The sequence below is a fragment of the Chamaea fasciata genome, unplaced genomic scaffold (assembly GCF_029207755.1).
Source record: "Chamaea fasciata isolate MVZ Bird 193981 ecotype frontalis unplaced genomic scaffold, bChaFas1.0.hap1 SCAF_26, whole genome shotgun sequence".
Taxonomy (NCBI): domain Eukaryota; kingdom Metazoa; phylum Chordata; class Aves; order Passeriformes; family Sylviidae; genus Chamaea; species Chamaea fasciata.
The window spans coordinates 1,953,931-2,023,347 of record NW_027094111.1 but is presented as its reverse complement, the minus strand read 5'-3'; the positions used below and the strand labels follow the sequence as shown (position 1 = coordinate 2,023,347).

Genomic DNA, 69,417 nt, shown 5'->3' with positions numbered 1-69,417 from the left:
GGGAATAAAACTGGGGGAAATGGGGATTTTTTTTTTTCCTCTTCGGTGAGAATTGTCCCTTCTCCATCTCCACCTGGAGAGGGCAAACCCGGCCTGGGGGGAGCCGGGGGATGGATTTTTCCCTGGGGATCAATTAAAAATGAACCCCCGGAGGCGACATTCAGGTGCCTTTTCCCTCCGTCCCCCTCGCAGGGTGAGCAGATGTTGTTTTCCTCCTGGAGGTTTGGAATTTACGGCCGCGCCCTCCCTGCGAGGGAAGAGGAGCGGGATGAAGGTCAGGAGGAGAATCGGGGCTGTCCCCAAGGAATCGTCGGGATCCATCCCCGGGGGGTTCAGCAGCCACGGAAATTGGGGTGAAGCCTCAGGGCTGGGCTGATCCTGGGGGTCTGACAGGCCCAGAGCAGCTTCCAGCCCCAAATCCCGCCGGGATCAGAGAGCAGAGTGGGACTGGGGGAGTTGTGGGGCTGGTGGGAGTCCTTGGCACCGATTCTGGCTGGATTTGGGGTTGGATGCTGATCTCGGGGGTCTGACTGAGGCCAGGAGCAACTTCCAACCCCGAATCCTGCCAGGGATGCCCATCAGCCCCACAACTTCCCCTGTCCCTTCCTGGCTTCTCCCTGGTCGATCCTGGTGGGATTTGGGACTGGAAGCTGATCCCGGGGGTTTGACTGAGGTCAGGAGCAGCTTCCAATCCCAAATCCCGCCGGGATCAACCAGGGAGGAAGAGGGGAAGTTGTGGGGTTGATGGACATCCCTGGCCGATCCTGGTGGGATTTGGGACTGGATGCTGATCCTGGGGGTCTGACAGGCCCAGAGCAGCTTCCAGCCCCAAATCCTGCCGGGATTAGAGGCCAGAGTGGGACTGGGGGAGCTGTGGGGCTGATGGGCATCCCTGGATGATCCCGGTGGGATTTGGGGCTGGAAGCTGCTCCTGGGGCTCAGTCAGACCCTGAGATCAGCGTCCAGCCCCAAATCCTGCCGGGATCAGCTGGGGAGAAGCCAGAGTGGGATTGGGGGAGTTGTGGGGCTGATGGGCATCCCTGGATGATCCCGGTGGGATTTGGGGCTGGAAGCTCCAGTCAGACCCGCCGGGATCAGCTTCCAGCCCCAAATCCCGCCGGGATCAGAGTCCAGAGTGGGATTGGGGGAGTTGTGGGGCTGATGGGCATCCCTGGATGATCCCGGTGGGATTTGGGGCTGGAAGCTCCAGTCAGACCCGCCGGGATCAGCTTCCAGCCCCAAATCCGGCCGGGATCAGGCAGGAAGGGGCCGGGGAAGCCGTGGGGCCGTTGGGCACGGCCGGCTCCACGTCCGCCCCCAGGGAACGGGGATTTCAGGAAGTGTTGGATCCCTTTGATGCAGGAGAGGCTCCGGAACGCTTTCATGCGGAAAATGATGCGAAGGAAGGGAGGAAAAGGGAAAACCTCCTCTGTCTGCACTGCTCGGGGCTGTGCAGGGCTCCCCGAAATCCCCCCCTGGGCCACTCAATCCCAGATTTCCTGATGGAAAGGGATCCCAAAGGATGGGGCATCCTGCATTCCGGCACCCTGGCCACACTCAGGGGGCAGCAGGGGTGAGGGAAAAACATCTCAACCACCCGGGGACCCCCCCAAAAATCCCCTTGTGCTCTCCTCAGCCCAGGCAGCTGCGGCTTGGAGAGACCCCCTTTGTCCCCCAAACCCCCCAAAAACTCCTCAAAACCTTCCAAACCCCCTCAATCCCCCCCCAAATCCTCCCCAAAACACCCTTGTCCTCTCTTCAGTCCAGGCAGCTGCAGCACCAAAAAAAGCCCCTTTCTCCCCAACCCCCTCCCCCCAAAAAATCCCAATCCCCCCCAAAACACCCCAAAATTCCCCCAAACCCCTCTTGCCATCTCCTCAGTCCAGGCAGCTGCAGCACCGAGACCCCTTTTCACCCCAAAAACCCCCCAAAACCCCCCAAAAAACCCCAAAAAAACCCCCAAAAAACCCCCAAAACCCCCCAAAAACACCCCCAAAACCCCCAAAAAACCCCAAAAAACCCCCCTAAAAACCCCAAAAAACCCCCCAAAAAACCCCATTCCCCACCCGCCTCCTCCTTCCATCTTCCCCCGGGGCTGAACTTCTCTTCCTCCTAATCAAGGCCCGCTATTAATGAGGCATCAAATTCCCCCTGATTAAAAGAACCTTTCGCAGCAGCTCCGGCTGCATCACCAGGGTGAGGGGCACCCACGGGGGGGGGATTTTTGGGGGTTTTTTTTTGGGGGGGAAAAGGGTTTATTGAGGGATTGATGGCTCCACTCGCCGAATCTTCCCGGCCCAGATTTAATTAAGGGATCGACAAAAAAAAAAAAAAATCACCCCAAAATTTGTGGGCAGCAGGGATGGAGCCGTCACCACCTTTAGGGGAAAAGATCTTTTCCTTTTTTTGGGTTTTTTGGGTTGTTTGTTTTTTAAATGCCGCCGCCTCAGAGGCGACAAGAGGATGTCACCACCCGTCCCTTTAGGGAAAAAAAAACCCCAAACCATATTTATTTTTAAAAAAAAACCCGAGTTTTTGGTTGGTTTTTTTTAGAGTTTCCAGTGATAAACGCCGCAGCAAAGGCGGATCAAAGGCGCTGGGAAGCCGGCAGCGGGCGGGAATTGCTCCCGGAGACATTCCAGAGGGGGAATTTTGGGATGTAGGGAAAGGATTGAGGGGTCACAGCCGCTCCAAAAACCCAGCGGGAGCAGCAGAGGGGTGAGGCCGGGTCCACACCTCAGGAAAGGTGGGATTGGTTGGGGTTTTTTTGGGAAGAGGCTCGGGAAGGAGGTTGAATCCCAAATGTTGGGTTTTTGGGGTTGTTTTCTCTCTCTTTTTTTTTGGGGGGGGCTGTGCAGGGCCGCCCAAAATCCTCCCCTGGGCCCCGTTATCCCAAATCTCCCGGTGGAAAGGGATCCCGAAGGGTGGGGCCTGAATGCTGTCATCCTGGGGACTGCAGGGGTGAGGGAAGAACCCCGAAATCCCAAATTTCCAGCGCCATTCCCTTCGTTTCCTGCGGGATTCTGGCTCTGGTTGTTCCACGGGGCTGGAGAATTCCCAGGAATGTGGGAATTCCCGGGAATGTGGTAATCCCCCAACCCCACAGAGCAGCTGCCATCCACAAATTCAACCCCAAATCCCAAATTTTCCCCCTGAATCCCATCCCAAAACAACACACAATTCCCAGGAATGTGGCAATTCCCAGGAATGTGACAATCCCTGACCCCAGAGAACCGCTGCAAGCCACAAACCCAACCCCAAATCCCAAATTTTTTCCCCCAAATCCCAATTTTTTCCCCCCAAATCCTTTTCCCTGTGGAGAATCTCCTCTCCCTCGTGCGGGGAAAAAAAGGATTTGGGATAATCCAGGGCATAAAAAAAGAAGGAGAAGCTGGAGAGGGAAAGCTGGGGGCCGGGATGAATGGGTTTTATCTCCGTTAAACACCAGGGCCCGGCAGGCGGGAATTCTCATTTCCAGCTGAAATTTTTTCTCCCCTCATTTTTCAAGGAGGGAAAATCCGGAGGAAAAATCGCCCCGGCCTCGATTGATATAAATCGAGCCTCGTTTGGTTAAAACTAATTCTAATTTATCTCTTCCCTCCCCGCCGGGTTTTCCTTGGCAGAAATCCCGTTTTTTCTGGGGAAATCGGGAAATGGTGCCCCCGGGTTGGGGCATCCCCTGGATTTTGGGATCAGGAGATTCAGGACTTTTCTTTTGAATTTGTTTTTTTTTCCAGGCCCCTCGTGGATCATCGCCCTGCAGGCAGCAGAGAGGAGGTGGTGAAATGTAAGGGGAAAAGGGGAGAAAAAAATTAAAATATTCCAGGCTGGGAGGCACAAAAGGTCTGGGAAAAGCAGGGAAAAAATATTTTATTAATTAAGAAATATTGAAATATTTTTTATTATTTACTATTATTTATATGCTACTTTATTTTATTAATTAAGAAATATTTAATTTTTTTATTTTCAATTATGTATTCTTATTATTTATTCCTATTTAAATGTTCGTTTATTTTTTAATTAGTAAATATTTAAATTTATTACTTTATTATTAAAATGCTTGATCATTTTGTTAATTAATTAACATTTAATTTTTTAAAAAAACCCTTTTTATTATTTAAATATTTATTTGTTTTGTAAATTAAGGAATCTTTAAATATTTATTTCTTGTCCAGCCTGGCATGAGGAGGGGGGAACTGGAACATCCCGGGTTTATTTCAACCCCAAAAAATCCCCCCAAAAATATTCAATTTCCTGGCAAATCAGAGCAGTGCAGGAATCAGATGGATTTAAAAAATAATAATAAATAAACGAGCTGGGAAATGAATATTTTCAAATTTTTTTTCAGCTTTCCAGAAATATATATCTTTAAAAAAATAAATAAATAAAAAAATTGGCCAGGCTTGGGAGAGACGGTTTGGCTTTGAGCTTCTTTTTTTTTTTTTTTTTTTTTTTGGAGTTTTTATTCTTTTTATTCCTTTTATTCTCTTTTCATTTGCTGCGCCAGCAGCGAGTGCTGCCGGTGCCCTGCTAATAATATTCCATTGTAACACTTGAAAACGTTATTTTTATATTTTATATATATATTTTTTTTAAGTTTTCCTGCTCAAAACCTGCGAGGGAAAAGCTCCTGCTGCATATTCAGAGATCTCCGCTCTGCCTTTTTTGGGGTTTTTTTGGAGGGGGGAAGTTGGTGATGGAACAGATGGATTAATGATAATAATAATTTATTAATTAAAAAAAAAGAACAAAACCGAGAAAAGGCCAAGTTTAAAGGAGCTGCTGGAAAATCCAAGCCCTGGGATGTAGATCCTGGAATGGGGGGGAAATGTTGGGAAATTTGGATTTGGGCTCTGAGATGAGGAAAAAATACTGGGAAATTGAGAATCCAGGCTGTGGAATGGGGAAAAATGGTGGGAAATTGGGATGTAGAACCTGGAATGAGGAAAAAATACTGGGGAATCGGGATGTAGAACCTGGATTTGGGAAAAATACTGGGAAATTGAGATCTAGGTCCTGGAACGAGGAAAAGTGCTGGGAATTTGGGATCCGGGGTCTGGGCTGGGGCCTTGTGCAACCACAAGGTTCTCCCTCCTCCTCCTCCTCCTGTTTCAAGGTCAATCCACAAAAAATAAACTCCTTTTTCTCCCAATTTCACACCGTTTTCCAGGCCGGGAAAACCCGGAGTTTGTCATTCCCATCCCTTCCCAAAGAGAAAATCCCAATTTCCCCCCGCGAGCCTCCCGCAGAGCCCAGAGCTCCCCCAGGAGCCGGCCCGGCGCTGCCAAACCAGCCCTGGGTGGAGTCTTATTTCCATGGAAAACATCCCAAAAAAAAAAAAAAAAAGGAGATGGAGCAGCTCGAGGATTTGGGAAAAGTCGTTCCTGTTGTGGCTCCCATGGAAAACATCCCAAAAAAAAAAGGAGATGGAGCAGCTCGAGGATTTGGGAAAAGTCGTTCCTGTTGTTGCTCCTGTTTATCCAGCGAGCTCTGGAACAGAAAAATCATCATTTAAATCACTTAAATCATTTAATATCTTAATAAATCCCATGGCTGAAGCAGCCGGAGTCACCCCAGGGTGGGATTTGGGGTTTTTTTTCCAGCTGGGAATGGGAGCAGAGCACGGCCGGGCACCCCGGAGGCGAGGGCAAGGAGAAGGGTCGGACCCGAAATCCCGCAAGGGTTTGGTTGGGGAGGCAGAAAAATATCCCAGAAACTCCCAGAAACTTGGAAAAAAATCAGAATTGTTTTAAAAACGGATGAACTGAATAATTCTAGATTGATTCGGTTGTTGAGTGTAATCTTTTTTTTTATTTATTTTTTTGGATTATGAAAGTTTTTTAGAGGAAAAAAGGGATTTAACAGCGGAGAATTCCCATCCCTGGAATTACCCAAGGAGCTTCATGTCCCTTCCCAAGGAATTCCAGGATTCCAGAGCTTGCCACCTCCTCATCCCTTCCCAAATCCTTTCCCTTCATCTTTAATTTAATTTCTCCCTCCCGTCGAGGGTGAACTCCCTCCGATCGCCTCCGAATTATTCACTTCCAACAAAGAGCGCCGAGAGGGATCCCAGGAATTTGTGTTTTCCTTCTTCCTGACGGATTTTTAACCGGCTCGGGGGCGTGGATTTGGGAACTCGAGGCAAAATGGGATTTTTATTTCTTTATTTTTTTCCCTCTTCCCTCGGCCGCCGCTGCCGGAGGTTTTAAATAAATCATCAGGATTGCGTCAATGGAGGTGAGCTCCGAGCGGCCGGAATCGCTGCTGGAAAAGTTGGGAGTGAGGGGGAATTGCCGGGCTGCGAAGGGTTAATGACGCCCCTCATTAACGGCCCCGCAGCGCCGGCGTTAATTAATGGGTTAATGCTGCTCGCTCGCCTCCAGCCCAGGGAAGTCACCCCCAAAATCCCGAATCCCGGCGCTGGGAGGTTGGGGTCACCTTCTGCAGTCACAGATCCTCGTGCCAGGACTCCAAACCTGCAAACTCCCCTGCCAGGACCCCAAACCTGCAAACTCCCCTGCCAGGACCCCAAACCTCCCTGCCAGGACCCCAAACCTGCAAACTCCCCTGCCAGGACCCCAAACCTCCCTGCCAGGACCCCAAACCTGCAAACTCCCCTGCCAGGACCCCAAACCTGCAAACTCCCCTGCCAGGACCCCAAACCTCCCTGCCAGGACCCCAAACCTGCAAACTCCCCTGCCAGGACCCCAAACCTCCCTGCCAGGACCCCAAATTCTCCTGCCACGCCCCCAAATCTGCAAACTCACCTGCCAGGACCCCAAACCCCCAAATTCCTCTGTCAGTACCCCAAAAACCCCTGCCAGGACCCCCAGATTCCCAACTCCCCCCCTTCCAGGACCCCCAAATCCCTGTGCCAGAGCCCCAAACCCTCCAAATCCCCCTGCCAGGACCCCAAATCCCCCATGCCAAGACCCTAAATCCCCCTGCCAGGACCCCAAAATCCCCAAATCCTTGTTCCAGGACCCCAAATCCCTGTGCTAGGATCCCCAAACCTCCAAATCCCCCTGCCAGAACCCCCAATCCCCCTGCCAGGACCCCAAACCTCCCTGGCAGAACCCCAAATCCCCCTGCCAGGACCCCAAATCCCCCTGCCAGGACCCCAAATTCCCCTGCCAGGACCCCAAATCCCCCTGCCAGGACCCCCAATCCCCCTGCCAGGACCCCAAACCTCCCTGCCAGAACCCCAAATTCCCCTGCCAGGACCCCCAATCCACCTGCCAGGACCCCAAATCCGCCTTCCAGGACCCGCAAACCCCCTCAGGGCTGCCCAGGGCGGGCTGGGTGATTGACAGCTGTCACTCAAAGCCGTCTCTTCCCGGCACATGAATATTCATGGGATGTTTTCCCCGCAGCTGCTGCTGCCGCACCCCCCTGTGGGTTCTCACCATTAACTATTCACGGAGCACCAGGAAAAATAAAAAAAATAAAATAAAACTGCGAAATTCCAGCGGGTTTGGAATCGGGAATCGGCTCCTCCGGGCCTGGGGAGGCCACCCCGATGCTCCAGGTGCAGAAAGTGCTGGAAAAGCCAGGAAAACCTGGATTTCTGCCTTCGTCTTCCCGCTTTTCCGGGGTGCTGGGGGCAGCCAGGGACACCGGGACACCCATGGGTGACCCCGGGCGGTCACTGCCGCCACCCGGGATGTCCACAGCCCTCGGCCCCTCTGGAATATCCATGGAATACCCCTGGAATATCCCGGAGCTCCAGCTGGCCCGGCCACAGGGGTGTGTCCCCGTCCCCCGTAGATCCCATTCCAGAGCCTGGAGCCCAATTTCCCAGCATTTTTTACCCTATTCCAAGATCCGGATCCCAAATTCCCAGAATTTTGCCCCATTCCAGAGCCTGGATCCCATCCTGAATCTCCAGGGTTTCATCCCTAACCCAGCCCCCATTCCGATCCCCCCCGGGGATCTATCCCAAATCCAGCCCCCATCCCGATCCCCCCGGGGATTTATCCCAAATCCAGCCCCCAGCCCGATCCCCAGGGGTTTATCCCAAACCCAGCCCCCATCCCGATCCCCCAGGGGTTTATCCCCAATCCAGCCCCCATCCCGATCCCCCAGGGGTTTATCCCAAATCCAGCCCCCAGCCCGATCCCCCAGGGGTTTATCCCCACCCCATCCCGAACCCTTCCCCCCACGTTTCCCATCCACACTGGAACATCCCAAAGGATGAATCCCTGCCGGCCCCGGGCCCCCCCACCCCGAGGGGGCGCAGAGCGCTTTGGAGGAGGAAGAGGAGGATGAGGAAGAGGAGGAATCACGCCGGCTCTTTCCCACGCTCCCTCCTCCCCGCTCACCTTTCCCGGCACGTTTTTTTGGGGGTTTTTTTTTTTGGATCCCGGAGAAGCCTCGGAGCGCCGCGATTCCCGGTTCCCTCCTCCCTCCTCCCTCCCGGCTCCTCTTAGTTTAAACACACGGACGCATGAAAAAATAAATGTTGCCGAGGAAAGACAGCGGCGGAGGGCTGGGAAGCAATTAGCATCCAAAAGAGGCGTAATTAGTGCTCAGAATGCGAGCGGCGGAGAAGAAATGAAAGCGGCGTTCGGATGCAATCAGGGTCGTGCCTGAATTACAAACCCTTAACTGAATCGCTAATTAAGCGCGGGGTGTGAATCACGGCTTATTAAGGGCTCGGCGCGGGCGCTGCCAGCGGGGACCGGGAGGGGACAGGGATGGGACAATGATGGGGACAAGGGGACAGTGATGGGGACAGGGGGACAATGATGGGGACGGGGACAGTGACGGGACAGTGACGGGACAGTGATGGGGACAGGGGGACAATGATGGGGACAGAGGGACAATGACGGGACAGAGGGATAATGGTGGGACAGAAGGACAATGATGGAGACAGAGGGACCGTGATGGGATGGAGGGACCACGAGGGGACAAGGGTCGGACAAAGGAATAGGATGGGATGGAGGGACAATGATGGGACAAGGGACTCTGGTGGGACAAGAGAATGCGCTGGGACAGAGGGACTGTGAGGAGTCTTTTCCCCGGGACTGTGAGGAGTTTTTCCCCGGGAATGTGAGGAGTCTTTTCCCGGGACGGTGAGGAGTCTTTTCCCGGGAATGTGAGGAGTCTTTTCCCGGGACGGTGAGGTTCCCAGCTCGGAGCAGGGATGAAAGGCAAAGAGAAAAGTCCTGGGCGATCAAAGGGAGCCTCATCTATTTTAATGCGGCTCCTCGGAGCATTCCAGAGGCTCTGGAAAAGGGAAGGGGCTTCCCGGAGATCAAAGCGCTGCGCGAGGAGCTGAGGGGGCTCGGAAGAGGGAGAGGAAGGAGGGGAGGAAGGCAGGGAGGGTTGGGAATATAAATAGGGAGCTGCGGATGGCAGGGATCCGTTTGGAGCTTCCCGATGCCTGGGGAGGAGCCGAGGGCGGGCAGAGCCACCCAGGAATGTCCCTGTGGCCAAACTCGGTGCCTTTCCCATCCTGCCATTCCCAAATCTGGGAGCAGAGGGCTGGGGACGGGCAGGGACACGGGGACATGTCCCCACTCGTCACTCTGGAAGGATCAAAGAGCCACGGGGATGATCCCGGGAAGGGAACAACCCAAACCCCTCCCTGTCCATCAGCTCATCCCACAAATCCCCCAAATCCCGGCTCCTAGGGGACACCAAAGGCAGGGGATGATCCCCAGGCCGGGATTTGTCCAGCAGGAAAAGAAAAAAAACATCCAGCGGGAACAGGATCAAAGCGGGAGAATCCGGGAGCAAATGAAGACGCGAGGAGCCGTCATCCCTCCCCGGAGCCCTCGGAGATGAAATCCTTTCTTCTTTTCTGAAGGATTTATGGAGTTTGGTTTGAAATCACCGAGGAAGATTCCCTGTTTGGATAAGCGTCTGCCTGGTGCTGGATTCACCTCCCGAGCTGGGAACGTCGGAATGAGGAACGGCAAACAGAGCGGGCAGGAGAAATGATCCCGCTGGTTCTCCAGGGCCGGGAATTCCGGGCTGAGGCCTGGCAGGGACCCCTTGGGAGGCAGGAAAATCCCAGGGACTGCTGGAGCCATCAAGATTCCTCGAGTTTTTGCCATTTTGGGGCTTTTTTTGTGGGATTTTTTTCTCCCAGAGGAGGGAAAACGGGAAGAATCCCAGCACTGCTGCAGGGCAGACACCTGGATCTTCCCGGCCGAGGATTGTCATGGAATAAAGCAATTCCCAGCTCGTGATCCCTCAGGCCTTTTCCCTGAAGGAATAATTGCTTTATTCCATGGCATTCCTGGGAGTGGCTCGGGATTGTCATGGAATAAAGCAATTCCCAGCTTGTTAACCCTCAGGCTTTTCCCGGGAATGGCTCGGAATTGTCATGGAATAAAGCAATTCCCAGCTCGTGATCCCTCAGGCCTTTTCCCGGGAATGGCTGGGCTCAATCCAGCAGGGAGGGAAAAGGAGTAAACATCCCCAGGGAAAAGGGGGAATGCTGGGGAGGGGTTGGGAAGTGCGGAAAAGGGGATGCCCCACACGGGGCTGCCGCTCCCAGTCCCCAGATCTGCTGTGTCCGTGCATGGGAATATCCCAGGGGACCTCCGGGAATTCCAGGGCTTCCTCATAGAATTTTGGGATGGTTTGGGTCGGAAAGGATCTCAAACCCCATCTCATTCCGTGGGCAGGGACGCTTCCCACCATCCCAGGGAGCTCCAAGGTGGCCTTGGGCAATTCCAGGGATGTGACAGCCACAGCTCCGCCGGGAATTCCATCCCAGCCCCTCCTCACCCTCACAGCCAGGAATTCCTTCCCCAAAATCCCCAAATCTCCCCTTTTCCCAGTTCAAAGCCATTCCCCGTGTCCTGGCCCTCCATCCTTTGTCCCCCAAATCCCTCTCCAGCTCTCCTTGGATCCTTCCCTTCTCCAGGTGAACATTCCCAGCCCTCCCAGCCTGGCTCCAGCAATTCCACATCCTCCTTTTTCCAGGGAGGAGCTGGCAGGACCCTCAAATTCCAGGCCTGTGCCCTTCATCCCTGGAATTTCCTCCTCCTCCTGCTCCACGATCGGCATTCCGCCCGCGGATCCCGCAATCAGCCGCTGCCTGCGGATCCTGGGGGGAAAAAAAAAAAAAAGTGAAATAAAAACGAATCCCGATTGCTGCCGGCGAGGCGCGGCGCCTTGTAACTGCGGCCCGTTAATTAGGGCGCTGTAATTAGATCCGACGCTCCCTGTAAATCCAATTACCTGGGATTAGAGCCGTGCCAGGGTGCCCGGAGTGGGATGCGGCCGTGCCAGGGCCCCTCCGCCTCTTCCTAAAACTTTATCCCGGTCCTTTTCTGGAGGGAAAAGCTGGGAAAGGCTCCAGCTCCTCATCACAGCCCCAAATTCCCCCAAAATCCTTCTCCTCATCTTCTTCCTGCTGAGCTTGGAAGGGTCTGCAGCTCCTTATCACAGCCTCAAAATCCTTCTCCCCCATCCTTTTTCTCCTGCCAGGATGAGGAAAGCTGGGAAAGCCTCCAGCTCCTTGTCACAGCCCCAAATTCCCCCAAAATCCTTCTCCCCATCCCCTTTTTCCTGCTGAGTTTTGGAGGGTCTCCAGCTCCTTCTCACAGCCCCAAATCCCTTCTCCCGTCCCAGGGAAGCTGCCTGAGCTGCCCAGATCCAGAAAGATTAAATAATATATATTTTAAAATAATTTTGAAAAGGGAAATATTGAACCTCGCGGAACAATCGTCCCCTTTGAATATCCACGGGTAAAACCTGTGATTGTTTCCCGAGGAGAACGGGGTGACCCCGGCTCTGTTTTTATGGAGTTTTGGGGTTAGAAGTCGCTGCTCCGGAGTCTCCTGGAAGGTGGAGCAAAGGCTGGGCTGGGAGGAGGGAATTTGGGATTATTTGAGTTAAAGGCAGGTGGAAAAAGAGGAAAGGGAAAGGGAAAGGGAAAGGGAAAGGGAAAGGAGTCACATCCCGCTGTGCCCACAGCGGGGCAGGAGGTGACAGATCCGAGCCCAGGGAAGCTCAGCCCGGGTTCTCCTGCCGGCCCCGAATTCTCCCCCCGCCACAACCCCCCGGGAAGCCCTTTGGGAATCCAAACCCCCACCCCGGGGCCGCTCATCCCGTGTCCCAGAGCCCCCCGAGCCCGCCGCCGTGCCCGGGCAGGTTTCGGTGCCGCCGTGCCCAGCCCAGCCCGGGCGGCTGCTGCCCTCTGCCGCGGGGAAGCCGCTGCCGGGGAATTGCTGCTCCCGGGAAAGCCGCTCGCTCCCCGGGGAAAAGCTCCTGCCGGGACCAGGCTGATCTGGGATCCGGCGTCAGGATGCTCTGGATCCCAGGACAAGGATGGTTTTGAGCCCAGGACAGGGATGCCCTGCACTCCAGGGTCCAGGATGCTCTGGATCCCAGGGCCAGGGATGCTCCAGCTCAGGACGAGGATGCTCTGGGATTTTGGGGCAGGGATGCTCTGGATCCCAGGACAAGGATGGTTTTGAGCCCAGGACAGGGATGCCCTGCACTCCAGGGTCAGGATGCTCCAGGCCTCAGGATGCTCTGGGGTCCAAGGTCAGGGACGCTCTGGGATCCAGGGTCAGGGACGCTCTGGGATCCAGGGTCAGGGATGCTCTGGGATCCAGGGCCAGGGATGCTCTGGGATCCAGGGTCAGGACGCTCTGGGATCCAGGGTCAGGGACGCTCTGGGATGCTCTGGGATCCAGGGTCAGGGAGCTCTGGGATGCTCTGGGATCCAGGGTCAGGGAGCTCTGGGATCCAGGGTCCGGATGCTCTGGGATCCAGGGTCAGGGAGCTCTGGGATCCAGGGTCAGGGATGCTCTGGGATCCAGGGTCAGGGACGCTCTGGGATCCAGGGTCAGGGACGCTCTGGGATCCAGGGTCAGGGATGCTCTGGGATCCAGGGCCAGGGATGCTCTGGGATCCAGGGTCAGGGATGCTCTGGGATCCAGGGTCAGGGATGCTCTGGGATCCAGGGTCAGGGAGCTCTGGGATCCAGGGTCAGGACGCTCTGGGATCCAGGGTCAGGGATGCTCTGGGATCCAGGGTCAGGGATGCTCTGGGATCCAGGGTCAGGGAGCTCTGGGATCCAGGGTCAGGACGCTCTGGGATCCAGGGTCAGGGACTCTGCCCCACAGGAGCCATGCAAGGGGCAGGAGGGGTGAATATCCCGGGAATCTCCCTGTCCCAGCAGAGGCACAGGGAGCACGGCGAGGGCTCCAGGCCTGGGGCAGCACCAGAACAATCCCTGGGGATGGGAAACTCCATTCCTTGGGAGGGGATCAGCCTCATCCCGTGAGGAAAAGGTCCCCACGGCAGGGACAGGGTGGGGTGACACCCCTCAGCACCCCCAGGCGCCCATCCCCAGTCCCCTCCGCTCCCAATCCCGCCCCGCACCCGCTGTGCCCGCCCCCGCCTGTCTCCCCAGGCCCCATTACCATAATTAATTAAGCCAGAGGACCCGTGGATGATCTAATTATAAACGAGCCCAGATTTGATTTCCCGTTTAATTAATTTGTATTATTTACACGCGGCGGCAGCCCGGGCACAGCCCCGGGAAACGTCTGCTGGGCAAAGGGGACAGGAGGTGACACTCGGGGGACACTTTGGGGACACCGAGACAGCGCAGGGACACCGGGGGGGGCGGGGGGAGGGCGGCACGGCTGGTTTGGGGTCCGCGCTGGTGGGACACGGAGGGACATCACCAGGTGCCACCACCCCGCGGGGATGTGAGGTCCCCAAAGGGAGGTGGCGGTGCCTCGGGGACCCCCGAGGGACACGGGGGGACCGCCGAGGGTCCCGGCGGCGGCACCTCACTAGAGGGCAGCAAAATGCTGCCGCTGCCAGGGCAGGTGGCAATGTCACCCCCGGCGACATCCAGGGCTCGGGGGGGGCTCTTCCCAGAGCTCCTGGAAGTGCGGATCCCTGCGCCACTGATTCACCGGGAATAAAACAATTGTCACCGGGAATAAAACAATTGTCACCGGGAATAAAAGAGGACACCTCCCTTGGTGTCACCTCCCTTGGTGACACTTCCTTGGTGTGTGCCCCTCTCCAGGGCACTCCCAGATCCGACAGCTGCGGGATTTTCCCTTGGAATAATCCTGCCGAGGTTTCCCTAATCCCCGAGTGACTGCTCGGCCTGCCCGGGTGCCCTGCCCTAATTCCCTCCTCAGCCTCTCTCCCGGCACGGCCCCGTTTTCCAGCAGGAAATTCCAGACTTTTCCTGCCTCGCCAGACCTGGGAATACCCCCTGCCTCTCATTATTACATCCCAAAAATTCCCGTTTTCCAGCAGAACATTCCAGAGTTTTCCCGCTTTCCTAGATCTGGGATCACCCCCTGCCTCTCATTATTACCTCCCCTAAAAAAATCCCCGTTTTCCAGCAGAAAATTCCTGACTATTCCTGCTTCCCCAGGCACAGGAATACTCCCTGTTTCCCGTTATTAACTCCCTAAACCTCTCATTTTCCAGCAGAACATTCCCAGGTGTTCCCACTTACCCAGACCTGGTTCCCTGCCTCCCATTACCTCCCAAAAAAAAAAAAATCCCCATTTTCCAGCAGAACATTCCCGAGTTTTCCTGCTTTCCTAGATCTGGGAACTCTCCCTGTTTCCCACTATTCCTTTCCCAAAAAAAAACCATTTTCCAGCAGAAAATTCCAGAGTTTCGCTGCTCCCCCAAATCTGGGAACACTCCCTGTTTCCCCACTCTTCCCTCCCCCAAATCCCCCATTTTCCAGCAGAAAACTCCAGGAATTGAGTCATTCCCAAGGCAGGAGCTGGATGTGGAGCAGTAGCTCAGCCCCAGCCCCGATTTCCCTGGAGCTGAGCCCCTCACAAAACTCCAGCACGGAGCAAAACGAGGCCAAACTCCCGGGAGAAGCTCCCGGAGCCAAGAAATCCAAGAATCCGAGGAGAAGCCAATGTCCAGAGGCAGAGCAGGGAACCGGCCTGCAGCAGGACAGGGACACAGAGGGAAAACATCCTCAGCTTTCCCTCTTGCGGGGAAAATTTTCTCAGGGATGGAGCTGGAATGTGGAATTAGGGTCTGGGTGGGGAAGGGGAATTTCTCCCGGAGTTTTTAGCGGGAATAATTGGAGGTTAAACCCCCGATGGATGGGTGTGCCCACATTAAATCCACAAAACGCAACCCAAGGGTTCAGAATTGAGGGCTGGGGGGTTGTTTTCCCAAAAAGCCGGGTCTGAGCTGGCTGGGATGAATCCCAGAGTTATCCCAGGCCTTTCCTCTTCCCCAAATCCCGCTCCCAACGGCGCAGCCCCAGCCTCATCCCTCCCTTCCCTGGCAAATCCAGGTCACCATCTGCTCTCCTCCAGCTCCTGCAGGAGATCCAGGAGCTTTTCCCTCGTCTCCACTCCAGCCCTGACCGTCGACGAGGACACGAGAGCAGGCCCTGCTCTGGAATAACCGGGAATATCCTCAGGAGATTCCCAATTTCCAATTCTTGGGTGGGTTCTCCCTGCTCTGTTTCCCAGGTTTGTTTTCCACTGTCCACCCTGCAGTGAAAGGGAACACAGGGGAGCCCCCAGGCCGGCCAAGCTCTGCAATTCCAACCTCTGCAGGAAAATTTCCAGGAATTTTCCAGCCTTTTAACACATGGTGGGGGGGAAAAAGGCTGGAAAAAAACCCCCCAAGATCCAAGGAAAAGCTGTTTCCCCTCTCAGGGAGCCTCCGGGGCCTGGAGCAGCTCCGGGCTGGCTCTTTTCCCATCTCCTGCTGCTTCCTGACAGCCATTCCAGGGGAAAAAAAATCCGCTCCTGGAAGTTTCACCTGCTGGACAGGGCAGGTCTGACCCCCCCTCCCCCAGCGGCTCCTGCCTTATCCCCGTCAGTGACAGCCCAGGGTGGCACAGCGGGGACCCGGATCCACATCCCAGAAAATCCCATCCCGGGAATCCCCTCCTGCATTCCCGCAGCGGCCTCTGGTTCACAGGAGAAGCTTTTGGAGCGCTGGGTTCGATCCCAAAGCTCCTCCCAGGAGTGGGGAGAAGGGAACGGACACAAATCCCGGTGTCGGGGAGGCGCGGGGAGCCTCTTCCTCCCCCGGGGGAGCAGGAGCTGCTCTCCTGCGGGGTGTCCTTCAGCTGGAACCCACTATTCCAGCTGGAATCCTTCCTGGAACACCCTCATTCCCGGTGGAATTCTTTCATTTCCTGCTGGAACCCCTTTATTCCACCCGGAACCCCACAATTCCAGCTAGAACTCCCTTATCCCAGCTGGAATCCTTTTATTTCCTCCTGGAACCCCTTAATTCCATCTGTAACCCCATTATCCCACCTGTAACGCTTTTATCCCACCTGTAACGCTTTATTCCAGCTGAAATCCTTTATTCCAGCTGGAATCTTTTTATTTCCCGCTGGAACCCCTTAATTCCACCTTTAACCCCTTTAATTCCACCTGCAACCCCTTTAATCTACTTGTAACCCTTTTATCCCACCTGTGACCCCATTATCCCACCTGTGACCCTTTATTCCAGCTGAAATCCTTTATTCCAGCCGGATCCCCTCGGCCTGGGGTGCCCCGGAGGCAGCAGCCGCTGTCCCCTCTCTGTCCTCCAGGGTGACACTTCCCATCCATCCCCGCATCCCGCCGGTTGCCGTGGCAACGCTTTGGGAAGAAGGGAGCTTTATTATCAGTTCCTCTACAGAATCCACCAAAATAAACCTGAAAAAAAAAAAAAAATCCCAAAAAAAAACACCTCGGATGGAATTTTGTTTCCTCTCCCCCCGCGCCGCCGTGAAATGTCGCGGGTTTGTTCCTGACCCTTCTGTGTTTAGGGGGAGCTTCCCGAAGTGAATTTTTCCCGGGATTTCTGAGAGAATCCCCGGGATCCACTCGTCCCAGCCTCGGGAATAAAGCACAGAGAGCGGAATCGTGGGAAAAATAAAATAAAATAAAATATAAAATAAAATAAAATAATAAAAAATAAAATAAAATAAAATAAAATAAAATATAAAATAAAATAAAATAAAATAAAATAAAATAAAATAAAATAAAATAAAATAAAATAAAGACGCTCCTCTGGACGATTCCCGAGCCCGAAGGAACGCGTGAATCGTTAATCAAACAGCAATCAGCTCTTCCCAAGGGAAATGAAAAAAAATAACCAAACCCTTCCCTGAGGAGCAGGGATGCCCTGGGATCGATCCCGCTGAGCAATTCCAGGACATCCAGGACGAATCCCAGGAATGCGGAGCAGCAGGTTGCTGAGTCAGGCGGAGGAATGTGAGAGAACCGGGAAGGAAACGCCAAACAAATCACAGATTCCCTTTTTTTTTTTTTTCTCCCCCTTTTTTTTGTGGCGCTGCCAAGGCCCCTTCCCACGCAGGCCGATCCTCCTTTTCTTCCCTCTCATCCAGAGATTTTTCAGGATCCGTTCCCGCCCCGCTCTGGGGCTGACGTGTTCCCGGCAGGATGTGACTCCAGGAACACTCCAGAGCTTCCCAAAACTCGCTCGGGAATCGGGAGCCGGGAAAACGGGAGAGCTGCAGCATCCCTGATCCCTCTCTCTCCCGGGGCAGGAGATTCCTAGAAACTCCCATCAGCCTGGAAATCCCATCCCGGCCAAAAAAATAACAAACCCTTCCTGGAAAAGCTGGGAAGGCGTCAGCAAATCCTGGGATTGCATCCCGAGGCGGAGTGGGGCAGAGCTCGTGGAAAAGCGGCCGGGATGGGGTTTGGGAAGGGTCCCGGCAAATCCCGGGAGCGTGGCGGGGGCTGGAGAGGGATTCCAGGAATTCCAGGTGGGATTGGCACCGTGCTGGGGACAAGGGGACGGGGAATGGAGAGAGGGAAAGCGGGGAGGGGACAGGGAAGGGACAAGGAACAGAGTTTGGAAACAGGGAGAGGACGGGGGATGGAAAAGGAAAGCAGGGAGGGAACAGGGAATGAATGGAAAGGGACAAGGAACAGAGTTTGGGAGCGGGGAGGGGACAGGGAATGGAGAGGGAAAGCAGGGAGGGAACAGGGAATGAACGGAAAGGGACAAGGAACAGAGTTTGGGAGCGGGGAGGGGACAGGGAATGGAGAAGGGAAAGCAGGGAGGCGACAGGGGACAGGGCAGGGAACATCCCCTCCACCTTTCTTGGATGGCCATTCCCAGCCCTCTGCTGCCTCAGCTCCACCACAAACGCCCACGGAGACTCAAAGAACGCAGGTTTTTGTGGATAACGCAGGTTTTTGTGGATAACGCAGGTTTTTGTGGATAACGCAGATTTTTGTGGATAACGCAGGTTGTATGGAGCGCGGAGCCCACAGCAGGACGGCACTGAGCAGGCACAGCTCCGTGTCCTGCCAGGAAGTCATTCCAGGAGACTCCAAATCCATCCCCGCCTCTCCTCCCGGGAGGCCCTGAGGGTTTAATGGTGCCCCTGGATGGATGAGCTGTGGGATTTCGGGAGCAGCAGAGAGCTCCCATGGATGAGGGAGAGGCTCCTGCGGCATGAAAACCCCGCGGTCACAGCCAGGGGCCACCAGGTGTGACAGCGTCACCCCAGGAGCCCGCAGCAGCGCCAGGCTGAGCCCAAAAATCCGGACAAAAACCTCCTCCTCCTCCTCCTCTTCCTCTTCCTCCTCCTCCTCCTCCTCTTCCTCTTCCTCCTCCTCGAGGCTCTTTGTGCCCGCAGCTCCCAGAGCTGGGCAGCCTCGGAGCAGGGAAGGAGAAGGGAAGGAGCAGGGATAGACTTAGGGAAGGAGAAAGGATGGATTTAGGGAAGGAGCAGGGATATCAGGATTGAAGCAGGAATAACAGGGATGGAGCAGGGATTTCAGGGATGGAGCTGGGATGGAGCAGGGATATCAGGGCTGGATTTAGGGAAGGAGCCAGGGCTGGAGCAGGGACATCAGGGATGGAGCAGGGATGGAGCAGGGATATCAGGGCTGGAGCAGGGCTGGAGCAAGGATATCAGGGCTGGAGCAGGGACATCAGGGATGCAGCAGGGCTGGAGCAGGGATATCAGGGCTGGAGCAGGGCTGGAGCAAGGATATCAGGGCTGGAGCAGGGACATCAGGGATGCAGCAGGGCTGGAGCAGGGATATCAGGGCTGGAGCAGGGACACCAGGGATGCAGCAGGGATGGAGCAGGGATATCAGGGCTGGAGCAGGGATGGAGCAGGGATATCAGGGCTGGAGCAGGGACATCAGGGATGGAGCAGGGATGGAGCAGGGATATCAGGGCTGGAGCAGGGACACCAGGGATGCAGCAGGGATGGAGCAGGGATATCAGGGCTGGAGCAGGGGTATCAGGGATGGATTTAGGGAAGGGGCCGGGATGGAGCAGGGATGTCACACAGCTCGCTCTCAGCCGTGCCCCCGGGCTCTCCCTCTCCCCCGGCCCCGCACAGCGGCAGCTCTGTCCCCCGCTCCGGGCGGCCGCCGCCAGCCTGTGCCTTTGTCCCTCCCCGAGATAAGCGCAGAGAAAAATGTCACCCGCTGCCCCGATCCCAAAAAAATAAACACCCAGCGCCTCCGAACACGGGCAATCATTCCAGCGCCTCCATCCCTAAGAAGCTGGCAGAGGTTTTCCCACCTCGCAGCTGGTTTGTGCGGGAAGGACAAGGCCAGGATTCGGCTCCAAGGGCGGAATTCCCAGCGGCTGGAAGGCGATTCCCGGGGCTGACAGGCGACAGCAGCGCTGGGACTTCTCTCCCGGAGGAATTTCCCACAATTCCCGCTCCGGCTCGGTTGTCACCCAGCTGGCGGGCAGGGGAAGGCGACAAGTGACAAAGAGCTGCCCAGAGGAGCCTCCCAAGCCCGGCAGGATTCATTCCAAGGGAAGGGAATTCCGTTTAATTCCGTTTAATTCCGTTTAATTCCTCCCGCCCTGCTCGGATTCCTCACGGAAATAAATGAGATCGGCGCTGGAGGCACAGAGGGGACACCTGGGACATTGCCAGGGGACCAGGAGACGGCCACGGCTCGTGGGCGTCACACCGGGAGTGAAGGAAGTAAAGAAAGAGAAAGAAAAGTGGAGAAAAAAGGAAGAAAAAATAAAGAAAAAAAGAAAGAAAGAAAAAGAAAATATAAAGAAAAATGGAAGAAAAAATAAAGAAAAAAAGAAAGAAAAAGAAAGAAAATATAAAGAAAAAAGGAAGAAAAAAGAAAGAAAAAAACCCCACAGCAAAATAAAAAAAATAAAATATAAAGAAAAAATATAAAGAAAAATAAAGAAAATATAAAGAAAAATAAAGAAATATAAAGAAAATATAAAGAAAAAACCAAAGAAAAATAAAGAAAAAAATAAAGAAAAACAAAGAAAATATAAAGAAAAATAAAGAAACAGTAAAGAAAAAAAAAAGAAGAAGAAAAATAAAGAAAAAAAATTCCTTCCATCCCCTCAAAACTGGGGATTTGCAGGAATATTTCAATGGAAATCACCCCTGGAGAGCCTAAAGGGGTTGTGGAAACATTTCCTGCTCCATCCCTTGGGATCTCTGCAGGGATCCATCCGTGTCCAGGCAGGGACCTCTGAGATTTCCACTCTGAGGAGTCGCAGGATTGTTGGTGACCCCCAAAACCCAGGACACCAAAACCACGGAAATCGTTGAGGAATTCACCCCAGAGCTGGCCGGCGAGGGTTCCAAGGACAGAAAATGATTCATTTCTTTTTTTCATTTGCATAAAAATGGAAGATTTTCCATAAAATCTTTTCTTTCCAAGAGGAATGGGCCCGGTTTGGAGCCTCTGGAACGAGCTGATCCTGAAAGTTCCCCTCCAATTCCAGCCTGGAATTCTCTGAGGTGATTCCTGCGGCTCCGCCGTGCTCATCATCCTTAATTGCTCCAAAACCAGCATTTTAAGCGACACAAATTAAAGCGTTATCTCCAATTCCAGCAGCTGCAGCTGCCTGGATTTTAGTGGAGGGGGGAAAAAAAAAAATGATCCAGAGGAAAAAATAAAAAAGTGATTCCTATCACACAGGAATGTCTCAGCTCCAATTATGGGCCTGCTAATTTTTTTTCTCCTAAATAGCCCTTTAATTAGCAGGACATTTCACTTTTAGGCATGGTAATACCAAGGGGAAAAAAAATGAAAAAGAAAAAAAAAGGAGGAGGAGGAGGAGGAGAAGGAGGAGAAGGAGAAGAAGGAAAAGGAAAAGGGCAAGAAAAAAAAAAAAAAAAAGGAAAAAAACCCCAGAAAATTTGGAAACCAAACAAGAGTTTGGTGTTAAAAAAAAAAAAAAGAAGCAAACAAAAAAAACTAAAAAAAAACTAAAAAAAAAAAAAAAAAAAAAAAAAACCCTAAAAAAGAGGCGTTTGTACTTCCACTCTCCCCTCCCAGGGGTTTTATTCTCTCACAGCCAACAGGGATCAAAGTTTTTGTTCCGCGGGAGTGGGAAAAATCTGATAAATGTTGGAAATACGAGAGCCATGGGCAAGGAGGAGATTGCTCCGGTGGCAGCAGAGCACAGCTGATCGTTATCAGCGCAAACCCAGGGGACAACGAATGCACCTGAAACCGATTTAAATAAATTCAACGGCTCCAACTCCGCGCAAAATCCAGGGGGGAAAAAAAAATTAAAAAAGCTGAAATTATTTTGACAAATTAAACAGATCGAGAGCATTCCAGGGGGAAGGAAAGAGGAAATATTGGTATTCGGGATCCCCAAATTCCCCTGTTTTCACCCCAAAACAATGCTCCCCTTTCAGGGGCTGCCAGGTCGAGCCTCGTCCACAAAAAACTTTTGGCAACAGCTCCTGGGAAAGGTCAGGGCTGTTGTTTTGGGTTGTTTCAAGGTAAGTTTCCACCTTTTTCTTCTTTCATTTTTTTTTTTTTTAAGAGATAAACGGAGAGGATTGTTCCCGTTCCCCTGTTAAAAACCAGCTTTTCCCCAGCAGCGATTCCCAACCGCCCAGCACCAAACTCTCGGAGATAATTAAACCCAATTAAAGGCGATTATTTGCCATTTAATGAGCTGCAAGGTGCGCAACAAGAGGCAGAGGGGGGGGGAAGTAAAAAAAGAGATTTTACTGCAAGAACTTTATTGCGCCAGGTTGAAGTTCCGAGGCAGGAGCTGAGCCCGTGGGACACCCGGGGGGGCACCGGGATAATCCCACATTTTCCCGCTGTTTCCCCCTCAAATTAAGGCTGCAGAGGTTAATTGGGAGATCATAAAGCCGGAGGGGAGCGGAGCTGTACACGGGAGGGTTTAAAATTCGGTTTGTTGTGGGCGGGGGGTTCATCCAGTTCAGCACCTTCCCCATCCCAGTGTGACTTCCAGGATTTGTCAAGTCGGTTTTAAAATCAGCTTCGGTTAAAATTTTTTTTTTAAAAAAAATTCAGTTTTTCTTTGCAGAAAGGGGAGTTTTAATTTGCTCATCAGGCTGTGGGTGCGGGAGGGGAAGGCAAAGGGGAGAATTTGGTGATTTCAGCATCATTTCCCTCCCACCCCGGGTAGCACAAGCCTCTCCCCCAGGGCAGAATCCACTCCCAGGTCTCCGTGATCCGTGGAAAAACTTGGGAATGTTCCACAGGGAAGAGGGAATTCAGCTGGAGCCATGGACACCGCGGGGGGTTTGGGGAGTGGACCTGAGAGGGGCTCGACAAGTACCAACATTTTCTGATCAAATCGATCAAAATCTCTCCTAAAAAGGGGTTGGAATTGCAAAACATCCGTTTATCCTGCGTTCTGGAAAGGCTCCTGCAGGAGTTGGGAAGAGGGAGAAATCCTGGGAAAAGGGAGGATGAGGGGTTGGGAAGGGATGGGGATGAGCAGGAAGGGGTACAGCCCAAAAGATTTTGGTGATCCCACAGCAAAATATCCCAAAGGAAGAGGGATAAACCCAAAATATCCCAAGAGAACAGGGATAAACCCCAAATATCCCAAAGGAACAGGGATAAACCCAAAATATCCCGAGGGAACAGGGATAAACCTGAATCCAAACCCAAAATATCCCAAAGGAACAGGGACAAACCCCAAATATCCCGAGGGAACAGGGATAAACCTGCACCAAACCCAAAATATCCCGAGGGAACAGGGATAAACCTGCACCAAACCCTTCCAAGGCTGGATATTATGGGAAAAAATATGGATAATCTGGAAAAACATCTGGAAAAAGGTGCTCAAGGTCACCCCTGGGGCAGCCAAAATCAAAAAATGTGTTTGGTAGAAGCAGCCTGGTCAAAATTGCTCCTAAAATCCCTTGATTTGACCACTGGCAGCTCCATAAAATCCAAGTTTTTAGGGTTTGCTGATGAAGGGTGTCAGGATTTTGGGGTGGAATCTGGGATCTTTCCATCCCAAAAACCCCAATAAAAAAGGAGAAGGCAATCAGAGGTTTTCCCTCTCACACCAAGCGAAGCCCTGTCCCCAAAATCCCAATTTCCTCTGCTCAGCAAGGCAGGGAATGTGGACAGCAGCAGGAAAAAAAAACAATTAAAAAATAAAACAAAAAAGCCTTTTCCATCTTTCCGACAAAGAAATTCGTTTTAAATCCTCGTCCGAATCGCCCCTGGCTCACCCAGGACACTTTGGAACATCAGCCTTGTGTGCCAGGCGTGGATTTTCTGTCCAAAATGAACGTTTCAGCCCAATTCTTTGGGAAAAAAAAAAAATCGGACTGAGAATCCCACACACGCTCCCAAAAAACCAGATTTATCAGGGGGTTTGGGGCAGTGAGCTTCCTGTTCAGGCCCCTCCATGGAAAACATCCCCCAATCCCTGGGATGTGCCCCAAAAAATGGGATTTAAGGCTGTCAGGTTGTTCCCTGCCAGGTTAAAAACAACTTTTTTTTAAAAAAATTGATTTTTTTTTTAAAAGAGTTTTAAAAAGGAATTCACACCTCAGGAATTCACACGTCCCTGGCTGGGGGTGCTTTCCTCACCTGGAGAAAATCCCCCTGTGCACAAGGCAAGGCTCTGCTGCTTTTCCTTAAAGACATAAAGTTGACTTTATTTCTTTTTTCTTAAAAAGTTAAAAATACAGACGGGTTCAGAAACCGCTTTTCTCCTTGCAGGTTTTGCAGGCTTGAGGAGAAAACAATCCTTCACTGAAATGTTTCTCTTAATTGGTTTTTATTATTATATTTTTAATTTTGGGTTTGGTTTTTTTTTTTTCCTCTCAATCATCATCACCCTTTTTTTTTTAATATTTCATTTTTTAAGAACAGAGGTTGAGGAAAACGCTGACTCCGCCACTAATTCAATTATTTTTTTTTTGCTTGTGTTTTTTTTTCTTTATGTTTTTTTTTTTTTGATTCCAGATTCACATTTCCAGGTGCCAAGAGTCCAGAGCAGCCACTCCTGCCTTCCTTTTTGAGATCAATTTTGGGTTTTGTGGGGGTTTTTTTGGTGTTTATTTATTGAACACAGCAGTGACCGTTGGCGTCTTTGAAGCGTAATCGCATCTTGGGCCGGTATTTCTCCAGGTAAAGCAGCTGTTTGGAATTGAAAGCTCCCCTCCTTTTCCTAAAAAAAAAAAAAATAAAATTAAAAAAGAAGGTGGGGGTCAACGGGAAAAGCAGCGTTTTGCTGACTTCAGGCAGGTTAATTGTTGTTTTAAGGGGGTTTTTAGGGTTAAAAAAGGAATTTTTGGTGTATTTAATGGAGAATATTCAGGTTAAATTCCAGCTTTTTAAATTTTTTCTTTACTTTTTTTACTTTTACTTCTTTTTACTTTTACTTCTTTTTTAATTTCCCTTGTTTTTACTTTTCCCTTTTTCCTCTTTTTTTAACTTTTCCTTTCTTTAAATATTCCTTGGTTTTACCTTTCCTTCTTTAAAGTTTTTTTTACTTTTCCTTTTTTTCTGAAACTTTTTTTTTACATTTCCATTTTTTTTAATAAAAATTATCCTTTCTTAAAAAATCTTCCTTTTGAAAAAAATTTTTTTTTTTTTTTAATTTTCCTTTTTTTTACTTCTCCCTTTTTTTTTTTCCCCCCTGGAGTGGGAGATTTTATTTCCACGGAACAACAAAAGAACCACATCAAGGTCACCCTCCCCAGGTGCTGCTCATCAGCTGAAAGAGACAGAGAGATAAGAGGGGCCCAAAACAAAGATATTAAAAAAAAATAAAAATTAAAAAAAAAAACCTGCAGGAAAATCTGTTATTTCTGAGTTGGGAATTCTCCCCCAAAATTCCTCCTGCGAGTGCTGAGCTCCTCCGTTTGTTTGCTCACCCTCAGCAGGATTCAATTTTTATTTTTATTCATTAAAAGTCATTTTTATAGCCCCAATCCTTGACACTTTTACCTCACAAAAGATCAGAATGTTCGAGGCTTTACTTTACGTTTAAAGCCAGATTTTAAGGGGAGAAATCACTTTTTAATCCTCATTAATCAGCAATTTTTGCAGCCCCATCCTTGACACTTTTACCTCAGAAAAATCAGATTTTTGAGGCTTTATTTTGCATCTAAACCCAGATTTTGAAGAGACACGTCACCTGTTAATCAGAACCAGTTTTTAAAGCCCCATCCTTGACAATGTAACCTCACAAAAAATCAAACTATTTGAGCTTTTTCTTCCCGTTTCAACCCAGATTTTAAGGAGGTATTATTGATTTTAGGCTAAAACTCCTAAAAAAAACCCTGAAATATCTTCTTTGAGAGGTTCAGGAAGGTCAAAAATCAAGGAATACAAATTACTGGGGGTGAAAAAAGAAATGAATTTTCACTTACTGCCTTATAAACTGAACTGCATCCTCATACTTCATTCCACATTCAATGAGAGCAAGTGCGACCAGGACGGGAGCCCTGCAGGAATAAAAAAAAAAAAATTAAATATCAATATTTAAGGGAAAGATCCACAGAAATAACGGAATCCTTCAGAATTCATCCAATTCCTCTCCCCAAACGAGCAGCTGAAGGGTTTATCTCAGAATTTCCTACAGAAAAGTGTTTTTGCCTGGTGTAAAATGACTTTTTTTGGCAGGGATTCTGCTTCCAAAGGGAAGGAAAATCAATAGCAGCTCTTTAGCGGTCGGGGGGTGATAATAATTCCGGGTCTTTACGGTGTTTTATCTCACTTTAACTTGATTTTCTGCTTTTTTAACATCCCCTGAAATGCTTTAGGAGCGGGGATTGAGCTGTGCAGAGACAGAGCCATGGCTTTATGGATATTTATGTATTTTTCTTTTTTTAACTAATTCTGGAAAGGAACAGGGATAAGGAGAATTTTCTGCTTTGGGATCTTCATTTCAGGAGTCAGTTAGGGAAGAAAAAAATGGGTTTTCAACAAGCAGGAATCCCAGAATATATTGATTTTTTTTTCTCCACCCCACAGTGCAACAGGCACCTGTAAGGGTGGAGTAAAAAGGGATTAAAGAAGTGCCAGGAATTGGACAAAGCAAGAAAATTCAGGAGGAAGAACTCCCACTCTCACCCTGCCCCTGCAAAAATACAATTATTCACTGTCCAAGTGGGGATTTGAAACTCCAAAGGTCACTGGAATAGAATGGAATGTAAAATATAGGAAAAAAAATAGAGAAAAAATAGAGAAAAAATACAGAATAAAAAAAGAAAACTGTCTCTTTGATAAGAGCCCCTCGAGGCACACGTGGGCAGGTCCTGAAGATGTTCCTTGGATAAAAATCCAGCCTCAAACGGAAAAGCAAATGTTAATGGCTCCTGTGGCAGGAAATTTGGCCATTTCTCCCCCTGGCTCCTCCTCTCTCCCCTTGCAGAGATGGAGATTTAACAAGAGATGCACTCCTCACTCCTCTTCAAAAAGTATTATATTTGGGTCGAGTAGCACAGAAGGGTTTATTGTTTTAGCACAAACACTTCTAAATTAATTAATTCATAATATTCTTAAATGGATTGATTCACGACACGTTTAAATTTGTGAGTTCACAACACCGAATTAATTCATTCACAGTACTTTTAAATGAATTCACAGTACTTTTGAACAAATTATTTCACAATACTTTCAAATTAGTGGATTCACAACACTTTTAAGCTAATGAATTCTCAATACTTTTATGAATTAATGAATTCACGATACTTTTAAACGAATTATTTCACAGTATTCTGAAATTAATGAATTCACAACACTTTTATAGATAAATTAATGGATCCACAACACTTTTATACATAAATTAATGAATTCACAACACTTTTATATATCAATTAATGAATCCACAACACTTTTATACATATATTAATGAATTCACAACACTTTTATATATCAATTAATGAATCCACAACACTTTTATACATATATTAATGAATTCACAACACTTTTATATATCAATTAATGAATCCACAACACTTTTATATATCAATTAATGAATCCACAACACTTTTATACATAAATTAATGAATTCACAACACTTTTAAATTGATGAATTCATGACTGACACCAGTGTCTTGAGCCACCTTGCCCAAGGTTTTGGATCAACTATGAAATTCCTCAATATTTTTTTTTTTAAAGCTGCACTAAGCCCCCTGTTGCTTTCATGACACAAATTTGAGCTCGTTGGTTTAAATTCTTGGGGGGAAAAAAAGAGAAGAATTGGGTTTTTTTTAACACTTTCCTGGCCAAATAAAAGAGATTTTTAAGCCCCTGACCTTCCCAGGCCTGCCACACAGTGCACAGCCACGCAGCACCCGGGCTCCTCCCGGAATTTGGTTTTCAGAAGGTTCAGCCAGTCCTCCACGATCTGACTGGGGGGTGGTGCTCCATCATCAAATGGCCAGTCCTGAGGGGAGAAAAATCTCATTAAATCCACGAGCTCCAAGTGAAGAGAAAAAAAAAAAAAAAAAATCCCTGGATTTAGTAGGAAAAAAAAGCATAATAAACACATTTAAAAGCCCGTTCTGGGTTATTTTTTCTGGTGGCACAGGAGTTTGCAGGTCAATGTAACGCAACATTAAATGTTTAACAAGCATTTAATTGCATTTTGCAGCGGAGCCCCACGTGAACTCCTCTGCAATAAAGGATTTTTTTTTTTTCCTTTTAGAAAAATCCCTGCCCCTGAAATCCCCTTTTATTACAAAGAAGATGTGAAAATCAATAAGTATTTTCAAATAAACACGGGAGAGAACTCTGCAGGGTTCTGCTGGTGGTTGTGGCATCCTTTGAAAATAAGATTTTCAAAGGGTACCTGAAAAAAGCTGTTCCTAAAAATTCCCAATTCCAAGGGAACAGCTCCTGCAGCTGCCAGGAATTCAGGGTGGTTTAAATTGGAAACAAAAACCACTTTCATGTGCAGAAAGGTGAGCAAATAATGGCAAAAAAAGTCACTTTTTAATTTTCTTTTGTTGTTGTTGTTGAATGGGGCAGCCAGCATTAAATCCAGGCCATTAAATCCATACAGGAAAATTTTTGATATCAGTCATCAATTTGACATGAAAGCAGCTCCCCATTTTTTTCCTGAGGACACACACAACTCTACTGGAGTTTCTTTCCAGGAATTTTTCTTTTCTTTCCTTTCAGGCCCAAGCACAACACCCCACAATTTATCATTTTCTTGGATGTGGGGAGTGCTGGACAAAGGATATAAAGGGGGGGAAAAAAAGATATTTTGCAGTTATTTAGCGTTTTTCTTTAGCTGATTGTGATGTGTTCCAAGGCAGAGCCCTGGATTATTCCACAAGCTCTGGAAGTGGAAGGAAATTGGTTTAAAAAGAGCCCTCTCCCCTCATCAGGCACCAAAAAACCCTTTTCCTGGAGCACTTCAAGAACAAACTCTGATGAAATAACATCACAAAACCACCAGAGTTTTCCTTTTGAGACCCACTTCAACTCTTGCTGAAGAGCAACCCCAGCTCAGAAATGTGCCGTGAGGTGGGAGCTGAGCTCCATAAAACCCCCCTCCCCAAAAAAAAAAAAAAAAAATCCTGACAATCAGTTTTTTATGGGATTCATTCCCCGAGCCTGCAGAGCGCAGAGAAATCCTTTTGTTAAAGTACTGGGGAAATTAAAAATATCTGGGACGACACAGCTGAAGTGAAAGGCCACAGGAAGGAGATCAGGGATGGAAATTTGTCCTTTCTAATAAAAGGGGGTTTTATGGGATTTTCCACTCGGCCCCACAGCGCTGGCTGGGTGATTTCAGGTCTGTGGAGGAGAGGTACAGACTGCAGGGCGCTGCTTTTGGGAGAGCATTGCTGGGTTTAATTGGAATTAAAGCTTTTCCTTCGCATCCTGGGCTGGCCTGACTCAAGCCCAGCACTGATAAAACACAGGGACAGGAATAATTCTGGCATCAGGGAAGGAATTGCAGCAAATTTTGCAGGAATTTATTTTTTATTTCTTTTTTTTCTGAGTTCTGCCACCTCTGGATTCCTGTAGGACAGGAGAGAAAAGCAAATTCTGAGGGGCTCAGTGAAAACGGTGATTAATAACCAGGATTGCACAGAGAGAGGCAGGAAAAAAAAATGGGATTTATCCTCTTTTCCCTTTTTTTTTGGAATAGCACAACAGCTCCAGGACTGGCAGCACAGGTGGTGAAAAAGCGACAGAACTTTGAGGTGATAAAGGATTTTTTTTTCTTCAAAAAACACTGGGATTAGGAACATCCAGAGGTGCAGGGGGAGCCCACAACTTCCATTTCCATCCTGGAATCCCCCAGTAAGGAATTCCCACCTCCAACAGGGGCATTTCCACCTGCCTGGGGCGGTCTGCTGCTGGCCCCTGAGGTGAAAAAAAAAAAAATATGATCCAATAAATCTGATTTATTTACAGAAGGTAAAAAAAAATCTGATCCAATAAATGAAGGGATGAGAGGAGGAGAGCAAGGAAATATCCCTTGGGTCCTGAAGATGAACAAGAAGTTCATCTGGCTGTTAAGAAGTGCCAAAAAATCCTCTCAGAAAAGAAGAAAAAAATCCCTCCTGGTTTTCCTGATGTCCCGTTTGTGTTCCTGAGGACACAATTAAACCCATCCCCAGGAATTCAATCCACCCCCAGCTCCTGGATCCCATCCCCGCTGACAAAAAAAAACGTGCAGGGAATGGTGGCCCAGCACCCAGGGAACGGCTCATTCCCAATTTTCTCACTCTGCCATCTGGGAAAAAAGGGGAAAAAAAAAAAAAAAAAGCTCTGGAGCCACCACGTTCTACCCAGGTTTGCCAAAACGTTCCCATTTTCCGGGGTTTCACCACGTTTCTGACCTCAGCAGTGCTAAAATAGACATTAAACAATGCTAAAAGAGGCACTCATCTTCCCCCGGGCTGTGTTTTTTTAAATCTTGAGTGGGTTTTGTTGTTTTGTTTTTTTTTTAGCAGGCAAATATTAGCTTTAAATAGAGAGGTGTTATTTTCTCAGCCGGGGGTAACTCAATCTCATTTCAGAGCAGTGAGTCTGCCTGGAAAAAAAAAAATAAATGAATTTTAAAAAAGCAGGAATTGATGGGGAAGAGGAGCTGGATTTATCTCCCTCCTGGAGCAGTGTCCTGAAGCTTTTGAAGCTGAGGGAAATGTTTCCAGCCAGGAGATTCTGCTCAGAGGGAGAGGCTCCACATCAGGGCAGAGCTGCAGGAAACTCCGTTTCCAGGTTTGTTTTTAGCAAAGCTTCCTCAAAGAGCAGCTTGTGGTTCAAAACGGAGGTTTTAAAGCTTCCTGAGAACCAAAAGCCTGAATTATTTTAGAAACATGAGCTCCAGAGCTGCCCCCCCAGGGCCTGGAGAAGGTGGGAATTCCATCCCAGCTGGGAATTCCAGAGCTGCCCTGGGAAGAATCTCCCTCCTGGCACAGGAATTCTCTCCCAGCTTAACTCGGGGCTCACAGGGATTCCACAGCACCAAATTTAATCCTGCCAGCCCCTGGCAGCCTGAGGAATCTCCCGGGAGAGAAATGTGTCCAAAAGCTGCTCCAGACAAAGGGGGAAAATCCCAATTCCAGAGGGCAGCCCTGCAAGGGAAGGACTTTTCCAACACCACCAAGGCCCACGTGGCTGCCTGGAACTGGAATAAAACCCAAAAAACCTGCCTGACCTGGATGTGGAACCTTCACTGATAGGCCAGGATAATTTTTTAATGTTATTTTTTTTCTTCTCCTCGTGGCAAATGGCAGATTTTTCCTGTGGCTGAGCCACAAAAAGCAAAGAGAGCTGCAGGGAGGGAGGCTGAAGGTGCAATTCCTGCCCTCACAACACCCGGGGCTTGGACACTCACTCCAGCAAAATGAAACCCGATTGTGTCAGGCACACTCCAAGAATTCCTGAGGATTGCCTGGAAAAACACCTGCTGGAAGAGCTCGGGGGTGAGCACACACCTCTTAAAAAAACCTCCCTGGAAGAGCTCAGACGTTGCACAAGGGCGGCTGTGAGTAAGCAGGGCAGGAATTCCACCTGCTCAACTGGGAAGCTCGGCTCAGAGGTCAGGAGGGCAGGGCTGGATGGGATTTGGATTTGGTTTTGGGAGGAGTTTTTCCCTCTGAGGGTGGGGAAAGGTCGGGATGGATTTCCTGTGGTTGTCCCAAGGACAAGCTGGGATAGTGGGAAGTGGATGAGCTTTAAGGTTTCTTCTAACCCTAAAATATTTCAGGATTCTCTCCCGCCATAGAAATTTGTGTCTGAGTCACCTGCAGGCTCAGGAGTGGCACTTTCTGTAAGAGCAATTAAAGGGAATTTTATCCAAACAGCAAAGCCAAAAAACGCTGTGGCCAGAGAACAAGGACCAAGCCAGGCTTCGACCACAGACATAACAAAAAATAATCATTAAAAAAGCAAAGAAAAAAAAAAAAGTCTCAACAAATCCAGAACCACCCAAAATCCCAGCGAGTTTCTCAAACCCGCCAGCTGCTGACTCACTTCTGGCCAAGCTGGACCAGCCCTGAGCACGAAGAGATTCCCCACAACTCCCAGACAGGGAAATTCCCCTTTTTTTTTTTTCTTTTTAGCCAGTTTTAAAAGCAACTCACTAGAACCTGGATTCCTTCTTTCTCGATCGGAGCTTGGTCATAAGTGGCGTCACAAACTCGCACCAAGGTCGTCACCCCGTACTTCTTGAGCTCCTTGAAGAGAAACCAGAACACCTGAGGCACTGAGGAATGAGAAATCTCTCTTTTTATCAACTATAAACCACGAAAACTTTTACACCTTCACGAGGAAAGAGCAAAGGGATAAAGTTTGCGAGGAGAAGCTACGAGAAAATAAATGAGGATTCCGAGAGTAAAGTGGGAATAGCTGCTCAAATCCTCCACGCAGCTCCTTGTCTCCTCTTTAAATAGCAGCCTGGGAGGGTTTTGCCTCAGCCAGCGCGGATGTTTTGGAGGCAGGGAGGAGCAGCACACACGCCCCAGCACACTCCAGTGCCTGGGAATGAACTGTGAGTAGCACTCGGGGCCGGATAAAGAATCCAGAGGATCAAACAAAAGCTGCTCCAGGTCACCCTGAAGGTTCAGAAAGCGCAATTTTCCCTCTGCTCTGCTCAGGGCTGCGCCTCGTGGTGAGCAGGAATATCTATTGCTGACAGAGAGTCCTGGAAAAGGGGGAAAATTCTCAGTAATTGGAGGGGAAATAAAAACAAAAGGGGGAAAAGCTGCGTGTGAAGGGACGCTCAGACAGCAGGATCCCTGTGGAATGATAAAATCCCGCACACGGCAGAGAAAAACCCTCCCCGGGGAAGCCTGAAGGGCACAAAGATGGGAGATGTACTGCGTGCTCTGGACACTGGCCCAGGAAATCTGCATTTTGCTGTATTTAAGGTGTGGCCACTTCTCAGGGCTCAGTTCTGGCACCCGAAATCCCTGGGTTTTACAGGATGAGTTAGCAAACTCCTGAAGTCCTGGAGTTTGGTAACTCATCCCGTGAGCTTAAAAACTTCACTTTGGGTCTTTTTATTTCATTTCCTGAGGGAGGAGAAAGCTCAGTTCCAGCTCTTAAGTGCCCCTTGAAGAGCAGCAGCTGAGCGATGGTGGATTAATGAAGAACTTCATGAAAAAGAACATTTAGAGTCACAAAATGTTCAGGATAAGAACACCAGAACCGTGGAATGGACCCGGCCAGTCCCACTCCTCTGGCCTTGGACATTCCCAGGGATCCAGGGGCAGCCACAGCAAAGCTGGGAATTCCAGCCCAGCCCCTCACAGGGAGGAATTCGGGTTTTAACCTAAATTTCCCATTTTTTTTTTTCTGTTTGAACCCATTGTTTTGTCCAAGGACGCCTTGATGGAAAGTGGGGGAGGTGTTTGTATCCCAAAATTGAAGCTCTTCCAAGCCAAGAAATGCAAGAATTCAGAAAAAAAAAAAAAAAAAAAATCCCACTAGTGAATTCTCTTCTCATACAATGAGGAGAATGTGAATAATAAAGACAAAAAAACCCTTAAATTTCATATAACAGAGTACAGAGGTGAGGAAGGACTGGTCAGCAAATTCCGGGACAGGAAATTTTGAGGAATTTGAGAATTTTTTCGGACCCAAGGAGTGGAAATGGGGGGAGGAGGTGTTTGTATCCCAAAACTGAAGCTCATCCAAACCAAGAAATGCAAGAATTCAGAAAAAAAAAATCATCGGTGATTCTCATATTGTGAAGAAAATGTGAAAAATAAAGACAAAAACCCTTTAAACTTCAGGTAACAAAGCACCAGAAGTGAAGGACTGGACAGGAAATTCCTGGACAGGAAATTTTGAGGAATTTGGGGAATTTTTTTTGGACTCCTTACCTCGATGAACTTGCTGAGGGTTGCATTGGTTGGGTTGTGAGTGATCAGGAAACGCAGATTCTCGTAAGTGATTTCCACAGGGGCTGGACGGTTCATAATGGCCAGGAAAATGTGTGAGGGGGGGACCAAACAAAAGAAAAGGGAAGAAAAAAAAAAGGAAAAATGGGAAAAAAAGAAGGGGAAAAAAAAGGAAAAAAAATGGAAAAAAAAAAAGGAAAAAAATTGAAAAAAAAATGAAAAAAGAGAGAAAAAAATGAAAATAAAAGGGGTTTAAAAAAAAATAAAAATCAATGACCTCGGAAACGTTTCACAGCAGAAAACATCAAAAAAGACCACTTAATATATCTGGGATTGCTCAGAGCTTGCTTTGTTCCTCAGGGGGATGATTTTTTTTTTTTTTTTTTTTTTTTGCTCCTAGAAAAAAAACCAAGCAGGTGTATCTTCTGAATTCCTCAATTCCTGAATTCCTGGCGGGGCTGTTATCCTTCAGACTCCCGAAATTCCCACTGGGCAGCCTGTCCTACATCGAGGCACTGGTGAGGAGGAAGGAGTGAGGGGTTTTGTCTCCACTTGGGTTTTTCCTGGCTTTGATTTCTGGCCAGAGTCCGTGACAGGAATCTCCTTCCACCAGGCAGAGGAGAAATCCCATAAATCTCAGCCTGTCCCGTTGTTGGAGTCTTGAAAGGCAGAAAAAAAAAATTATATATAAAAAAAAAAAAAAAAGATAAAAAAATAAAATTAAAAAAAAAAATAAAATAAAAAGGGGGATTTGTGGAATTGTGGCACTCACACACAGGTGGGGAGCCCCCTCTGAGCTCACTTGGCAGCCAGGGTGCTGTGCTGGGCCTGGCAGAAGTCTGCCCTGACGCTCAGAATCGCCATAAATGTGCCAAGGATCCTCCAACAGAACACCTGGGATGGGGGAAAACAGCAGGACAAGGGTTAGGGGGTGCTGCTCCCACCCCTGAGAAACTCTAATGAAGGTCAACACAGAAAAAATGGAAGTGCTGGTAGGCCAAATGACAAAGATCGTGATATTCTCTGTGAATATTCTCTGGGGGTTTGCTGTGATTCCTGCTCCTGGAGGCACCAAGGACAGGAAACTCAAATGAAGATCAACACTTAATCAAAGTCCTGAGAGCCCAAATCACAAAGATCGTGATATTCTCTGTGAATATTGTGAATATTCTTTAGGGGATTGCTGTGATTCCTGCTCCTGGAGGCACCAAGAACAAGAAACTCAAATGAAGATCAACACTTAAAAAAAAAAACCAAACAAATAAATCCAAGTCCTGATGGTCCAAATCACAAATATTGTGATATTCTCTGTGAATATCGTGATATTCTCTGTGAACATTGTGAATATTCTCTGGGGGTTTGTTGCAATTCCTGCTCCTGGAGGCACCAAGAACAGGAAAGTCAAATTAAGATCAACACTTTAAAAAAAAAAACAACCCAACTAAATCAAAGTCCTGATGGTCCAAATCACAAATATTGTGATATTCTCAGTGAATATTGCGATATACTCTGTGAACATCGTGATATTCTCTGTGAACATTGTGATATTCTCAGTGAATATTGTGAATATTCTCAGTGAACATTGTGAATATTCTCGGGGGGTTCGCTGTAATTCCCGCTCCTGGAGGCACCAAGAACAAGGAATTCTGTGTTCCCCTCCCCACTGAGGTGTCCTGGAATAACAAAAAATAAATAAATCACAAAGCCAAGCACACACTTGGAAATGTCACGGCCACAGCCCCACCTGCTCGGATTAATCCCAAATAAATAAAAAACCCAGCGCTGCTGTGGCTCGATTTTCTGAACAAAACCAGCAGCAGGAGCAGAAACAAGAGCGTAATAAATAAAAGAATACAATATAATCAAATCTTTCACGTATTGGAGCCCTTGCTGGCAGAGAAATTCCACCCAACACGAAAAATCCCCCCAGAAATCTGTCAGAGTGACGGCCAAATGGTCATTGAGCAGCAACAACTTGCGGTTATTCTCAATTATTTCAGTTAGAACCGTAATAACTTTGGGGTTGTGCGCAGCCTTATCTCCATTGACACACCTGGGCTTTAAAGGCAGCAAACTCAGCTCTCAAAAATGTTAAATTCCAGCCACGAAGGCTGGAACAAAGCGGTGAAATTTATGGGGATGGAAAGGGGAGTCAGCCCAAAATGAGGCTGAAATATTGAATTATCAACGGGATCCCAAAGTGCCTCGAATCAGGGCTAAAAAATATTGAATTATCAATGTGATCCCAAAGTGCCTCGAATCAGGGCTAAAAAATACTGAATTATCAACGGGATCCCAAAGGGCCTCGAATCAGGGCTAAAAAATATTGAATTATCAACGTGATTTTTTTCAGTGCTTTTGAAAAATAACCAAGCCAAGGGATGGCTGCTTTTTTTTTTTTTTTTTAAGGGAAAAAAAAAAAGAAAGGTTGAAATCAGCTGGATAAAATATAAAATCCCCTCCTGCCCGGGGCAGAAATCACAAACCTGCAGGTGGAGTGGGAAGGTGGCACACTCACAGGGAGGATAATTAGGGAAAAAACAATCTAATTTTTGTAATTACCAAAAAAAACCCCCCACACACACACACACCACCCACCCCCCTTGGAGCTGCCACCCCAAACTGGCGCTTCAGGAGATCCTCGTTTTCATCAATTAAACACCCCCAAATTACCTCTCTCACCGCCACCCCAGCCCAAAAATCAGCAATTATTCCCTCAAAGCACAGCCAGAAATGATATTAATTAACCTGCCAGAGGCAAAGGGGGAAAAAAGCTGTTTTCGCTCACCTCCCCCGACCTCAAAGCGCTCCGGCTCGGAGTGGCTGAAATACAAATTCCCACCACGGAATCCTGGAATGTTTTATCCCCTCCAAACACATTCAGCAGTTCATTCTCTCACAGGTCATAGGAAATCAAGAGGTGAAAGCCCAGTTAGGACTTAATTAAGGATAATAAATTTTTTTTAATAAATAATTTGAAGGCAAAATGAGGAGAAAGGAGAATCTCCACCCCTAGGTTTTCTTCTCAGCGCCAGATTCGGTTGGAAGAGCCTCGTCCAGAGTTATTTTTTCCCCTGGAAGTTGTGTCAAATCAGGGTCTTTTTGGATATTCTCCGAATCAAAGAGGGAATTTCGCCCCAATTATTTCAAACAGTGGCTGGACAAACAATTTACCAAGCCATTAAGAAGTGGGATATTTCATTTCCACGTGTCCTGGGAGAGGCAAGGAGTCACCAGCTCCTCGGAAAAAAACCCAGGAATGACACCAGCTCCCCTTCCCAAAGGAATATTCCTGAAGCATTTAATTAGCTCCCAGCTCAGGAGTGATTAAAAAATGCAAAGAACTGTATTTAAGCCTGAAAAAAATCAAGTTATTTCCAGCAGGATGAGGAGTTGATGCAGCACTCAAGGCTGATTTTAAAAGTTTGGGTTTGCTGAGAGAGGGTATCAAGTTTAAAAAGAAAAAAAAATCAGGCTTCTAATTAAAAAAAAAAATTAAATTAAAACTTACTGTCTGCAACTTCTGATTTTTCCAAGTAAATATTTTAAAAACTAACTCTCCCGGTGTCACCGAGTAAATTTACACTTCAGAGCCCCGATGAGAATAAAATTGTGACCAGGTCAGCGGACAGCAACAAACACGAGGAATCGTTTTCCAGCCCATTAACCTCCCAGATTTCCGAGTCAGAAAGGGAGATAAGGCACGGAGAGGAACCAAAAAGCAGGGGAAAAGCAGGACAAGGAACATCCCAGGAGCTGCAAGGATGCGCCTGGGAGTTATCAGGGAATATTCTGATTTGATCTGATCAATCCAGATGTTATCTGCCCCCATCCAGATGTTCTCCGGGCAGGTGGGAGGGATTATGGGGAAGTTCCCACCAGGATCGGGCTCCCCCTCGCTCACAGACTGATCTGAGGGAAATCTGAGAGGAATTTCTCTGCGAAAAAGGCAAAAAATCAGCTGAAAACCTGAAGATAAGCCAAAAAAAAAAGGGGTAAAAATAAGCTGGAAGGGCGGCAATTAACCAGCACAAATTAATCAAGGTAAAAACTGACCGGGACGGATCAGGGATCGGAAATTCGAGAAGAATTTCTTTTCAAAAAAGGCAAAAATAAGTTGAAAACCTAAAGATAAGATGACAAAAAAAAAAAAAAAAAACAAAAAACACGGGTAAAAATAAGCTGGAAGGGCAGTAATTAACCAGCACAAATTAATGAAGGTTAGAACTGACGAGGGAGATGAATTCCCGGCTTGGCAGGACACGGGGATGGGCGGGGGTGAAACCCAACACACCCACCACGAGCTCCGATGCCTTCAATCCGAGATTCCAGCGGAGCCAAGAGCAGCCCGGGGGGAGGGGGGAAAGGAAAAACCCGGGAATGACAGCGGGAGGAATTCCCAACTCCTCCAAAACTCAGAGAAACAACTCGGGACAGCTGCAGCTCGCAGGGATTGCGAAGCACGGATCCCCCCAAAGGTCACCGGGCTCCCGTTTCCCGTGCCCCGGGCACAGGACGCACAGCGCTCCCCGCTAATTTGTTACTCGGAATTAACGGGATCTCTTCTCGGGAAGGTCTCGGGCAATCCCGAAGTTTGTTTCTCTAAATGAATCCACCAGCTGTTGGGTTTTTTCTCTTTCGGAAAATCTCTGGTGAAAGCAGCACCGAAGGGGGATCCCAGAAAATTTCCATCCTGCCCGTCAGGGTTTTGGATTTTCCGGCCACTCTGCCCCGTGCCAGAAATGCTGAAAATCCCAAAATTTCCGGTGTTTCCACAGGTGAAATCCCAGAAAATTTCCATCATGCCCGTCAGGGTTTTGGGCTTTTCCTGCCATTCTGTCCCGTGTCAGAAATGCTGAAAATCCCCCACTGAGTGACCCCTCTCTATCCCCCAAAATGTTTCACCCCGAAACATTCCCCAAGTGAAAGAGATCTCCAAAATGAGCCTCAAAACAGAAATTACCCTAAAAAAAGTTCTTTTCTAAAACATCCTCTCCAAAATGTTTCACTCTCCAACATTCTCCAAGTGAAAGAAGTCAAGAGACCTCCAAAACGAGCCTTACACCACAAATAACCCAAAAAAAGATCTTTTCTGAAATATCATCTCCTAGCACAGGGAGAGGGAAAAAAAAACCCCAAAAAACACCCTGGAAGGAAATGGTTTTTTGGATGAACTCCTCGGAAAGGCTCTCTGAAGGAAGCTGGCTCAGACTGACACGTGCCTGCAGAGGGGTGAGGTCCAAAAAAATTTTCACTGTTCCACCCTTGTCCACCCCCGCGGGCGGCTGCAGCTCCCTCCCAGTTCCCTCCCAGTCCCTCCCAGTTCGCTGACAAGCTCTGGGGGTGACTCACTCGTTTCCTCTCTCGCACCAAAGCCTCGGCTGCAGATCTGCCCGAGCAGGAACACAACAAAAAAGAAAAAACAAAACCAGAAAACAAAACTTCTCGGCATGAAAAGAAGCCCCGAGCGTGGCGAGCGACCGGTGGAAACGGTGACAATTGTCACCTGCTCAGGGGGAGGATAAAAAGGTCACAGAGTTGGGCTGTCATCTCTAAATGGGAACGGATGGAAAAAATCAGCCTGGGAACGCGTCCCTCCCCTCAAAACACAGCTGCAGGTGCCCCCCAGAACCAGGTAAAAGCCCCCAAAACCCGGTAAAAACTGCCCCAAACCAGGTTAAAAAATAAAACCCAAACCAGGTAAGAAAACCCTAAATGGGAATGGATGGAAAAATCAGCCTGGAAAGAAACACAGCTGCAGGTGCTCCCCAAAACCAGATAAAACCCCCCAAAACCAGGTAAAAGCCCCCAAAACCAGGTAAAAGCCCCCAAAACCCGGTAAAAACTGCCCCAAACCAGGTTAAAAAATAAAACCCAAACCAGGGAAGAAAACCCTAAATGGGAATGGATGGAAAAATCAGCCTGGAAAGAAACACAGCTGCAGGTGCTCCCCAAAACCAGATAAAACCCCCCAAAACCAGGTAAAAGCCCCCAAAACCAGGTAAAAGCCCCCAAAACCAGGTAAAAGCCCCCAAAACCAGGTAAAGACTGCCCCAAAGCAGGTTAAAAAATAAAACCCAAACCAGGGAAGAAAACCCTAAATGGGAATGGATGGAAAAATCTCCCTGGGAGCACTGGGGAGCAGCTGGACACTGAGATAATTCTTTTGGGATTATGCTCTTCCCTGTTAAAATGTTGTTCTGACACTGGGCTTATTTTTAAAGAAACACCTTCCCCACCCATCATCACTCGAGTTTTTACAGGACATGTTTGAGTGGTTATTTGCATTCCGTGCCCAAAAAGTTGAAAGTTGCTAAAAGTGTTTGAAGCTGCTAAAAGTGTTTGAAGTCGGAAGCAAAAGGCTCTGCTGAGAAAAAAAATTAAAAAAAAAAAATTGAGCTACAATGCTGTTTAAGACAGGGAATTACACGCAAGTGAAATCAAAAAATCACTTTCAGAAATCTGTTTGGTGACATCAATAAAAGCTTTTCCTAAAAAAAATAAAAAATAAAAATATCAGAGTTGTCTAAGCCGAGCTTTGAAAACAAGGCCCTGCCTGCTTCAACAGCTCGGCCTAAACACTCTCAGCCCGAAGATCAAACCCCAACACCAAAACCCCATTAACGAGTCGAGCAGGACTTTAAAAGCAACTTCAAAAAAAAAAATATAAATAAAATCCCAGGGAAAACACAGAAGCTGCGGAGTTGAGTCACTTGCACCTCGCTCATCTCCTTCATTCGAGTTTCCATCCAGCCGTGCCGGGAAAACGCCTGGCTCTGGAGTTAAAGCCGGGCTCACAGCCGAGCCTGGGGCTCACTGATAAATGTCACTGCCCGGCCACAAAGTCCCCATTGTTCCCGGGCACGGCCGCACACAGCTCGGTTTGCAGCGGGAGAGAGAAGAGATGAACTTTTTTCTTTTCTTCAGCGGGGCACAGAGAGAGAGAGAGAAACAAGAGGCAACAAAAAGCTACAAGTAACAGCGACCCGAGAGGAGCCAAGCCGGAGGGCTCTGAGCTGGGAAAGGAGATTTCAGGCTCCTCCAGCCCTTCACAATCGGCAAAACGAGCCGTGAGGTGACAGCAGGGTCACGGGCACTCTGAAGGAGGTTTGTAATTCTTATTTAAGAGGTGCCAGGCTGCTCTCAGCTCACCTGGGCCAAAAAAAAAAAAAGTGAACTCCAAACAGCGGGGGCTGATTTCAGGGAAAAGGGTTACAGGGAAACCTGCAGCTGTCAGAGCAGCCCCGAGGGACCGACAGCCCCGAGCTGCTCCCTGCCAGGGCAGGAACATCAGCGAAATCGTGTTTCCCCATCCCAAAACGGCCTACAAACAGCACTGCCAGGGCAGGAACATCACCGAAATCGTGTTTCCCCATCCCAACACAGCCTACAAACAGCACTGCCAGGGCAGGAACATCAGCGAAATCGTGTTTCCCCATCCCAAAACGGCCTACAAACAGCACTGCCAGGGCAGGAACATCAGCGAAATCGTGTTTTCCCATCCCAACACAGCCTACAAACAGCACTGCCAGGGCAGGAACATCAGCGAAATCGTGTTTTCCCATCCCAAAACGGCCTACAAACAGCACTGCCAGGGCAGGAACATCACCGAAATCGTGTTTCCCCATCCCAAAACGGCCTACAAACAGCACTGCCAGGGGAGGAACATCACCGAAATCGTGTTTTCCCATCCCAAAACGGCCTACAAACAGCACTGCCAGGGCAGGAACATCACCGAAATCGTGTTTCCCCATCCCAAAACGGCCTACAAACAGCACTGCCAGGGGAGGAACATCACCGAAATCGTGTTTTCCCATCCCAAAACGGCCTACAAACAGCACTGCCAGGGCAGGAACATCACCGAAATCGTGTTTCCCCATCCCAAAACGGCCTACAAACAGCACTGCCAGGGCAGGAACATCACCGAAATCGTGTTTCCCCATCCCAACACAGCCTACAAACAGCACTGCCAGGGCAGGAACATCACCGAAATCGTGTTTTCCCATCCCAAAACGGCCTACAAACAGCACTGCCAGGGCAGGAACATCACCGAAATCGTGTTTCCCCATCCCAAAACGGCCTACAAACAGCACTGCCAGGGCAGGAACATCACCGAAATCGTGTTTCCCCATCCCAAAACATCACAGGGAATGCCGGGGTGGTTCAGGTGGGCAGGGACATCTCGCACCAACCCAGGTTATTCCAGCCCGACCTCGTGCACTTCCAGGGATGGATTTCTCTGGGAAATCCATCCCAGCCCCTCCTCACCCTCACAGGGATGAGGTGAATCCCATTTAAATCTCAAAAATCCCACCCAAACCCACTCTCTGGCGGCGCGAAGCTGCTCGCCCTGACGCTGGCACTCCCGGAGGAAGTTCCCTGTTTGCCCTGCGCTCCAGAGCTCCTTTCCCAGGTGTGAATCACCCAGGGCTGCTCCACGGGCCTGCAATTCCAGAGAGGGGCAAAGTCCGGGCAGGAGGCAGGGAAGCAGCCTGAGCTGTGTCCTGACACAGGGAAAAAAGGGTTTGAGCACGGCAGTGTGCAAGAGGAGGATGGATCTCTGCAGGGAATTCAGCCCGGGATCACTCACTGGAGTTTATGAGGTGTTTTTTTAAGGGAAAAAAATCACAACTAGACCCTGAGTAAGACCCACATTCCTGGCTGTGTATCCACACTCCTACCTTAACTCCAGCTGAGTCGATTAAATCCAAGTATTTCTACACGTTGAGTCATAAGGAGACAAGAGTTTTCTGGCTGCTGCTACTGGTGGGTTTCTCTCTTTTTATTTTTCTTTTTTTCTTTTTCTTTTTTTCTCTCCTTTAAATCCTAACTGCAGTTCTGAGTCAGACCCTGCCTGGTTCGTTCGGGGAGTTTCGAGGCGAGTTTCCATTTATACAGGAGCTTTTTCAAAGCCCAATTTTCTGCCTTCCTCCACCTCCTCCTCCTCCTCCTCGCCCCGAAACCAGCGAGCACAGACTGCCCCGGGAGAAAATGCAGATCGTGACTAATCACACCCATCATGAGACCGGAGGAAAAGCCACTTCCAGCGTTTCCCCGCAGCTTCACCTGCGCTCCAAAACTCCCCCAAATCCCCCCAAAGCTCAGCTCCTTCTCCACCCCAAAGCACGCCCCGAGCTGACATTCCCAAGAAACCCGCCCCTCCCTGACTCAGACCTTCCCGCAGGTCACTCGCAGCGCCCTGGGCCACGCCAGGACTTTTCCCCGAGGCGTTGCTCGTCCCAAAATTTATCGGCTCTCCCCTTTTTCACAGCCCCAAATCCCACAGGGCAGCCCTTTTATCCAGACAAACCGGCCCCGGCAGCCCTGCCCCCAGCTCCCAGCCCAGGAAAGGCACCACATCCTGGCCACCCTTCCTTTCCTGCTGCCTCGGCCCCCCCTCCAGACTGAGAAATTGTCACCCCGCAGCTTTTTTTTCCCCTTCATTGTCCACACCTGAACACAAAATAAAAAAAAAACCTTTCAACCTTTGTAGATCACCTCGAGGTTTCTCTTTCCCAACCCCCCCAAAACTCTCAGCTTTATCAAACTTGTCCCCTCATCCACACAGGACTCAGTAAGAAGCCTGCCTTCAAAACACAGCTGCCAAAAATCAGGTAAAACCCCCCAAAACCAGATAAAAACTCCCCAAAACCAGGTAAGAAAACACCCCCAAAACCAGGTAAAAAAACCCCCAAAACCAGGTAAGAAACCCTCTTCACAAATAAACAACCCCAAACCAGGTACAAACCCCACACTGACCCCTCCTGCAGCCTCCAATCCCACAGGAAATGCCCTCCCTTCCTGAACGTCCCCCCAAAACCGGGGGCAAAGGGGGTTTGGGCACCCACACACTGCTGGGGGTGGGCACTGAGCCCCCCCCACCCCACAGGTGAGGGAGGACCCCCCAAAACCAGCCCTGCAGGTAGAAGGGCCCCCCCCAATACTGCAGGTCAGGGTCAGTGTCCCCAGCCAGCCCTTGGGGACCCCCAAAGCCCAGGAGGGACCCCAGAGGGGACGAGCTGCCCCCAAAGCTCCCCCTGGCACGCAGGGAGCCCCCAAACAAACCCCACGGGCCGGGAGTTTCCCCCAGAACAGGAAAGATCCCACGAACCAGCCCCTCGACCCACACAGAGTCCGGTGGACCCCCAAATTCCCCTCCAAACGAGCCCTTCAGGCCGCAGGGAGCCCGCTGGACCCCCAAACCAGCGCCTCAGCCTTCCGCAACCCCCAGACGGTCCCCCAGAGCACCAAAGCCCCTCCCAACCACCTCCAGGGGCCTAAGGAGGCTCCGCGGAGCACAGAGCCCCCCCAGAGCAGGGAATCCCCTCGGAGCACGCCGAGCAACACCCGGGATTCCCCCCCCCCCGCTATTCCCAGCTCCCGGGGCGGCGCCTCCAGCATTTCCCCTCGGTTCCCCCGGTTCCCCCTCACCCTGGGCATTGAGCGGGCCGGGGGCCGGGCGGGCTCGGGCGGGCTCGCGGGCGGGCGGCGGGGCCCGTGACGGGGCTGGGGCTGCGCTGGGCCCGGTCCGGCCGGAGACACCGAGAGCCCGCGCGCCGCCACACGGCTCCTCGCGCACAGGCCGCGCCTCCCCCCCCCGCCTGCCGCCCGTGGTACGGCCCGCCCCGCGCCCCCGCGGCCCGCGCGGTGGTACGGCCCGCCCGCACCCGCCCCGGGGCTGCGCGCGGGGCGAGTCCATTCCAGGCGCGGCGGAGGGGGAAGGAAGGAGGAAATGGAGGGTTGCTCGAGGAGCTCACAGCATCTTTCAGTGTCTGGAGTGGCCTGCAGGGAAAAGGGAGAAAGCTGCGTCACGAACTAGCAGGGAGAGGACGAGGAGCAATATAGGTTAGGTGTGAGGAGGGAATTCCTCCCTGGGAGCGCGGCGAGGCGCTGGCGCAGTGAAACGCCCCGAGGCTGGAGTTGTTCAAAGCCGGGTTAGATAACACCTTGAGCAAGGCGCTCTAGAGGCAGGTGCGCCCTCTCCATGCAGCGGAGAACGGCTCCTTCCACCCCGCTGCTTTTATAGCAAAAAAAAACCCCTTAAATCCTATGGTACGGGCCTCTCCCCCCTTTGGGCATTGGTACGGCCCGGAGGCGGCTCGCCCTGACCAGGCACCCACCGTCCCCGGTCACCCTTGGTACCTCCCGGGCCCCCCCGCACCCCCGCGCACTTGGACCGGCCCTCCGACCGCAGGCGCACGCGGAGCCTTCCACGCCAGCATCTCCCCCCCTCCGGCAGAGCAGTGGTACAGCCCGCTGCTCCTCCCCACTGCGGCCAATGGTTCGGTCCTGCCGGGGGTTCCCACGGCTTCCGCTTCCCCGGGACCGGCGTGGGGAGCGGGATCTGGGATCGGCGTCAGGGAACCGGGACCTGCGTCAAGAACACACGGGGTGCGTCCAGCCCTGCCCCCGTTGGAAGCGCCGCACACGGTGAAACGTCGGTAAATCAACGAGCCGTGGATCCGCTTCCCTGTTTCCCTTCCCGTGGTGACAGTGCCTGTGTAACTTCCAATCCCACCGGGAAAAGGGAGGCTGTTCCCGTCACAATCCTGCTGGAATTGTGTCAGAGCCCCCCTCAGGGCCACCAAGTGCCACGTGGAGCCAGCGCGGTGTCCCCAACACCGGGTGACATCTCACAGCTCAAGGAGAGGTGGATAAATAAGAATCCCTCGTTTCCTGCACAGGCGTGAGGAGACGTGTGATTTCCCCGATTATAAAAGATGTTGTCTTCCCATTTCCGATTGTCGAATTTATTAATAGAGGGCCGTGTTTTAAACTAAGTTGAGCAGCTTCAGTGCCTGGGATGTGTCTGCCAGTGAAGCGCTGCCTCCACACACAATAACAGAAACCCCTGCAAAAAAAAAAGGCAGTTTTGCATTTATAGAATAATGGAATACCTCAAGTTGGAAGGGACACAATAAAGGCCACAAAATCCAAGTCCTCGCCCAAACCCATCAGCAAAGAAACTGAAGAACCATCCACGACGGGGCAAAATGAGGGTGGATTCCCAGCGAGAAAAAAGGAACCAGCCAACCTTTGTCCCTCAAAATACACAGAGAAGCTGCTCAGGGCCGCTTTGCTGGGTTTTAATGGCTCTGCAAAGTCATAACTGGAGTCACGTAAACTCCTTTTTCAGCACTGTGTGACAGCACGGGCCATAGCCCGGTCCCGGTGCCCCCTCAGCCCTTCCCGCCTCAGCGCCGCCGCCTGGCGGGGACCCGATCGCGCATGCGCGGCACGGCCGGGGCGCAGCCCGGGCACAGCCGCCGGTTCGAATCCCGCAGTCGCCGGTTCCCGTGTGATCACGGGTTCGAGTCCCGCCCGCGCTGACATCGTCGGTTCTCTCAAAACTTTTTGGTTCTATTTATTCCGCGTGGGTGAGGCCGCACCTGCAGGACTGCCTTCAGTTCTGGGCCCTTCAAAGGCTCGTGGAAGGTCAAAGAATGTGTCTTGCGAGGAGCTGGGTTTAGTCTCAAGAGGAGGTTTATGGGGGACCTCATCACTCCCCACAACCACCTGCTTGTGGGGTGAGGTGGGGCCGGTCTCTTCTGCTGTGTGAAGAGCGAGCTTACTGAGAGGAGACCGCCTCACGCTGAGACAGGGGATTTACAGCAGATGCTCCAAATCTTTCGCCGTCCGGGCGGCCAGACATCGGTGGGGGCTGCTGAAATCATCGCGTTCAGACGTGATGCGGCTCAGGCGTTACAATGGCAGCGCTGTGTGGACGGAGTGGATGAGTTGTTCTCTTCCATCATCTCTGTCCATCATCCCCTGGGTCGCACGGCTCCCCTCACGGCACCGCGGCGTCCCCGAGGGCCCGGCAGCGCCGTGCGCATGCGCGGGGGGGGGTGTTCCTGCGGCGGGTCTCCCCGCGCACACACACACACAGGGACAGTGACAGTGACAGTGACACACACAGAGACACACACAGAGGGACAGTGACACACACACACACGAGTGACACACACCGACACAGGGACACACACACACTCACACACAGAGTGACAGTCACACACACAGACACACACACTGACACAGTGACACGCACAGTGACACACACATCACACACACCCACAGAGTCACATCCACAGACACACTCACACACAGAAAGCACACAGTGACACACACACACAGTGACACACACAGTGACACTCTCACACACAGTGACACACACACACAGAGTGACACACACAGTGACACACACACAGAGTGACACACACAGTGACACACACAGTGACACACACAGTGACACTCACACACAGTCACACACACAGAGTGACACACACAGTGACACACACAGTGACACTCACACACAGTCACACACACACAGAGTGACACACACAGTGACACTCACACACAGTCACACACACACACAGTGACACACACAGTCACACACTCACTCACACACGCCCCCCCACGGCCGGAGGGGGCGGAGCTCCCAGCGCGGCACTTCCGGCCCCGGCGCAGCGCGGGCGGTGCGGTGCGGCCGCTGCGCTCCCGCCGCCGTCCCCGGCCCCGCCGTCCCCTCCCGGCCACCGCCTCATGCAACGCCGCGACGACCCCGCCGCTCGCCTGTCGCGTGGCCAGGGTCCCGGGGGTCGCGCTCCGCCGCCGCCGCGCCGCCCTCCCCGCGGCGGAGGGGCCCGCGGGGCCGCCAGCGGGGCGCAGCCGCCGCCCGGTGGGGCCGCGGCCGGCGGGGCCTCAGGGCCGGGGGGCTCCGGCGGGTCGGCCGCCATGGCCGGAGGCAAGATGGAGCCTGAGAACAAGTACCTGCCCGAGCTGATGGCCGAGAAGGACAGCCTGGACCCGTCCTTCACGCACGCCATGCAGCTCCTGAGCGCAGGTACCGCGGCAGCGCCGGGGGAAGGGAGGGGGGCGGCCCGGCCCGGTGGCCGTCCTGGGGTTAAAATGAGACATTTCCCCGTGTGATCGCAGCTTAATCCGCAAGCTTTGCCTGTGTTTTATCGGTGGTTGTGTTATATTGTGTTATAGCCCTTGTGCTGTGGCCTCGGCCGGGATCGAGGGAATCGAACCCTTTGCGGGTTGAGATAATAATTGGAACAAGATGCGATGGTAATAATGAATACGCTGATAATAATGACGAGTGTGATGCTGAGAGGGGATAGAAAAAAGCGATGCCCGGTTGTTCACCTCCCCCTGAGCGATGCCCGCCCCATCCCCGAGCTCATTCCCGTTTTTTGGGGTGGGAATGACAGTCCGGGGGTTGGAATGTCCCTTCGGACCCTTCGGGTGACCTGGTCTGGGGGACAGCTCGTCTCCTTCACGGAGAAATCTTCGGCTAAACGCTGCTCGGGGACAGCCGGAACATCCGTGTGTTGGTAGCGCGATTCCCATAAAAACCCCTAAAACCAGCTGTTAGGAAGAAAAGGAGCCGAAATCAGCGCGGCCCTTCCATCCCCTGCGGACACAGGAGCTACAAAGAAACCTTAAAAACCAAGGGAGGTCCTTCAATCCCGCCGAGCCATTCCTGGGATTTATTTTTTCCCCCCGTGCGGGAAATCCGTGCCAGGGCTGGGCTGGAGCCCGAGGGAAGGGAAGGGAAGGGAAGGGAAGGGAAGGCTGGGAATGGCAGAGTCTTTGTTCTGTGCCCGGCAGAGCCGCTCTCCTTCCCCCGGCGCCGCTGTCCAATGGTCGGGCGGCTCGGCTTGTCCCTGGAGCTGCCGCACCGCCCTCGGAGCCTCCGGCCGGACACGGCAGTCAGCTCAGAAAAACGGGAATGGGCTCAAATATTCCCGGAGCAGGAGCTCTCCGGCCCCAGAGCGAGCATCTGTTCAGATTTCGTCTCCTCGGTGCTTAGTATCCTCCTTTTTTTAAAATTCTTTTATCTTGTCGAGGCTTAAAAACGCGGATTCTCAAGGTTTTACGAGGTTTTTTTTTAATGCAGGGGATAATTCTTCTTGGGAATTGCAAACGGGAATGAGTTCAGATATTCCCAGCCAATTTCTGCTCTCTATTCCCAGAGCGAGGATCTGTTCAGATTTCGTCTCCCCAAGGCTTAGTATCCTGCTTTTTTTTTTTTTTTTTTTCGTCGAGGCTTAAAAATGCAGAGTTCTCCAGGTTCTACGAGCTTGTTTTATGCAGGGAATAATAATTCTTGGGAATTGCAAACGGGAATGAGTTCAGATATTCCCAGAGCAGAAGCTCTCCATCCCCAGAGCGAGGATCTGTTCAGATTTCATCTCCCCAAGGCTCAGTATCCTCATTTTTTAAAAAATAATTTATTTCATCGAGGCTTAAAGATGCAGAGTTCTCGAGGTTTTATGAGACTGTTTAATGCAGGGAATAATTTTTGGGAATTGCCGTCTCGCTCCCATTGTGCAGACAACCAGGAGAGATGGCCACGGCATCTCCACCTACATAAAACGAGGTTTATAATCCCATTTTCCGTCGGTTTTATGGGTTTGATTAATGAAATTCTCCGGCCAGCCGGAGGAAATCTGAGGAGTTTGCAAAATTCCCCCACCAAGAGCAAAGCCTCCTTCGCTTGAGGGGGGTAACGAGGGTTTAGGAGGGGGTTTCTTATTAATTTATTAATTAATTTAAAACCTGCCGGTTGCAGCTTTGGGAGATTTAAAATTGGAGCAGCTGTGGATATTCTGAAAATCCCTTTTTTTTCTTTTTTTGGGAGCATCCACAGTCCCAGTTCAGGGTGAGCCGAGCAGGGAAAGAATGAGGAGGAATTTGAGGTAAAATGGTGGGTTTAGGTCAATTTTCTTTTGCCTGCGTGACCCCCCCAAAGTGCTCTGGATTCCTTGGAATTCCAGTCCGGGCCAAAGCTGAGATGCACACGGAGCCAGCACAACTCCAGCAAAACGACTTCCAGACACAGGAAGGATCCTGGGTGTCAGCAGAATTCCTCTTCCAGCCTTTTTTTTTTCCCCTTCCCAGAAGTGGAAGTTGCTCATCCTGCCTGCCTCGGGCAGGGAGCCCTGCAGGGACTCTGCCTTCGTTTCTTTCAGAACGACATCTTAAAATTGTCTGCGATGCCGTGGGGGTTCTGTGTTTTTACAGGGGGTTGGCAGCGATGGGATTCTTACTGATTCCGTGACCTCTGGTGTTGGGGGTTCCGTTATCCTAAAGAGAAACTGAAAACTGGGATTTCGTGCATTGTTCAAATGCAATCCATGTTTCCCTCCTGGGATTTGGGGTCACTGTGACCTTCCTTTTGCCCAGGAACAAGAAAATCCTTTTTTTTTTTTTTCCCCCCTTTTGGATGCTGTGGAAAGAGCCAGGGGGAGCTGCTGACGGTGTGAAGGACTCTGTGCTTCCCTGCTTTGGGAAAACGGGAATTATCCCACCTGTGTGTCAGCCAGGTGTGGGGGGTTTTTTTGGGGGGGAATTTTAGCTGGTTTTATTTCATGGAGAAGCTCCAAGGGAGAAGAGCTGAGCTTCCCAAGGGTGTGTGACCTGTGTGATTCCATGCGGGGAATGGGAGCAGGAGGGAGCAGCTGGAGGTGCTGGGGGACTCCCACAGGGAATTCCTGCCTGGATTCTGGCCAGGTTCAGGCTGTGCATTCCCGGGAATGTCACAGGGGTGGCTGCTGGCTCCTGGCAGCCAGGCACAGGGATTGGGGGGGCTGGGGATGAGAAGTGTCACCCTGGAGCTCCTTCCATGTGGAGCCCAGGCTCTCCTGGCATGGAGATTCCCTCAATTCCTGCCTTTCCAAGTGGATATCCATTCCCATTCCAGTGCTGTGACCATCCCAGAGCTGTGGCCATTCCCATCCCAGAGCTGTGGCCATTCCCATCCCGGAGCTGTGACCATTCCCATTCCCATCCCAGAGCTGTGGCCATTCCCATCCCAGAGCTGTGGCCATTCCCATCCTAGAGCTGTGACCATTCCCATCCCAGAGCTGTGGCCATTCCCATTCCCATCCCAGAGCTGTGGCCATTCCCATTCCCATCCCAGAGCTGTGGCCATTCCCATCCCAGAGCTGTGGCCATTCCCATCCCAGAGCTGTGGCCATTCCCATTCCCATCCCAGAGCTGTGGCCATTCCCATCCCAGAGCTGTGGCCATTCCCATTCCCATCCCAGAGCTGTGGCCATTCCCATCCCAGAGCTGTGACCATTCCCATCCCAGAGCTGTGACCATTCCCATCCCAGAGCTGTGGCCATTCCCATCCCAGAGCTGTGACCATTCCCATCCCAGAGCTGTGACCATTCCCATCCCAGAGCTGTGGCCATTCCCATTCCCATCCCAGAGCTGTGGCCATTCCCATTCCCATCCCAGAGCTGTGACCATTCCCATCCCAGAGCTGTGGCCATTCCCATCCCAGAGCTGTGGCCATTCCCATTCCCATCCCAGAGCTGTGACCATTCCCATCCCAGAGCTGTGGCCATTCCCATCCCAGAGCTGTGACCATTCCCATTCCCATCCCAGAGCTGTGACCATTCCCATCCCAGAGCTGTGGCCATTCCCATTCCCATCCCAGAGCTGTGACCATTCCCATTCCCATCCCAGAGCTGTGACCATTCCCATCCCAGAGCTGTGGCCATTCCCATTCCCATCCCAGAGCTGTGACCATTCCCATCCCAGAGCTGTGGCCATTCCCATTCCCATCCCAGAGCTGTGACCATTCCCATTCCCATCCCAGAGCTGTGACCATTCCCATCCCAGAGCTGTGACCATTCCCATTCCCATCCCAGAGCTGTGACCATTCCCATCCCAGAGCTGTGGCCATTCCCATTCCCATCCCAGAGCTGTGACCATTCCCATCCCAGAGCTGTGACCATTCCCATTCCCATCCCAGAGCTGTGACCATTCCCATCCCAGAGCTGTGACCATTCCCATCCCAGAGCTGTGACCATTCCCATTCCCATCCCAGAGCTGTGGCCATTCCCATTCCCATCCCAGAGCTGTGGCCATTCCCATCCCAGAGCTGTGGCCATTCCCATCCCAGAGCTGTGACCATTCCCATCCCAGAGCTGTGGCCATTCCCATCCCGGAGCTGTGAACATTCCCATTCCCATCCCAGAGCTGTGACCATTCCCATCCCAGAGCTGTGGCCATTCCCACCTCTCTGACCATTCCCATTCCCATTCCCACCTCTCTGTTCCCATTCCCATCCCCTCTGCCATCCCAGGAGTTTCTCCCCCTGTGCCCCATCCCAAATCCCACCTTTCCCTCCCCGTGCCCCTCCTCCCGGCAGTGCCCTCCCTCCCTTCCCAGCAAAGCCTCAAAAGCCTGGAATTTCACCCCAAATCCCAGCTGGAATCTCAGGGTGGGGGGTGTATTTTAATGATTTTAGTGATTTTTTTCCTTGAGGTTGGATTTATGTTTTCTTTTTTGATCAGAAATGCTTCTCAGGCTCATTCAGGGCGGTGCTGGTGACCCCTAATTCCTGCTTGGACGATCCAAAGATATTCCCTGACGGCTAACACCCCAAAAATCCAACATTTTTATGGTTGGAAAAGACCCCCAGGATCATCAGCTCCATCTGGCAGGCCCGTGGGGCTGGGAACAGGAGAGTTTCAGGCTCAAACAGGTGGCCAAAAAATCCCAGGAAATTCCAAACATCACGGCTGGAAATGCTGTTGATGACCAAGCAGGCTGCACTCTGCTCCCCCGGCTCATTCCCAATGCTGTGGATAATCCTGGGAAGTGTCTCTTCCCCTTGGAAAAGGCTCAGGAATTCAATTCACAAACCTCGGGGTTTGCTGGTGAAACGGCCCAATTGGATTTTTCACGATGAAGCAGCCCGAAATCAGGATTTGGGATGGATAATTAATGTTGTGATCCGTTTGGGTTTGTGGATTTTTTATTTTCCTGTTGGGCCAAAGGCTCAGCAGCGATTCGGGGTCGTTCATGATGGATCAACCCCAAAATTTGGGGGGGAGAATTTGTGGTGTGAAATAAAAACAAATGGTGGTTTTGTTACCTCTGGAAAGGGAAATGCAGGCAGCTGTGGGCTCTGTTCTTCTGGAAAAGGCTGGGGGTTATTCCTGTCCTGGGAATTCACAGCTCAGAAATGGGATTTTCCAGCTCCACGCGGGTCGTCTCCTGAATTTCCAGCAGGTGTTGGTGTCCCAAGCCCTAATTAACGTCCCTAATTAACTTCCAGCGGGTTATTGGGGCTGTCCCAGCTCCCCTCGGGCTGCAGAGTTCCCTCCCTGCACCCACGCTGCTTCAGTGGGGTTTTAAAACTCATTTTTAATTCCCCACAGGCAATTAAAAGATGCAAAAAAACCCCAAAAAATCTCAATTTTGAGAGGCTAAATACTCGTGGCTGCATTGAGGAATTAGGACTTTCTGGGACTCGCTTTTCTGGCTGCACACTGAGGGTTGAAAATCCCACTTAGGGATGATGTGTGGGATAAATCTGGATTTATTTCGTGAGGCGAAGCTGGGAGGATTTCCTAACCCAGACCACGCTGGCGTTTATTGGGAATATTTTCAACTTAAGCCAACCTCATTGTGCCTGGAGGTGTTGACACCACTGATTAAAAGGCAAATCTCGAATAAATTTGAGTTGGATGATTTTAAAACTGGCTGATTTCTGTCACAACTTAGCAAAAATACGGATTTTTTAGTGCAATTTGGGCTGGTTTCTTTGCAGATTTAGGGGCTGGGAAAGGAATTTCCTCCTGGAAATTTTGTAGGGTCGCGGCCTTGTCGTGATTCCATCCCTGACCTGATGCTTGTTGCAGGAAAAACATAAAGCAGCCCTAATTTTTTTTTTATATCTTCTTTAGAGATTGAAAAAATTCAGAAGGGTGAGCCAACGAAGAAGGAGGAGGAAGAGAACTACCTGGATTTGTTTTCCCACAAGAACATGAAACTGAAAGAACGAGTTCTGATCCCTGTCAAACAGTACCCCAAGGTGAGAGGGCCAGGAAAAAAAAAAAACAACAAACCACCAGATCTCTGGGATTTGCTGATTTTCTGGGGGATTTTGTGCCTGGCAAAGTGTTAAATCTTCTTTTTCAAGCAAAATTCAAGAGATTTCTTTTAAAAAGTAAGGAGGTGGGGGTTTTTTTATTTTATTTTTTTTTCTTTGCGGGTTTGCAAGGGTTTTTATTTCTAATATATTGAATTTCTAGAATGTCTTGGGGTAAATGGTGGTGCATGGGTGGGGCCTTGGATTTGCTGGAGCAGAGAATTCCACGTGGATGTGGAGCTTTGTGTTTTTACATTTAACTCCTTAAAGGTTTGCTGGAAAGCTGCTGCAGAGCAGATGGTGGAATTGAAACACTTAATTTAGCTTGATTTTTTTTCTTTTTCTGCTGGAGCATTTTAATTTTTAATGAAAAGAAAGGTTAGAAACTCACATTTTCCTCTTGGAGCTTGAATTTTCCTCTTGGAACTTGGATTTTCCTCTTGAAACTTGAATTTCCCTCTTGAAACTTTTACATTTTCCTTTTGAAACTCACATTTTCCTCTTGAAACTTCTACATTTTCCTTTTGAAACTCACATTTTCCTTTTGAAACTCACATTTTCCTTTTGAAACTTACATCTTCCTCTTGAAACGTGAATTTTCCTGTGCATTTTTTTTTTTAACTGAGGTGAGGAGAAGATTGAGAGTAATTTTTTTTTTTGTCAGCCAACAGAACAGAAAATTTATTGACATTTTTTTGAGCTCAGGAGCTGATTTTTTTTTTGTTTGTTTGTTTTTTCTTTGTTTCCAGTTCAACTTTGTTGGGAAGATTTTGGGACCCCAAGGCAACACCATCAAGAGACTTCAGGAAGAAACTGGTGCTAAAATCTCTGTGCTGGGCAAAGGTTCAATGAGGGACAAAGCCAAGGTAAGGGGAAACAAAATTCTCTTTATGCTGTGAGAATTAATGCCTCTGCAAGCATTTTAATAAAAACCAGCTAGAGAAAGCTTCAATAAAAGGTGATAAAATAAGGATTAATCTCCTGAAGAGCCATTCACTGAAGGGATATTTTTTTTCCCTCTCCATAAAAAGATAAAAATCCCTTTCCTAGCTGCTCCCTCTGAAATTCCTAAATTCTCCTGGTTCGTTGGAGATATTGGAGCAGTGTGTCCCTGATAATCTTTGCTGGATCACAAAGTACCAGGAGAGGTTTTGTTGTTGGTTTTTTTTTTAACAGCCAAAAAAAAAAAGGGAAAAAAAGATGATTTTTATTTCTTCCTGCTTATTTCGAAGCTAAGACCCAGCAGAGCTGTAACTTTAATTCTGATTTTACTTGAGCAGCGCAGAAAGGTCGTTTGTAACTTGTTAAATAACTGCAAAACAGCCTGAACAGAACAGAAATTCTTTTAAAGATATCTTGGAGCAGAGGTGGAGGAGCTGTTGGAGGCATTGGCCTCCACAGAGTGGTATAGAAGAAGATATTTAAATATCCTGAGGTTAAAATTTCCCTGGCACCAATTAAAAACCATGGATTTGGCAAGGGATAAACCAGCTGAAGAGGCAGCAATAAAAAAATGGAAGTTTTTTTTCCTTTAAAAACTCCTAGACCCCCTCGAAATAAAAAATTCTCAAAAAGCCGCTTGAAGAGTCAGCGACAAAAAGGTGGAAAGTCTTTTCCCTTTAAAGAAAAATTCCCCAAAATACCCTCACACTCCCTGTAAAAGAGGTGAAAAAGGAGAGCTTTTTGCCTTTTCAACAGGTTCTGGCCTCACTTGCTGTGGTTTTTTTTTTTTGTCCCCCCAGGAGGAAGAGCTGCGCAAAGGGGGGGACCCCAAGTACGCCCATCTCAACATGGACCTGCACGTCTTCATCGAGGTCTTCGGGCCCCCCTGCGAGGCCTACGCCCTCATGGCCCACGCCATGGAGGAGGTCAAGAAGTTCCTGGTCCCTGTGAGTGTCCTGCTGCTTTGGTTTTTAATTATTCCCGAGTTTTGGGTGTTAAATATTTGTAAATAACGGGAGCGGGCTGCCCGCCGACGTCCCTCGATATCAGCTTTATAACATCATCTCATAACAACAATTCCTCCCTCTCTTTAAACCCTGAGGGCTCTCTTCATTGCTTTTTTTTTTTTTAAATGAATAATTTGTTAAATGCATCGTTATCAGCACAATTATTAGGATTCTGGTTTTTTGATAAATGCTCCTTAAGTTTTATGGATGGATTCTGAATGATCAGATAAATTGATGCAACACATCCCTTCCAAAATTTCCATATCCACGTGCTAAGAAGAGAATTCAGAATTTCCATATCCACGTGCTAAGAGGAGAATTCAGAATTTCCATATCCACGTGCTAAGAGGAGAATTCAGAATTTCCATATCCGTGTGCTAAGAAGAGAATTCAGAATTTCCATATCCACGTGCTAAGAGGAGAATTCAGAATTTCCATATCCACGTGCTAAGAGGAGAATTCAGAATTTCCATATCCATGTGCTAAGAAGAGAATTCAGAATTTCCATATCCACGTGCTAAGAGGAGAATTCAGAATTTCCATATCCATGTGCTAAGAAGAGAATTCAGAATTTCCATATCCACGTGCTAAGAAGAGAAATCATTAAATGCAGGTTGAATTAAAGAAATATGATGACACACCAATTAATCTGAGTTTTTGGTACGTGAGAAACATCCTCGACCGAAGATTGATCTTTTCCTGGAGACTTAAATCTGGTACAAAATGTGAGGTTTGCAGGGTGAGACAAAATAATAAAAAGATAAAAATTGAAAGATTTGAACGGGGTGAGGCAATTGAAGGATGGCAACAGCTCGAGTCTCGCTGACGGCCGCTGAAATTCTCCGTGTCACAAGGTCTTTTAAAAAGTTTTCTGACCAACAGCAAATTGTTTAAGAGCTTACAAACATCTGCATAACCATTAAAATTAAATGTGTGTTTTTAAATCTAACAATAGCTGCTTCTTTCATGTTTTTTTGCTATTCAGGGACTTTTTATACTCTTCCATAAACGAAGCACAAAGCCTCGTTACTAAACTTTTTTATTCTGTTGCTCAACATAATTTTTCTGCTCGCTAAAGCCTGCCCTACACAGCACAAAACCACAAATCTCATTGTTCTGTGTCCTTCGTTTGGTATCTCCTTGCACTGCTGTGAAAGCTTTTCTGCTCTTTTCTCTTCCCCACACCTGAGGGATGGATTTCCTCCTCCTGCAGAGGTGAGGAGAGCTGGAGTGTGTGTGTGGCAGCTTTGGGAAATCCTTCAGAAAGGGTTTTTTTTTTATTCTAATCGTGGCTAAAATGACAAAAAACTCCCCAACAAAACCCTTGGAGCGGGGATTTCTCTCCCAGTGTGAGCTGTGGTTGCTTTGTCCAGCCTCAGGTTCCAGTTTTAGTGGGAATGGCTGGAAAAATCCAGCTGGAAAACTTCATTGTCAGGTCAGGAATTAAATCCAGAAGGGATTTGAGGATGAGGGTGTGAGGATGAGGAGGGTGACTGCCCCGGCAGCTCACTAGTTCAATATCGTGGCTTTTTTTCTCAGTTAAATCAATATTTTTACAGCTTTAAATGTGAAAAAAAAACCCCAAACTGTTTTTGCAGGGCAGGTTTTTCTGCAGGTGCCACTTGTCACCTGCTTGGGGACGTGTTTTCCCGGTGAATCTTCCTGGCCAAAGTCCTGGCTTTTTGTGCCACTGTGTGACAGGATTGTGCTGGAATTTTGCCTCCAAGGGTGGCAGAACATGGAGGACCAAGTTTTTAAAATTAAAATCGGTTGTTAAATTGGGGGGACAAAACGGGAAAGTTCACACATCTGGTGGGAGATCACAGCTGGGCTCTCCAGGGGGCACTGGGATGGTGCTGGGGTCACCTGAGAGCACTGGTGATGCTTTATTTGTCCTTATCTGCCTTTATTTTTACCCTTATGTTATCTTTTATTTATCCTTATTTACCTTTATTTTTATCCATATTTTATCCTTATTTATATCCATATTTATCTTTATTTTTACCCTTATATTATCCTTTCTTTACCTTTATTTTTACTCTTATAGTGCCCTTTATTTATCCTTATTTACCTTTATTTTCCCCTTATTTTATCCCTTATTTATCCGTAGTTACCCTTATTTTTACCCGTATTTTATCCTTTATTTATCCTTACTTACCTTTATTTTTATCCTTATATTATCCTTTATTTATCCTTATATACCTTTATTTTCCCCTTATTTATCCTTATTTATATCCTTATTTCCCTTTATTTTTCCCCTTATTTTGTCCCTTACTTATCTTTATTTTTACTCGTACATTATCCTTTATTTTCCCTCATTTATATCCTTATTTCCCGTTATTTTTCCCCTTATTTTCCCCCTTATTTGCCTTTATTTTCCCCCATATTTTCTCCTCCATTTCTCCTCACTGCCACCCATGTTTTCCCCCCAGGATATGATGGATGACATCTGCCAGGAGCAGTTCCTGGAGCTCTCTTACCTCAACGGGGTCCCGGAGCCCAACCGAGGCCGAGGCGTCCCCGGGCGGGGCCGGGGGGCAGCCCCACCTCCCCCTGTTCCCAGGTATTCCCAAAATTCCCAAATTCCCTGCTTAAACCATTCCTGCTTTTTCCTCAGCAGCTGCTGGGCCTGACCTGGGCATTGAGCCGAGGTTTTCCAGCATCATGTTTGGGGTGGAATCCAAACGCTGGGGGTGGTTTGGGCTGGGTTTAATGGAGAGGGGTGATGCCTTGGGAAGGCTGAGCCGGAACAGAGGCTGGGCAGAGCTGAGAATAAAGGAGAGATTTATTGAAAGGCCTTTGGGATACACCTTGGGCAGGACAAGAGCCTGGCCAGGGCTGCACCCAGGGTGGGCACAAAATGGGCACAAAATGGACCCAAAATGGGCACAAAATGGACAAACGGTCACGAGGTCTCACACTTTGATAAGTTTTGGTCCATTTGCACATTGGGGTTGAATTGTCCAATTCCAGCTCCAGGCTGTGAGGTCCCATCCTTCTCGTTCCTCCCTCCAGCCCACCCTTGTTTGTGCTTTTGGGCCTGGAGACTTGTCCCAGCTGTCCTTGGTGTGCAGCAGGAGAAGGATTTGTTTTGTGTCCCTGCTGTGTGCAGAGCCGAGTGGCACTGACTGTGAGCTCAGAGCCGCACCCCTGTCCACCAGCCATTTCTCTACAAAAGACACACCCCCCCCCCCCCAATCCTGGGGCTCTCCGAGAGCGACGAAACCCACTGACAAACCTTTCTCCTTTGCAGGGGCCGTGGGGTCGGCCCTCCTCCTCCTCCTCCTCCTCCTCCTCCTCCTCCCCCCCCTCGGGGTGCGCTGGTGCGCGGCGCGCCGGTGCGCGGGGCCATGGCCCGGGGGGCCACGCTGGCCCGGGGCGTGCCGCCTCCCCCGGCGGTCAGGGGCACTCCTGCCCCCCGGGCACGGGCTGCTGGCATCCAGAGGATACCCCTGCCCCCTCCGCCCGTGCCGGAGAGCTACGAGGAATACGTAAGGAGTGGTTGATTGATTAGCGGTGGTTAACGATTGCCGGGGGCTCGTGGTTTCCGGGGTGGGAGAGGGGTCACCGGGGATCGGTGGGGTGGTGCTGGGATCACCAGGGATCTCTGGGATCACCAGGGATCGGTGGGGTGGTGCAGGGATCACCGGGGATCTCTGGGATCACCAGGGATCGATGGGGTGGTGCGGGGATCACCGGGGATCACCAGGGATCAAATGGATCACCAGGGATCAGTGGGATGGTGCTGGGATCACCAGTGATCTTTGGGATCACCGGGGATCAGTGGGGTGGTGGTGGGATCACCAGGGATCTTTGGGATCACCGGGGATCAGTGGGGTGGTGCTGGGATCACTGGGAATCAGTGGGGATCACCAGGAAGCACTGGGATGCTGCTGGGATCATCAGGGTCCTTTGGGATGGTGCTGGGATCACCAGGGATCAGTGGGATGGTGCTGGGATCACTGGGATCACCCAGGAGCACTGGGATGGTTTCTCTCCTCAGCAAAGTGGGGTTTTTTTGCACTGAAACAATCCCGAGGTTGGGGCTTGTAAACGTGTGATGTGGCTGACACAGAATTATGGAATATCCTGAGCTGGGAGGGATCCCCTGGGATCATCCAGCCCAGCTCCTGGCACCCCAAAATCCCACCCAGTGCATCCCTGAGTGCTCTGGGGAGCCTGTCCGGTACCCAGCTCCCTCTTGGGGAAAAAAAAACCAAAACAACCCTTTCCCTGGTAACAGTTCCAGCTCTCCTGCCCCATGGATTTATCCCTGGAGGTGGAATGATTTTAAATATCAGCACGATTTATCAGGGCTCTCTCTGTGCTGTGCCTGATCCCTTCCCCTGTGGCAGGCCAGGATTTCCAGGCTCCTCTGGGAGCTCGGTGGGTTGAATTTGTTCCTTCTTTCGGTCCTTTTGTGACACTTTTTTTTTTGTCCCCGTCCTCGGCAGGGCTACGATGACACGTACGCAGACCAGAGCTACGAGGGGTACGAGGGCTACTACAGCCAGGGCCAAGGGTGAGTGGGCTTCCCTCTTCCCAAAGCAATGCTGCGTGGCCTTTTCCCCCCTTTTTTCTCCCCTTTTTTAATCCCATTTGGAGGCCAAAGAAACACCCCTGAGCTGTAGAGTTCTGCTGGAATCCAGGGCATGACACTGAGCATCTCCTGGTTTCTCCTGGGTTTTGGGAAGTCGCGGCAGGGTGGGGCTGGGATTTCCCTGTGTGTAACCAGCTCGTTGCTTTTCCAGGGACACAGAATATTATGATTATGGACACGGGGAGGCACAGGAAACCTACGAAGCTTATGGTATGTCTGGGGATTCTGGGGGAGGGAAAGGGGTTTGTGGGTCAATTTCCTGGTTTTCCAACGTCGGGATGAAAAAAAAAAAAACCTTGAGGAGAACCTCGAGTGGGTTTTTGTGGTGTTTTTATTTTATTTACCCACCTCTCTGTGGGTCTTGATTGTCTCAAAGGTGATGCTTTTTTAAAAAAAAAAAAAAATCCCATTTTTTAACTCTGGACACGTCTTCATTTCCTTGTAGCTTTAGAACATTTCGGGAGGTCTGGATTTCCACCCACAGCACTTGTGCTGCAGTCTGCTTTTCCTGGGCTGGATTTTACACGGTCCCATCTGCTTCTTTTATCCTCACAAACTCCCGATCCTGACTCTGGCCTCCAAAATTCCCTCGAAAACCGGATGGGAATGTCATGAGGAGGCCTCTCCCCGGCTGTGCGCAGCCGCTTCGACTCAGCGGGCAAAGCTTAGCTAACCTCAGTGTTGCAAAACTCCCAAATTTCGGCCGAGCCAAAATCGTGTGATTTAACCCCAAAGGGTCACCAAGCCTCCTTCCCTGCCCTGACTTTTATCCTCTTTTTTCCCCCCACAGGCCAAGATGACTGGAATGGAACCCGGCCCTCCCTGAAGGCTCCCCCGGCCAGGCCAGTCAAGGGGGGCTACAGAGAGCACCCCTACGGACGTTACTGAGACACGCAGCACCAGGGAAAGGAGAAAAAAAAAAACCACAAAAAACACAAAAATAATCCCAGTTTAGGAGCAAACAGTTGTTTCTGGTTCTTGTATCTCCCAGGATTGCTTTACCCACAGCAGACAAGTAATTGTCTCCCTGTTGTTTTTGGTTTTTTTTTCCCTTCCTGGCCCTTTATTTTTTTTTTTTTTCCTCCCACTCCATCCTCACCCCCTTTTTTGCATTTTTTTGGCTTCTGTATGTAGTGACTTTCTGGAGATGAATTTAAATAGATTTTTTAGAGGGGTAAAAAAACTTTTAATTTTTATTATTTTTCTGGGGGGAGGGGGTTTATTTCTTGCTTTTCTTTTTTCAGTGTGTAGGTGGCTTTTCTTTCTTTTGTCTTAGGTTAAAAACAAAACAAAGCTGTACCTTTTTTAAGGAAAAGAAAACACACACGAAAAAAAAAAACTTAAAAAAAAAAAGAAAAAAAGGCAAGTTAAAAAAAAAATGTTAGTTTCCAAAGTGACGTGCTTTTGCTTAATTCTGAAATTAAGGTTTTGTTAAAACTTCTAAAGTTTGTTTTAAAGGAACCCATAAAGGTTGTAGTTGCAGAATCCCAAAGTAGGCTACATTTCAAAATTCAGGGTTATTTTTTTTTTAAGAATTAAAATCATAATGTAACAGTAGTGGCTGCCACCATTAAAAAAAAAAAAAAAATTAAACTTCAAATGCCAAACCTTTAAAAGGAAGAATCTTGGTGAATCTTGAAGTTTTAAATTTTAACCTAAAGGATCCTCCAAAACGAATTAAATAGCATTTTCTAAAGAGAATTGACTTAAAAGGAAAAAAAAAAAACAAAATTAGGTTGGTAAGAAAAAAAAGAAATTGACTTTTCTTATGTGGATTTTGAAATCTAGCCCCCCCATGCAGTGTTGAGATATGCTTGGGAATATTTTTCCAGTGGAAAGGGGTTTTAGATTGGTTCGAAATGAACGATTTTGAAGAGGGGGGAAAAAAAACCCCCAAAATATGGCTCTAATTGCCCAGTGTTTAACAGAAATAATATTTCATGGCTAGGCCTGTAAAATTCTCATTTTTGTAGCATTTTGGGGCAGAAAATCTGATGAAAATATCAAAAAAAATCTCGATTTTAAGCAGTCCCAGCCACTTGATCAAGTGTATCTCAGCACGAGCTTTCCGTAAAAAGGGACACTGCAGCTGTAAAAAAACCAAACAAAAACCAAAAAAGAAAAAAACCAGGCAAAAAATCCCCCAAATTTCACTTTGTACATAAGATAAAAGTCCTAATTGGATTTGTTACACTGTCCTCCCACTCTGTTCTGGAAGAGAAAAATGCTCCATTTTGTGTAAAGTCTGCCTAACTAGGTAGCTCAAAAACAAAACAAAACAAAAAAGTGTCAAAAAAAATTGTCTGTCTCAATCTGTCAATAAAGTTTAGTCCTTTTTTAATCAAATTAAATGTGATGAATTGTCATTTGTTTTTTTTTTATTCTTTTTTTTAAAAACTACTTTAAATTCATGCTAAACTTTAATTTGTCTTTATTATTATTATTATTTCTATTTATTTGAAAACTTTGGAGGCATTTCTTTTTAAAAAAAAAATGGTGGTTTTTTGGTAATTCTCGTGACAAAAAGAAAAAAATATTTTCGAGCTTTAAATTTATTTTAAAAAATGAAAAAAGACAAAAAAAAAAATTTGGTTTTTCACCCCCTGGAAGTTGCTGAAAGCAGTTTTCACCCAGAAATCTGAATTTGGAAAGCGTGGTGATGGTTTCTTTGCTTGATGGTTCAGATTTCAGGTGGCCTCAGAGAATATTCCAGAGGCTGGATGAAGTAGGAATGCTGAGAATTCCAAGGAATTTGCTTTCTGTAACCCCCCCCTTGGCTGAGGCGATGCTCCCAAGCAGCTTTTCCTTGGAAAAAAAAAAAAAAATGCTTTAAAAATGAAATTTTTTTGTTGGTGGACGGTGCTGCAGCTGCTCCTTAAATCTTTTCTGAGAGGGTGTGGATGTAGAGAATATTTAATATATTTCTATTTTCAAAAAGAAAATGCTTTCGTGGTTTGGGATTTTCCCATGCAGCAGATGAAATTGGAGGTTTTTTTAGGGGGGGATGAGGATTAAAACTGCTCGGGGGTGAAAAATAGAATTTTTTAGGAAAAAAAAAACCAACAAAAACTGCAGTGCATGAATGGAGGGGAATATTTAAAAATTAAAACAACCAAAAAAAAAAAAAAAAACCACACAAAAGTTGTATTTGTAGCTTGTTATTAAAGTGCAAATAACCGAATTTTCAACGCTGGTTTGGAGTCAGCTTTCAGGGCATAATGTGATGAAAAGCTCAGCCCATGCCCCCCCCTTTAAAGGAAAATTATCAGGATGAAATCAGGAGAGAATCAGGATGTGTAAAGCTCTAACAGGCACCGCAAAGCCCAGAAGGTAAAACCTAAATGTCTGATTTTAACCCAGCACATTTCTCTTTTCCATAAACCTGTGACGTTAAACTTTTGACACCCAGCCGACCCTTCAGATGGTAATTTAATGTAAAAGGGGAAAAAAAAACCCCAAAAAACCAAACAAAAACGAGAAAAAAAAAGATGTTTTAAATATAAACATTTTTAAAACCGACCCATGTGGCTCCGGCATAAATTAGCGATAACTTTTTTTTTTTAATTTTTGTTTAAATAACGTGCCCTTGGCAGATGCACTTGGGGATGGAATGTGGGCCAAAAGGGATCTTTAAATATCCTGCATTGAGAAAAGATGTCAAAACGATCGTGAATGCGAGCTAGTCCTGCTACTGCCAAAAAAAAAAACCCAAAAAAACCCCCAAATTCTGGTCAGTTGTTTGAAAATATCAATTTTTAGCCCCCTCCCCACACCCCCAGTATTCCTGTGAAATGTCCAGAGCTCAGCTGAAGTTGCATGTTTCTCCTTCATGTGTAATTGCATGCAGGAATCTTTTCTTTCTTCCTCCTTTTCCTTTTTGATTTAAAGCTTTTTTTGGTATCTCTGCTTCCATTGAGGATCCTCACGATTTTTTTTTTTGTGTGTGTTTGTTTTTTGTTTTTTGTTTTTTCCCTTTTTGTTTGCAGGAATTTGTGGGGCCGTGACTCAGCGGGGTGAGGAGGAGGAGGAGGAGGAGGAGGAGCAGGAGCAGGAGCAGGGGCAGCACCAGCTGGGTGAGTTTTTTGGGGGGATTTTTTACAAAACCCCTTGGTGAGTTCCCAGCGTGGGGGTGGCACCATCTGAGCTGCTAAATTCCGATTTTCTTCCTCGGATCCAAACAAAAAAAAAGCTCCTAAAAAAGGGGGAAGCTGCTGCTCTGGCTGAGGTCACGGCGTGGAGGAGGCTCCTGAGGTGAGGGTTTAGGGGATTTTAAGGGATTTTGGGGATGAGATCCGTGCCTTGGAGCTGGGATTTCGTGGAATCACACAGAGGCCTTAAAGGTTCTGTGCATCCCAAAATTTGGGATTTGTTAGCCCAGGCTGCAGGAGCAGAGCAGGCTCTGGGAATGGCTCAGGGATTCCCAATCTCTAGGAATGGCTCAGGGATTCCCAATCTCTGGGAATGGTTCAGGGATTCCCAGTCTCTGGGAATGGCTCAGGGATTCCCAATCTCTGGGAATGGCTCAGGGATTCCCAATCTCTGGGAATGGTTCAGGGATTCCCAATCTCTGGGAATGGCTCAGGGATTCCCAATCTCTAGGAATGGCTCAGGGATTCCCAATCTCTGGGAATGGCTCAGGGATTCCCAGGCTCTGGGAATGGCTCAGGGATTCCCAGGCTCTGGGAATGGCTCAGGGATTCCCAGGCTCTGGGAATGGCTCAGGGATTCCCAATCTCTGGGAATGGCTCAGGGATCCCCAATCTCTGGGAATGGCTCAGGGATTCCCAGGCTCTGGGAATGGCTCAGGGATTCCCAGGCTCTGGGAATGGCTCAGGGATCCCCAATCTCTGGGAATGGCTCAGGGATTCCCAATCTCTGGGAATGGCTCAGGGATTCCCAATCTCTGGGAATGACTCAGGGATTCCCAGGCTCTGGGAATGGCTCAGGGATTCCCAGGCTCTGGGAATGGCTCAGGGATTCCCAATCTCTGGGAATGGCTCAGGGATTCCCAGACTCTGGGAATGGCTCAGGGATTCCCAGACTCTGGGAATGGCTCAGGGATTCCCAGACTCTGGGAATGGTTCAGGGATTCCCAGGCTCTGGGAATGGCTCAGGGATTCCCAGACTCTGGGAATGGTTCAGGGATTCCCAACCTCTGGGAATGGCTCAGGAGTTCCCACAGTCCAGCAGAATTCCAGGCTGCAGATCTTTTAAACCTCGCCAGTTCCACCCTTTCCACTCCTCAGGCATGGGCTGTGTGATGGGATGTGGCTGCTGGGATTTGTTGTTATGGAATCCTGCCAGGGAATCTCCCTCAGGGATCCTGGGATGATCCCAGAACCCCAGGATGATTTGGGGTCGGGGGCAGCCTCAAATCTCACCCCATTCCCGTGGGCAGGGGTTCCTTCCCCCATCCCAGATTGCTCCAGGGATGGAACAGAGGAGATGCTTCCCTAAAAACTCACTGGGGGGTGATCACATCAGCAAGGACACAATTCCCCCCTCATGGGATTCCTTTGAGAACAGCGAAACGAGACCCCTGGAAATCTGAGCCCCATCCATAAAAACTGCAAAGGAATTTTGTCCAGATCCCACCCTGGAAATGCAGGAAAAGCCCAAATCCAAGCTGAGCACAGGATGTAAAAGGACAAATCCAGTTTGATGGGGAATGATGAAGCTCCCAAACAAGTCCCTCTTAACCTCAGGAGCAACAGGAACAGGGAAGAGCCGGTTTGTGGGAACAGCAGGGAGTTCACCCTGAATTCCTTGACAATTCCATCCTGCCAGGAGGGAACTGATAGCAGCCCTGCATTTGTGGTTATCAAATCCATCTTCACCTCCAGCAGAACCGGGACATCCATTTCTCTGGCAATGCACCAATCTTTCCCATTTCTCTCCTAATAGGCCCAGCTTTTAGATCAAGTGGAAAAAGATTGGCTAGAGAATCATCCCTTGGGATGCAGTTTATTCCCAAACGGATCTGGTGATGCTGCCTTTGGAATAACCCAGCTCGTGCCTTGCCTTTTTATTTTTTCCTTTTTTTCTTTTTTTTTGGGTGGGATGTTGATGGGAAAGCCTCGGATGTTGTGGCAGGGTGGAAATGTGAATCCGTGGAAATAACTGGATGTGCCGGGAGTGTTGTGCCAACATTCCTTGGATCACACAGCTCCCTCCCTCTCCCAGCCCTTCTCCAGGCAGATTTTAGCCCTGGAGCTTGCCAGAGCTCGTTTGAGATCCCAAAATAACCCCCTCCGAGATGCTCTAATTAGCCAGACATTCCGGGGATTCGGGAGATTTCCTGGGAGTCCTGAGTCACCTCAGGAACCTGCAGAACCTTCCCTTTGCTGCTGGAATTCTGCTCCCAAGGGCCGGGCATCTTCTCCTCTCCCTGTTTTCCCCAAGGGCTCGTCCACGTCTCGTTATTTGTAGGATTTTGGGGAAAGACCCCCCCCTCCCAACCCAGGGAAAAGCCCTCGTTGTTCTTGGCTCCGTCTGGAAGTGTCTCCCAACAAAAAGCTGCTTTTGTCAGGAGAAACTTGGCTCTGGGAACATCCTCCTGGGCATTCCCACCTCCCCTGAGTGGGAACAGCTTTTCCAGTGCAGCCCTGGGGTGTAAAACCTCAGCCTGGCCTTGCTGGGAGCTGCCCCAAACCCCTGGCTTTTGTCCTTAGTGGGGAGTGAATCCAAGGAAAACGCTCCAGATGGAATTCCAGAGGTATCCCCAGCAGCTTTTCCTGGGAAGAGCCTCATCCCCTGCCCGTTCCTTACCCCTGCTTTTCCATTTTCTCTTTGGATTATTTCAATAAAGCCACCTGGCTCCGAGCTTTATTCTATGGAATGATGGATTCAGGGAATGCTTTGGGGTGGGAGGGACCTTAAAGCTGCTCCAGGGATGAGAATTTCACAGCTTTTCTGGGATTTTTTTTATTTTATCCTTCACCCTCACTGAAAGCACGGTGGTTTGATCTTTTTTTACCTCAACCCATCCCTCCAAAACCCCAGCTGGATTCCCTGTCCAGATGCTTCTTTTTTTCCATCCACAGAGCAAATTTCAAATTCGGATCAGAAGCATCTGCCCCGAGCAGAGCCATGAGGAAGAGCTGGAATGTGCATTTTTTTTCTCCCCCCCTATTCCTTAACCCCTTCCTGCTGCTCTCCCAAAAGAAAATTTGGCTTCAGGGTGATTCCAGCAGCCTGGAGTGGCCCCAGAGGAGGAGGAGGAGGAGGAGGAAGGAGCAGCAGGGAGTGCTCCATCTGCAGCTTTTGGGCAGGGAAACAGAGCTCAGGGAATTTCTCCTGGAGGGATCAACCTCCCAACACCTCAGCTGGTGAGGAGGAGGAATTCCTGCAGCTTGGGCATCGTCCCTGGGGGCTCCCACTTGGGCTGGAGAAGTTATCCCTTCGTCCCCCTCCCGGTGCCAGCACGGAGCTGTGCTGCTCAGCTCAACCTCCCATATGTTTTCCTGGGAAAATGGTTTTATTTTTTCCACGCTCCTTTTGCCAAGAGGGATGAATCTCCCAAGGGGCTGATTCCAAACACTCTCGGGAGATGGGAATCTGCCAGGTTTTTTGGGAAAAAAAAGGGAATCTCCCAGCTTTTTTGGGGAGTGTTGGAGAAGACCAGAGCCTCTCTTGGATCCCGGGGACTCCCTTGGATCTCCAGCTGCCTGTTGGAAAACTGACATAGAAACTGTTTCCTGATGGAGGTGTTGGTTTTACCGCTGAATTTGGAACTAGGCACGACCGAAAAAAGGTTCACCCATCACGTTCCAGATACATTTTTTTAGCCTGGCTGTGTTCTTAGGGATGTCCTGGTGCCTTTAGAGGATTCTCTTAAACACCAGGTGTCTGGCCACTCCTGATTTGTGATGGTTTTGCACAGTCCCGGGATCAATTTAAGCTGGAAAAAGCCCTCCAGGATCTGTGATCCCCATCCCCACCAGTCATTCCTCGGATGCTCCAAACCTCTCTGAGCGCCCAAAAGAAGTCCAGAAAAGAAGCAAAGTTTGGGCTCTGTACAAGTCCATTCATCCCAGGGCCGCTTTTCCCTCCAACCCAGGCAGCGCTGGCTCTCCGCTTTGTGTCACCCTCTGTGCCGAAGCATCAACCCCCCCCCCCAAAAAAACCCCTCAAAAAATCGGGGGGGGGGGGATAAAAAAACCAAACCCAAATCCGAGGTGGCTCCGTGGAGACGCTGAAACCCCTCCGGGTGAATCGGAGCGCCTCGGCGATCACTCGTTCCCCGCGCTCACGGAACGCTGGCGGCCGCGGTTCCCCCGCTTCCCACGCGGTGACACCGGGAGGCGACACCGGCAGGTCCCGCTGGGCGTGGTCGTAGTGGGCGTGGCTACGACAACGGGGCGTGGCTCAGCGCGCTTTCGCGCCCCGCAAGCAGCTTGTCCCGCGCCGGCCGCCGTCGCGCTCCGCCCGCCATATTGTGCCGGGCGCAGGCGGAGCGGCGGCCGGCGATGGGTGAGGGGAGCCGGGCCCGGGGGCAGCGCGGCCGGGAGGGAACGGGCGGAACGGGCCGGGGGGAAAACCCGCCCGGCAGCCGGAGGGGAGCGGCCCCGGGCGGCGGGCGGAGCGCGGGAGAGCCCCGCGCTTGGCCCCGCCCCGCCGCGGTCATGGGGGGCGGCTCCCGCGCCGCGGCCTCGCCCGGAGCCCCCGAACCCCTCGGAGCCCCTCGGAGCCCCTGAGAGCCCCGCGGCCTCGGGGGGTGCTCGGGGAGACTCCCCGGAGCCTTCCGGGGCGCTGCTGTGGGGGCTCTGAGCACCCTGGTCGGGTTTTCAAAGCCCACGAGGGTCCCGCTGCAGCCCTGGCGGGACCCCCCGGCCCTCACAGCGCCCGCGGCCCTCTCGGCTTTTGTGTCCTCAAATTTCCCTCTCGGCTTTTGGACAGCCTCACTTGTGTCCCCAGATTTCCCTTTCGGCTTTTCTGCAGCCTCACTTTGTGCTCACAGATTTCCCTCTCGGCTTTTGTGTCCCCGAATTTCCCTCTCGGCTTTTGTGTCCCCAGAATTTCCCTCTCGGCTTTTGTGTCCCCGAATTTCCCTCTCGGCTTTTGTGTCCCCGAATTTCCCTCTCGGCTTTTGTGTCCCCAGAATTTCCCTCTCGGCTTTTGTGTCCCCGAATTTCCCTCTCGGCTTTTGTGTCCCCGAATTTTCCTCTCGGCTTTTGTGTCCCCGAATTTTCCTCTCGGCTTTTGTGTCCCCAAATTTCTCTCTCGGCTTTTGTGTCCCCAGAATTTCCCTCTCGGCTTTTGTGTCCCCGAATTTCCCTCTCGGCTTTTGTGTCCCCAGAATTTCCCTCTCGGCTTTTGTGTCCCCGAATTTCCCTCTCGGCTTTTGTGCCCCCGAATTTCCCTCTCGGCTTTTGTGCCCCCGAATTTCCCTCTCGGCTTTTGTGTCCCCGAATTTCCCTCCTAGCGTTTGTGCCCT

General features: G+C 49.7%; 3 protein-coding genes and 1 long non-coding RNA gene across 4 annotated transcripts in view; 2 read left to right on the top strand and 2 right to left on the bottom strand.

Annotated features, from left to right (window-relative positions):
• Window positions 1–5,803: 5,803 nt before the first annotated feature.
• On the bottom strand, window positions 5,804–8,540 carry LOC136301516 (uncharacterized). Its single transcript, XR_010723890.1, has 3 exons — window positions 8,322–8,540; window positions 7,407–7,540; window positions 5,804–6,264 (listed from the first exon to the last, which is right to left on the bottom strand). It is a non-coding gene; the product is annotated as an uncharacterized lncRNA (long non-coding RNA).
• Window positions 8,541–23,836: 15,296 nt separating this feature from the next.
• PTP4A2 (protein tyrosine phosphatase 4A2) lies at window positions 23,837–44,099 on the bottom strand. The gene is made up of 7 exons (XM_066204647.1): window positions 43,964–44,099; window positions 34,305–34,426; window positions 33,515–34,191; window positions 31,772–31,864; window positions 27,476–27,606; window positions 25,586–25,660; window positions 23,837–24,378 (listed from the first exon to the last, which is right to left on the bottom strand). The coding sequence occupies exons 3-7, from the start codon at window positions 33,608–33,610 to the stop codon at window positions 24,270–24,272; spliced, it is 504 nt and encodes a 167-aa protein (XP_066060744.1). The 5' UTR covers window positions 33,611–34,191; window positions 34,305–34,426; window positions 43,964–44,099; the 3' UTR covers window positions 23,837–24,269.
• Window positions 44,100–47,049: 2,950 nt separating this feature from the next.
• KHDRBS1 (KH RNA binding domain containing, signal transduction associated 1) lies at window positions 47,050–62,998 on the top strand. Its single transcript, XM_066204226.1, has 9 exons — window positions 47,050–47,375; window positions 53,248–53,375; window positions 54,182–54,298; window positions 55,175–55,321; window positions 57,814–57,944; window positions 58,635–58,872; window positions 59,836–59,903; window positions 60,133–60,191; window positions 60,772–62,998. The coding sequence occupies exons 1-9, from the start codon at window positions 47,075–47,077 to the stop codon at window positions 60,867–60,869; spliced, it is 1,287 nt and encodes a 428-aa protein (XP_066060323.1). The 5' UTR covers window positions 47,050–47,074; the 3' UTR covers window positions 60,870–62,998.
• A 5,420-nt stretch (window positions 62,999–68,418) lies between these two features.
• Window positions 68,419–69,417, top strand: part of TMEM39B (transmembrane protein 39B) — an 8,799-nt gene continuing 7,800 nt past the window's right edge. Inside the window, exon 1 of the mRNA XM_066204469.1 lies at window positions 68,419–68,453. The gene's annotated coding sequence lies outside the window, so the exon portion shown is untranslated. The remainder of the gene's footprint in view (window positions 68,454–69,417) is intronic.

Bases quoted from the DNA above. Each gene is read 5' to 3' on its own strand.
- PTP4A2 (XM_066204647.1), bottom strand. From the start codon at position 33,610: ATGAACCGTCCAGCCCCTGTGGAAATCACTTACGAGAATCTGCGTTTC. The intron at 31,865-33,514 runs GTAAGGAGTCCA...TTTCTCTTCAAG, and splicing joins CCCTCAGCAAGTTCATCGAG to GAGCTCAAGAAGTACGGGGT. The intron at 25,661-27,475 runs GTCAGGGGCTTA...TTATTCCTGCAG, and splicing joins TGTGTGGCAGGCCTGGGAAG to GGCTCCCGTCCTGGTCGCAC.
- KHDRBS1 (XM_066204226.1), top strand. From the start codon at position 47,075: ATGCAACGCCGCGACGACCCCGCCGCTCGCCTGTCGCGTGGCCAGGGT. The intron at 47,376-53,247 runs GTACCGCGGCAG...TATCTTCTTTAG, and splicing joins CATGCAGCTCCTGAGCGCAG to AGATTGAAAAAATTCAGAAG. The intron at 58,873-59,835 runs GTAAGGAGTGGT...CGTCCTCGGCAG, and splicing joins CGGAGAGCTACGAGGAATAC to GGCTACGATGACACGTACGC.